Source organism: Oryza sativa, chromosome 1 (assembly GCF_034140825.1).
Source record: "Oryza sativa Japonica Group chromosome 1, ASM3414082v1".
NCBI classification, from domain to species: Eukaryota; Viridiplantae; Streptophyta; class Magnoliopsida; order Poales; family Poaceae; genus Oryza; species Oryza sativa.
In genome coordinates this window covers 19,249,564-19,314,064 of record NC_089035.1, presented here as the reverse complement: position 1 = coordinate 19,314,064, position 64,501 = coordinate 19,249,564, and the positions used below count along the sequence as shown (strand labels likewise).

The 64,501-nt window shown below is 46.0% G+C and overlaps 2 protein-coding genes, 1 non-coding gene and 1 pseudogene across 3 annotated transcripts; 1 reads left to right on the top strand and 3 right to left on the bottom strand.

The window, feature by feature from the left end:
• The first annotated feature begins 10,421 nt into the window (after positions 1-10,421).
• LOC107280865 (uncharacterized) lies at positions 10,422-11,828 on the top strand. The gene is made up of 3 exons (XM_015782567.1): positions 10,422-10,614; positions 10,819-11,530; positions 11,792-11,828. Exons 1-3 carry the CDS (start codon positions 10,422-10,424, stop codon positions 11,826-11,828), a joined length of 942 nt encoding a protein of 313 aa, XP_015638053.1.
• Positions 11,829-24,067: 12,239 nt separating this feature from the next.
• On the bottom strand, positions 24,068-36,702 carry LOC112939272 (uncharacterized). The gene is made up of 4 exons (XM_026026136.2): positions 36,464-36,702; positions 25,063-26,692; positions 24,899-24,970; positions 24,068-24,792 (listed from the first exon to the last, which is right to left on the bottom strand). The coding sequence occupies exons 1-4, from the start codon at positions 36,700-36,702 to the stop codon at positions 24,379-24,381; spliced, it is 2,355 nt and encodes a 784-aa protein (XP_025881921.2). The 3' UTR covers positions 24,068-24,378.
• Positions 36,703-41,020: 4,318 nt separating this feature from the next.
• Positions 41,021-48,464, bottom strand: LOC107277472 (uncharacterized; annotated as a pseudogene).
• Positions 48,465-58,063: 9,599 nt separating this feature from the next.
• TRNAN-GUU (transfer RNA asparagine (anticodon GUU)) lies at positions 58,064-58,135 on the bottom strand. The gene has a single exon. It is a non-coding gene; the product is annotated as a tRNA-Asn (tRNA).
• Positions 58,136-64,501: the final 6,366 nt, after the last annotated feature.

Below are 64,501 nucleotides of genomic sequence, written 5' to 3'. Positions count from 1 at the left end.
CCTTTTGTTTGTCCTACTTTGTTGGAAAAATTAAATACGAATCCTTCCTATCTTTCACTTCTTTTTTGAGAATTATAAGCATGAGTTCTAACCTCATAGTTTAGAATCCGTTCGAACAGCCCAATACACAATCTTTCTTTCTCTCTCCTAGAATAATATGAGCTCCTTTGGAACAGAAGAAAAGCATACGATAAATGAATAGTATAAATGAAGGATTTAAATTCATATGGACACAGTCACTGTACGTAGTAGCCTTTACATGGTACTGGTCGCTGGAAAAAGCAAAGGAAATAATTTCCCCACATTTCTGTATTTTTCCAAGTCATCCAAACACATGTTCCTCTAAATTTTCAACGTTTTCAATCTTTTCGCATGGATTTCTATCCTGTTTTTGTGTTTTCTCTGGTTTCAATATCTACTAGCTTATAAAGTCACACATTTGTGTGATTTCTAACCATCCTGTTACGTGTTTTATATACTAGTTGATACCCCGCGCTTTGCTGCGAGATATATGGATGAATGTATTTTATACATTATAGAAAATGATATATGTATATGTTTAAATAATGTAAAAATAATGCGAAGATAATGATTTGACATTGCTTGCATATTGAGTTCTAAAAATACAACAAAAATGTAAATAATATGTCATGTTTGCATCATATTTAAAATACTCTAGATAAATATTTGCTGGTGGGTGTGATGATATGATACACTTGAATGTTGAGCTTTAGAAGTTAGTGGATATTAATTTTATAGTAAGATATGATATGAAGATATGTAGTCAATAATAGTTATGTATGTGAAATTTTAGTATTCAAAAGACGTGCCAGCTGTATTTGTTTAATTTTATTGAGTGAAATTTTGAATGTTTGTTTTCATTACTTGAAATTATACGCTGGGAATAATTCTAATCCACGTCATGTATGTATGTGTGTGGAGATACATCAACAAATCTGTCAATCATGTCTTATACAACAAAGTTGATGATTATATGGGATGGTATTGAGATATTGGAGATGGAGATAAGGGGGAACAGGAGCTGCGAGGGACTGAGAGTGCGGTGGAGACGTCGCTGCCGGCGAAATCAGGACGAAGGGGATTGCGGAGGCATGTTGGAGAGCGGACGGGAGAGAAGTCGGCAGACATGTGCACAAATGGGAGTTGTGATGTGATGGGACTATGGGAGGCGTCGCTGGATGCGAAGGAGGCTAATTGTGCAGATATGGAGAGAAGCGCATGTCTGCCCGTTGATCGAAACCGTTGGATTTGATGATCAAACGATCCATATTCCACATGTCTGTCAGGTTGGAGTCGCCGCCATCATTACGATTTTTTAAGTATTATTATAGATATAGATATAGATTAAGGAGTTGCTAGAGAGAACTTCATTAGATCTACCGGTGCCTCCTCTCTTCCCCTATCCACTCATCCAGCCGATAGAGGGGCGGTGGTAAGAGGCGGCTATCGATATGACAAGGCCGAAGCATGGTGGCTATGGTGGTGAGGTGGAGCCTGAGGCTAGGAAGCACCGCTGTGATGGCTGTCATTGACGGACCCAGAAGAAAGGGGAGATGTGGGTGCTGATGATTTGGCCCTATAACTTTTTATGTGGAGTTACCTGCACACAGATCCCATCATAAAATATGCTTGTTCTATCCCATGCCTAAGCATAAAAAATCATCTTGCTTTGTTCTTAGCCTTGGCATGTGTCAATCCTGTATTTTCCATATCCATACTATCAAATCCTTAGGTTTCCGAAATATTGTAATGGAAAAAGAATTGATTCGAATTATCACTATTTGACTCTGACCTGTTCTAAAAAAGTCAAGGTACTTCGAATGACATGGACAAAGTAAGGGAGTACAAACAAGCTGAAGCAAAGTGGGTAACAGATCCCAGTAGGCCCCATATCCATTTTGTTTTCCTGACTGTCTTGTGGACACCATATCAGTGAAAACCGTCTAAGATAGTCATTTTGCACCGGTTTCATGATATCTGGTATTATGGGTGAGGTATACAAGTTAGATTGATTTGATCATGTTTTTACCTTTGATGGGCTATAGATAAATGGGCTGACTTGCTATTACTTCCGGCCCATTGGGAGTATTTTGGGTCTTTGACATCTCTCTTCTCACACCCCGCTCAATCCCCAATCCGGTTGACCATGTCCGCCATTGATTTGCCGACGGGAGGCGGCGCTGGGTTCCCCCCTCCGGGTTGCCACCCAAACCGGTCGTCTAGGCCGCGTGGCCATGCGCGCAACTTTGAGGTCCACAAACTTACTATCATTTCATTTGAGCTTGTCTTTCGTGTCCCATCGTAGTTCATATGTTTTTTTTATCTTAGCTAGAATTCACTAGATTGATTGTGAATGTGTTGTGCAATGTACTTATCGCGTGGAGAAAAGTGTTTTCGTAATCTTTGAGAGGTACGGTACGAATAGGTATTGCTAAGCTAGACTTTTGTTTATTGATTCTACAAATATTTCGGTATCTCCAAAGGTATACCATAGATAACTCCTAGGAATTAATTGGAAGACAGTTATCACCAACGTAACTCACTAGGTATGCATTATAACAGTTGGTGAGCTTAAGAGAAACCAAGATAGCAATCTAATTAATTTACTAGAACATTATGTTTCCCTGTAGTAAAACATCAACAGAGAGTGCACTATTGTGAATTTAGATAATCTGAATGACTACATATAATGTTGTAATAGCATGAGAAGAAATGGTTGTAACACTACATGGTAGATTACATTGGATTGATAATCCCCACAACCGAAAACTGCATGAACTTTGTCGACGTTTGATGTCGCGATTCCGGTATTTGCATGGTATGGGGATCGTTGGTACTAGGGTCTACGCGAGACTGAGATAAAAGAGATGGAGACAGGGATTTTTATACAGGTTCGGGCCCCTGAATTATCAGGTAATAACCCTACATCCTGTTGGCCGAAGCCGTTGTTACTCTTTATTCATCTGGATCACACAAGTACAATATGTGGGCTAGCCTATCTAACTGTTGTCGACATGGCGGTCTGAAGGTCTGACTCGTAGTCGATAACAGGGTAGTCTTCCTCCTCGAGTATGTGCCTGGCGAGATCAGAGATAACGCTTTCGTCTCTCCTAACAGTATCTGGAGACACCGTAGGGGACTAGCCGTGCTTATCCCTGAAGTCGATATCCGGCGTCTTGTCTTGGCGTATGTTGGCTTGTATGTTGTGGCTTCTATGTTGTTCTGTGTATGTTGATTCTTCCCCTTTCCTCCTAGGGGGCCTTGTATTTATACCCATAGGTGTCCCCTTGTCTAAGTAGAACTAGGGAAACCAATATGGATACAATCCGAGTAGTCCTTGTCGTTTCCATGTAGAACTCTGGTTGTCTTTCCTTATCCAGAACTCCTCCTATATCCGCAGGTTGTTTCCGTATAGGACATGGTAAGTGGTGGGTCCTGCCGAGATTTAGTCGACTACTATTATGTATGTGGTATCCATAACCCTGACAAACTTGTTCTGCATTGTTACATAATTGTTTTTTAGTAGAAATACTACCAGGCGCCGCCCAGTAGTTTAAAAAATTAAAATAAAAGAAAAATTACAATCTGTATAGGAAAAAAGTCCAAAAAAAATTACAAAGTTTGTAACCAGGAAGAAACAAAATCTAACGAAGAACCATTCATCCTACAGAAATGTAGGAGAATATCCTGATTAAAGAATCTAAACCAGGCTTGAACATCTGGGATAATATTCCTGAAAATTAGTGCATTCCTCTGTTTCCAAATATGCCAACAAGCAATGGAAAAGATTTCCATAAAACCTTTCCTTCCGAAACTAATTTTAGCTAAGCCAATCATTTGCTGAAATTCCAAATTATAATTCCACTGGAAACCATTTTTTCTCCAACACGCCTCAGTGAAAGGGCAACTGAAAAACATATGTTCTCTCGTTTATCTTAAACTCAACATACACAAAGCACATGATAAGTCATCATTTTCTTTCACACACTTTCTTCAATCAAGCATATCCCTTGTATTCAGTCGATCACACGAAAGCAGCCACATGAAAACTTTTATTTTATTGATACACAATGACTTCCAAACCCAGGAAAAGGATCTAGAAGGAGAGAGACTCACAAAGTTCAGGGCATAAATCTTCTTCGATGAGTAGACTGAATTATTACAGATGAAAGACCAATTATCTCCAATCACATCATTCAGAGAGAGATTATCTAGTTCATCTTTTAGCTGTAAAAAATCATCATAAGCCTGTGCTGAAAGAGACAAACGAAAACAATCCTCAAATTCCTTGAGCATTATGGCCTTGACAGAATCAGATTTATTAAGTGCATGAGAATAAAGACCGCCAAACTGCTGACATCTAATTTTTCTATTCCAAAGATCCTCCCCAAAAAAAAAAACTGAATTCCCATAGTTTACAGAACACTGAGCAATAGCTCTATAAACATCTGATAAACAAATTATGTCTCTGCACCAAAAAGAGCCTTTATTAAAGACATGACGAGGAACCTTATGCCGATAGTAAGACTCCCTAATCAACCTTACCCATGGTAAATTGGCTGATGTGTAAAATTTATGAAGATGTTTAAGAAGGAGAGCCGCATTCTGGATATGTAAATTGATGACACCAAGGCCCCCTTTTTTCTTTAGAGAACAGACTTGTTGGAGATATGGGCCCGGGGGTATGTGAAGTAAAGGGGAGTTACCTTCCCGTCCAGCCACGTGGCCCGTCAAGCTGGCCCCACTTACGCACCTCGTGAGTCGCGAAAGCGGCGCGGGGGGGGGGGGGGGGGGGGGGGCCTCGGGGCGCGACGTCGCCCCCTCGGGCTCTCCCGCTGCTTCCCCCCGAGGCCCTTGCCCGGCTGCCACGTGGCAAGGGGAGAGAGTGAGAGGGGGATGCAGGCTGAACAGCCATAAATGTGCGGCGCCCCAACTGTCCCTCACTACATTTAATGCGGTAAGGGCAGACGTGCGGTGCGCCTAACCGACCCCTGTCAATCGGATATGACTAGTCTGTGACCGGCCTGTTGCCGGTCACGTCCGGTTGAACGGGCGGCCGTGCCCCCACGCCGCCTTTGTCTCCGGCGGAGTGGGGGTAGGTATGACCCATCACGTCAGAGCGTCACTCGAAGGAGGGCTACCACAAGTCTTCACTTATTTATGAGGGAATGACAGGGCTGTCCCCCGTGTCAGGCGGGGGACGGCGCTGGGACCCACTCAAGGACCGGTTGCTGCTTAGCTTCCGGGGGAAGGCACGGATTGAGGCCCTGTCAAAGTGGAGCGGGGTCCCCCTCCCATGGAGGGGTAGGTACAGGCGGTGCATGTGGTATCCCCTTGAGCTATAAAAGGAGGACCTTGCCCACCGAGACAAGAGGACGACTCTCAGAAAACCTGAACTCTAGGAGAAGGAAAGCGAGAGTGCTCTCCAGAGTAAAGGATCCTTTGTAAAACTCATCCATAATCCCAAACACAGGAGTAGGGTGTTACACTCCATAGTGGCCCGAACCTGTATAATCCGATTGTGTGCAAGCTAGCCGGTAGTCTTAGGGGCGAACACGTGTTTTCCAAGAGGCGAGCCTCAGCCCCCGGCCGAACTCACGAAAGGGGGGTCTTGCGACTCCCCGCCATCGAGGATCTTCCCTCGACAGCTGGCGCGCCAGGTAGGGGGAGTTGCGCGCTTCGAGAAAAAGTCGTTTTCTTCCGCCCCAAGTTTCTCTGGGCCCTAGACGATCATGGTCGAGGTCCTGGAGGTGGAGGAGGAGGCGGTGGCGTTTATCCCCACCCCGTCCGGGAGTGGGGATTCCGGCGAAAGCCGTGGCCCTCGTCACCACCGCCGAGATTCTCCAACTCCTTCCCGCCGCGAACCTTCGCGGTGGGAGGATCCCACCCGTTCGGGTGGTTCGGCCCTCTCCCCGCCCCCTGGCGGAGGGAGGCCGCGATGCGTCGGGGAACGCCGCCGTCTCGTCTACGGAGACGGCGGTTCGCCCCGAGGCGCGCTTCAGGCGGCAGGCGCCCTTCTGCGGCATCCCCCGGTAAACCCGGTGCCGGAGACTCCCGTTCAGCGCTGGCTGGACGACGTGGCCAACTTAGTCACCACTGCCCAGCGGCAGTTGGCCACGGGTGGCCGATCCGCCGCCACTTATACGTCGCGTACCCCGGTTACTCTCTCCTCGTCGGCAAGGAGGAGGGCCCGTCGGTCGGCCACGATCTCAAGGCGGTCCACAGCTCCAACATCGTCGGGGGCCTCAGGAAGCCGGAGGCGTTATGACGGTCTCTACGGGAAGCAGGACGCTCGGATCAACATCAAGCGACGCTGGAACGAGTGCCGAGCTGCCCGCATGGGGGAAGGCGCCTCATCATCTGGAGTGCCACGCTCCTGTTCACGAGGCGGCCCTCCCCCCACGCTCACCCTTGGGGGGACAGGTTGTAGGGCCTTCGTGGCGAGTCTCCGGAATGTCCGGTGGCCCCCGAAGTTTTGCCCCAACCTCACGGAGAAGTATGATGGTAGCATCAATCCCTCCGAGTTCCTCCAGATCTATACCACGATTATCGTGGCAGCGGGGGGAGACGACCGGGTCATGGCGAATTACTTTCCCATGGCCCTCAAGGGTCAGGCGCGTGGCTGGTTGATGACCCAGCCCCCCGACTCCATTCACTCCTGGGAGGATCTATGCCAGCAGTTCATTACGAACTTCCAGGGCACATATCCCCGCCCGGGGGAAGAGGCGGACCTACACGCTGTACGGCGGAAGGACGACGAGTCCCTCCGCTCGTACATACAGCGCTTCTGTTGGGTCCGTAACACTATTCTGTGCATTCCGGCCCATGCGGTTGTGTATGCATTCCGGAACGGCGTGCGACACAATCGCATGCTGGAGAAGATCGCCTCCAAGGAGCCCAAGACCACCGCCGAGCTCTTCGAGCTGGCGGACAAGGTGGCCCGGAAGGAGGAGGCATGGGCCTGGAACTCTCCTGGCGCCGGTGCGGCGGCCGCGGCTACCCCCGAGTCTGCCCCCCGCTCTAAGCGGCGAGATAGTAGAGGCAAAAGGAAACCGGCCCGCTCCGATGACGAGGGCCATGTCCTTGCGGTAGATGGGCCCGTACGGGCCCCACGCAAAGGGAAGGCCACCGGCGACAAGCCGAGCTCCACCGCTCCCTCCGGCGAGGGCCGGTCAGCAGACAAGTGGTGCTCGGTGCACAACACTTACCGCCACAGTCTCGCCGACTGTCGCTCGGTCAAGAATTTAGCCGAGCGATTCCGAAAGGCCGATGAGGAGAAGCGGCAGGGTCGACGGGAGGGCAAAGCTCCCATGACCTCAACCGGTGACCGGCGATCGGAGGCCAAGAACAAGGCCCCCGCTGATGATGGCGTGACAGTGAGGATCTGGATTTCCAGATACCTTAGGGGACCGTCGCCACGCTCGACGGGGGGGCTTGCGCTCACACCTCTCGTCGAGGCTTCAAGGCCATGAGGCGAGAGCTTCTGGCTGCCGTTCCCACGCACGAGGCGGTCCGGAAGGCGCGCTGGTCAGAGGTGAAGCTTACTTTCGACCAGAGCGACCATCCGACGGTGCTCGCTCGGGGAGGGAAGTTGGCCCTGTTGGTCTCCCCTACCATCCACAACGTCAAGATGAAGAGTGTTCTTGTGGACGGGGGGGGGGGGGGGGGGGGGGGCAGTCTGAGCATCATCTCCCCGGCTGCCTTTGACGCGCTAAAGGCCCCGGGGATGAAGCTCCAGCCGTCGCTGCCGATCATTGACGTTACTACGGGACATATGTGGCTGCTTGGCCACGTCGAGCTCCTGGTAACCTTCGGCGACTCCACCAACTTCCGCACCGAGCGGATCGACTTCGATGTGGCGGATCTCAATCTGCCCTACAACGCGGTCTTGGGCAGACCCGCGTTGGTGAAGTTCATGGCCGCCACCCACTATGCCTACCTCCAGATGAAGATGCCGGGTCCTGCTGGCCCCATCACCGTCTTTGGTGATGTCAAAGTCGCCCTCGCCTGCGCAGAGCAGCGCGCCGACAACCTGGCGGTGGCCACGGAGCCGCAGGCCCCAGGGGCTTTCGCGTCCCGCGTCTCCAAGAAGCACCTTACCTCGGCTGACGAGGTGCCCGTCAAGGAGATCCCCCTTGGCGATGATCCGTCCAAGACCGCCAAGATTGGCGGAACCTTGGACGCCAAATAGGAAAGCGCGCTCGTCTCCTTCTTGTGGGCGAATTCTGACGTCTTCGCGTGGAAGCCGTCGGATATGCCTGGGGTCCCCAGGGAGGTGATCGAGCACCGCCTTGCCGTACGACCGGATGCGCGACCCGTCCGGCAAAAAGTGCGGCGTCAAGCCCCGGAGCGACATGCCTTCATCAGGGAGGAAGTGGCGCGGCTCCTGGAGGCTGATTTCATCCGCGAGGTGATCAATCCGGAGTGGCTGGCGAACCCAGTGGTCGTCCCGAAGGCCAACGGAAAGCTACGGATGTGCATCGACTACACAGACCTCAACAAGGCATGCCCTAAAGATCCCTTCCCTCTACCACGCATAGATAAGATAGTCGACTCCACTACGGGGTGTGACCTTTTGTGTTTTCTAGATGCATACTCTGGGTACCATCAGATTCGCATGGCTAGGGAAGATGAGGAAAAAACTGCTTTCATTACTCCTGTGGGCACCTTTTGTTATACAACTATGCCTTTTGGGTTGAAAAATGCAGGCCCTACTTTTCAGCGCATGACTTGCATTACTTTGAGTAATCAGATAGGGCACAATGTAGAGGCGTATGTCGATGACCTGGTGGTAAAGACACGCCACCAGGACACGTTGCAGCAGGACTTGGCCGAAACTTTCGATAGTCTTAGGTCCACGCGCGTAAAGCTGAACCCCGATAAGTGTGTGTTCGGTGTGCCGGCGGGCAAGCTTCTCGGCTTTCTAGTCTCTTCCCGAGGCATAGAAACAAATCCCGAGAAAATACGCGCGATAGAGAGCTTAGGGATGTGCAGTGCGTCACTGGATGCATGGCCGCCCTGAGTCGGTTTATATCAAGGCTGGGCGAGAGGGCGCTGCCCCTATTCAAGCTCCTCAAGCGCTCCGGGCCGTTTGTATGGATGGAGGAAGCGGAGCAAGCTCTCAATCAGCTGAAAGCTTACCTCACTTCCCCCCTGTCTTGGTAGCCCTGGGGCCGGAGAAACCATTGCTACTCTACTTGGCTGCGACCCCCCATGTGGTGTGTGCCACCCTAGTAGTTGAGCGCGAAGAAAGTGAACGGGAGGCCCCTCTGGCTCGCGATGGTCCCTCGTCCTCCGAAGGCCTAGTGCCCAAAGCCCCTAGCCCCCGGGAGGGCCTCGAGGCCCCCGAGGGAGGAGGGGAGGCTTTGGCAAGTGGCCCCGAGCCCGAGGTGACCCGGGATCCCCCCGGGGCCCCCGAGCAGGGGCGCCCCGGGTCACCTGCCCCTGACAACACGAACCGGCCCCGCCGAAAGGTGCAGCGGCCCGTCTACTTTGTCAGCGAGGCACTTCGAGATGCGAAAACCCAGTACCCGCAGGCCCAGAAAATGCTTTATGCCGTTTTGATGGCCTCAAGGAAGTTGTGTCACTACTTCCAAGCGCATCGGGTTTCCGTAGTGACATCGTACCCCCTCGGCCAAATTTTGCACAACCGAGAGTGCACTGGACGGGTGGTAAAATGGGCCATTGAGCTGGCTGAGTTCGATTTGCACTTCGAACCGCGGCACATGATCAAAAGTCAAGTCCTGGCTGACTTCATCGCGGAATGGACCCCAGTGGACGAACCTGTTCCATCCAGTGTCCCTTTTCCCCCCGGAGAGGAAGAGGATCCAAACGCCGACATTCGTGGCGGGCACTGGATTATGCATTTCGACGGCTCCCTCAACCTTCAAGGTGCAGGTGCCGGAGTCACGCTGACTTCGCCAAGCGGAGACGTCCTCAAATACGTCGTTCGACTCGACTTCCGAGCCACGAACAATATGGCAGAATATGAAGGGCTCCTCGCGGGATTGAGGACGGCAGCCGGAATGGGCATCCGCCGTCTCCTAGTCCTAGGTGACTCCCAGCTGGTCGTAAATCAAATATCGAAAGAATACCAGTGCACCGACCCACAAATGGATGTATATGTCCGCGAAGTACGGCGCATGGAACGCCACTTCGACGGACTCGAGCTTCGGCACGTGCCCCAACGCGACAACATAGTCGCTGATGAGTTGTCGCATGTTGCGTCGGCACGAGCCCCACTCCCCCCGGGGACCTTTGAAGAAAGACTCGCACAACCATCGGCGTGACCGAACCCCTTAAGGGACCCCAACGACACGCCCTCCGCCCTGACCCCTGGCGACCCGCGCCCCTCGGGGCCCGAGGGGGTTGACCCCGACCCCCCTCGTCAGGTCGTGTGGATGACCGATATCTGGGCGTATCTTGACGGCAATACTCTTCCTGAGGATCGCGCAGAAGCTGAAAAGCTCGCGCGCATCTCCAAGCGGTACGTCCTCGTAGAAGGGACCCTCTACCGGCGTGCCGCCAACGGGATACTCTTGAAGTGTGTTTCTCGAGAGCAGGGCATCGAGCTCATAGCCGACACCCATCAGGGTGAGTGCGGGGCCCATTCAGCCTCACGAACTTTGGTCGGAAAAGCCTTCCGGCAAGGCTTTTATTGGCCGACTGCATTACAAGATGCCCAAGAATGGGTCCGGCGGTGCAAGGCATGCTAGTTCCACGCCAAGCAGACCCACCAGCCGGCCCAAGCCTTGCAGGTCATCCCACTCTCTTGGCCTTTTGTGATCTGGGGGCTAGACATCCTTGGACCATTCAAGGCGGCTCGAGGCGGGTATCAGCACTTGTACGTCGCCATCGACAAGTTCACCAAGTGGCCCGAAGCCTACCCGGTCGTCAAAATCGACAAGCATTCTGCCCTCAAGTTCATCAGGGGCATCACGTCTCGATTCGGAGTGCCCAACCGCATCATTACAGACAACGGCACCCAGTTCACCAGTGAGCTGTTTGGCGATTACTGTGACGACATGGGCATCAAATTGTGCTTCGCCTCGTCCGCCCACCCCAAGAGCAACGGCCAAGTCAAGCGAGCCAACGCTGAAATTCTTAAAGGGCTCAAGACCAAGACGTACAACGTCCTAAAGAAGCACGGGGATTCATGGCTCGAGGAGTTGCCCACCGTGTTATGGGCAAATCGGACCACCCCAAGCCACGCCACCGGGGAAACGCCGTTTTTCCTGGTGTACGGCGCCGAAGCGGTCTTATCCTCCGAGCTTTCCCTGGGGTCGCCTCGCATCGCGCTGTACAATGAGGCCACCCAGGATGACCTTCGCCACGACAATCTCGATTATCTCGAAGAACGGAGAAGGCGTGCGGCCCTACGTGCCGCGCGCTACCAGCAAAGCCTGCGACGCTACCATCAGCGCCACGTCCGGGCCCGATCACTGCAAATTGGCGACCTCGTCCTACGCCGCGTCCAATCGCGCCTGGAGCTGAGCAAGCTCTCGCCAATGTGGGAAGGGCCATACAAAGTGATCGGCGTGCCCCGGCCAGGCTCCGTTCAGTTAACCACGGAGGACAGCACAGAGTTGCCTAACCCCTGGAATATCGAACACCTCCGTCGTTTCTATCCGTGGCATCGAGAGTTTTTGCTTTCCAGGAGCTCGGGCCAACCCCCGCACAACCCCTCAGTTTGTGCAGGCTTGGCTGGGGGCTACCACTGTGTATCCTTTTTCCTTTTACAAGCAATGAATTTTTCTACTTTTTTGTGAAGACCGTTCATTCCCTTCCTCTGGCTTGTCCTGGTTTAAGGGATAATCTGTGTTTACTCTGAACCCTAAGTGCCGTAGGGCGGCCTGAAAACCGCCAAAAGGGAGCACTAAAGCGGGCCACGCCCCGGGTTGCGCCGAACCCCAGGGGATCGGAAGGGCCTACACACGGCCGTCCCCGACCCCCGGTCGTCGCAGCCTTGGTCTGGCCAGTCCCGCTGGGCGGCTCCCTCGGGGCGACGGTCTTGCCTATCACCACTTAGGTACCATGGACCGAGCGTGGATTTACCTTCTTGCTAGAACAAGCCCGAGGGGGGGGGATGGGGTCAAAACGGCATTTCGATCACAGGCAGATTAATTATACCCTTTTGCTCTGGTTTCTTCTTCTCTCTATGTCACAGACATCCGATGGAAAAGGCAAAAGAGTAAAGGGGACTAAGGAAGTTTTAGTTGCAGAACAAGACAGGACGACACGATGGCCTAAATACAAGTGCCCGCTACGGGCACACAACAAAAGGGAATTGAAAGCGCGAGTAGTCACGGAGTGTCTGGGCCCCCGAGGCCGGCGCCGCTGACGACGTCGTCCCAGTCTTCGTCGCCCACGTCGTCGTTGTCACCCCCGCTTCTGCTCTCCTCGTCCGAGGCGAGCCCGAAGGCGAACCGGGGGGCCGACCCATCGAAGTTCGAGACAATCGCGTCGGCCGCCTCCCGGACTTGCTCCCGGGCCCTTGCCTCGGTCCCCGGGGGAAAATCTTCGAGCGCGCGCCATGGGACGAAGTCAGGCTCGCGCGCTTGATGGCTCGCGAGGACCAGCTCCACTGCAGCCCGTGCCAAAGAAGCTGACGACAACTTTATGGTCTCGCCGACCTCCTCCTCTAGCCTCTCCAGATCTGCCGCCAGCTCGTCCAGCCGGAGCATGAGTGCTGGCTGTGTGGGCGGAAGTTTGCTATCCCGGCGCACAGAAATGCCGACTCGGCGCCCCGCGCGCTCCAGCCGGTCGACGGCGTCGGAGAGCTGCCCGGGTCCGATCTCGTTGGTGAGGCGGAGGGCCGCGATCTCCCCAGCCTGATCTTGCACCAGGCGCTCCAGGTCGGCGAGGGTATTTTGAGCCATGGCGAGCTGGCTCGCCAACCCCACGCCGCCGAGCGGCCCGCCCGCTGCCAAGTCCTTCTCCCGGGCCTCCAGCTCGGAAGCCTTCGCCGCTATTGCCGCACGCTCGGCGCGAGCGCTCTCCAGATGCCGGGCCACGCGCCCGGCAACAGCCTCCTCGCGTTTCGCGAGTTGCTCGCCCAGCCGGCGCAAGGCTACCTCACGGCGGTTCACCTCGGCTTCGCGCTCGGCGAGTGTGGCGTCCCATTCCCGGCATGCCTCTTCCCGCAGCCGTAGCTCTTCCGCGCGGCGGTCCGCGGAAGCTTTCCCAGCGAGGGTGATCCGGTCACACTTGGCTGCGGCCTCTTCACGAAGGCGAAGGGAGGCCTCCACCTCCGCCGCCGTTCTCTTGTGGGCGGCCAAGGTGGACTCCCACTGATCTAACAGGCGCGCTCGCTCCTCCAACTCCTGGGCCCGCTGCGCCTGTTCCTAGCCGCGCGCGTTTTGTTCGCGCTGGCCCCGGTCGAGGACCACGATCCGCCGACGGATCGTGGCTTCAAACTCCTGTGCGGAGCGGGCACGATCATCCAAAGCCCTGCATTCAGCCTCGAGTGCCGCCGTCCGGGCCCGCAGCGAGGCGTCGGCCTCCGACGCCCACCGCTCGTCGGCAACGGCTGCGTCGAGGACGCCGCGGGCATCCCTGATCCTCTTCGCCAAGTCCTCGGCATGGGCCTCATACTGAAGGCGGATGTCGCCCAGCTCTTCATCCAGGACGCTCGAGGCAATCAGCGCCGCATGCTGCTCCTCCTCCGTCTCCCGCATGACGGAGTCCAGCGCCTGGATTTCGGCTAGTTGGGTCTGGCGCATTTTGCGCCCTAACCTCACCATATCGTCCACGGCGCGGCACCCCTCGTCAACTCGCGCGTGGTTCGCAGCGAGTTGTGCCCACTCTGCGTCCACAGCCGTTCGCTCTTTCGCTAGGGCTTGGACTTGGACGTTGAGCCCCTCCCGAACAGTGGAGTCGGCGGCGGCGAGCACCTGCAGAAGTGGCTCCATACTCGCCGGAGTCGGAGAAGAAAAAGCCACGGTCCGCCCCCGGGACGACGGGGTACTGCTGGATCCCCTGCGAGACTAGGGACTGCTCTCGGCCCCCCTTCTGCGAGACCAGCCCCGAGGGCGCCCCAAGCGCAAGGGGGAGCGGCTGTCCCTCTCGCCCCCTGCTTCGGGTCCTCGAGTAGATTCAGCCTCGGCCTTGGGCTCGGGACCGCCCCTAGCCTCGGCCTCGACCTCGGGCCCGGTATGTGTCCTGTGGGTCCCACCGCGAGGCTGCGAAGACCCCGCGGCCTTGGATTGGCCGGGCCCGGACCACTCCGATCGTTCGGATTTCGTCCCCCGCGAAGGGTCCGACCCTGAGACTCCATGAGAAAGAATCTCGCTACAAGAGAACCCAGATCGCGTTAACAAAGAAAAAAAAAAGGAGGGAACAAGAGGCCGAGCTGGGAAAGAGCACCGAAGTGGGTGCCAGCAATCGTACCTGTGGGGAGGGCGGTTGAAAGTCCACTTCGGGGGCTCGATGAAGCTCCCTCGGCACGGCTCTGTTTGCCCTATCTTCCGGAGCCGTTTCTTCTTCCGTCCGACCTCGGGCCCGGCAGGTCGCTTGTGGCCCGCTGGCGGACGATCTATCGCGCGCTCGGCGCCCCCTCCACGCGGGGGAGAGGGCGGCCGAGATTCGGGCACCTTCCGCTTCCCCTTTGGGTCGCCGGCCGAGTCGTCTCCGGGCCCGCGGCTCGGGCCGGGCGCCCTTGAGCCGCCACCACCGCCTAGACCACTTGTCCGGCTTCTGCCCGCGGTCGCGCCGCCACCACCCGCGCCGACGGTGCTACCACTGGCGCTGCCTCGGCTGGGCTGGCTCCTACCGGCACCGACAACCGACATCACAGCCAAGATGCTCTCCCAGTCGCGGTCGCAGCAGAGGGGGAGGATCCCATCTGGGATTAGCGTTTGCTCGGCGGAGTCCAGGCCCAGCACCCGCCGGATCACCATCTTCGCGTCCTCCTCCCCCCTGTCCCAGCGCTCGCCCACATGCATGCGCATGGGGTCGTTGGGACCAGTGTATTCCCACGCGCCACGGGATCGTTCCTGGAGAGGTGCGATGCGGCGGCGAAAGTAAACGCCAAAGACCATTGCCCCCGTGAGGCCCAGGCTTCGTAGGCCCCTGAGGCGATCCCACACCGTGTCGTATTCCTCGCCCAGCTCCGAAACCGCCAGCCATGCGGCGGATCTTTCAGGAGGACCAGCAGGAACTCGAAGTCGCGGGTGGTCTGGCAATGCGGTGTAGAACCAGTCTGTAACATACCAAAAATTAACCATTTTCTAATTCTGTATCATGCTGAGTCTTATGTTCTTAATAACTTCCTAAACCTAGGAAAATATAATTAGAGGGACCTTTTAAAACTATCTTGCATAAAATATCTTTCTGGTATTTAACTTCTTTTGTGTTTTTCATTTAAAATACATGTGGTTGAATTGAGGTATTTCTTGCTTTGGTTTAAAACCTTCTTTTGACTAAAATTTCTTTATTCAAAATTAGTTTGAAAACCCTTTCTATTTTTTTTATGGATTATGGTCCAAGAAATCCTCCAATTTTGCCCTTGAACCTAAACCAAAGTAATTCCAATCTCATTGGAATTAATTGTTAGCCCATCCTTTGATCTTAAACCCATCCTTTGATTCTCGATCCAAATATCCAAATTCCTCCTTTTGATTTAGCCACCAATTTAATTTCTGTGGCTTGATTTTCTCTTCGGCACAAGAATAGTATTATTTCAAAAATTGTGAATATTTACTCTTGTGCTAAGAAAAGTCCAATTTATATTCTTCACTCAACTTCCCCTTTTAGCCACAAATATACATCACACCAATTTTAGAGTTCAAATCCTATTTATTATCTTCAACTAATTCCCTTCTATATTCCCAAAAATATTTGAGGAATATTATTAATTTCCCTTCCTATTTGAGTGCTTCCAAATAAATTCCCTCAAACTCCACCTCTAAATATTGCACTCAAATAAATTAGGAAATCTCTTTTGTGAATTCTTTCCGAATTCGAATCCTTTGCAAAACCTAGTTATCCAAATCAAGTATTCAAATTAGACTTCCTTTCTTTTTGTCATCGGGCCGAAACTCCATTCTTTCTTCCTTTTGGTCCAATCCCTTTTCTTTTCTATTTTCCTCCTATTTCTTGGGCTGCCGGCCCAGCTAAGCCGAGCCGGCCCAAACCAGCCCACCCACCCAGCCGAGCCGCCTCCTCCTCCCGTGCGCGTGCCGTGCACAGCGCACGCCGCCGCCAACGCCTTCCCTCGCTGCGAAGTAATCGGCCGCCGTCATTCTTTTCTTCACGCTACCGTCGTCGTGCACTCCTTGACCTCCTCCTCCACAACCGCCTCTCTCCACCGACGTCCGCCGCCTATAAATAGCCGGCCATCCCTCCTCTTTTTCATACAACTCTCTCTCTCTCTCTCTCTCTCTCTCTCTCTTGCCATGCCCGGCCGTCGCCGTCGTCGGTCGATCTCCTCCCCTATAGCTTCCCTCCTAGTTTCCTTGCAACATCGGCTTCGCCTCGCTCCGGCGAGCCCATTTTTCCTGTTTCCCCCTTCTCCCCCACCCCATAGCAACCACCACTGCCACCTCTCTTTGCCGCCGAAGACAAGCTCTTGACTGCGCCGTTCCGGCCAACTCCTTCACTCTCTCCAACAGCCACCGCCCTCCCCGGGTGTGTCTTGCTCGGGAACATGTGTGGCCGCTGACGTCGCCGCCTTCCAACCGCCGGAAAACCGGCGCCCACTCTCTCCCTCTCCTCTGTAACCGGCAGGAAGAAGGAGAAGAAGAGAGGAAGAAGAAGACGAGAGAAGGAGAGAGAAAAAGAAAAGAAAAAGGAAAAGCATTGACAGGTGGGCCCCTATACAGTGTCTTTTCGTATTTTCTAGATTTAATTCAAATCCCAATCTTTAGAAGCCCATATCTCCTAAACCATATATCCGATTCCAGTGAAACTTGGACCTAAATTCATCTAAATTCAAACTCTTCATTTTGATACCAAATTTTCTATTTTAAGATTTTATTTGAATTTCCTTAATTTATTCAAATACTATTTGAATAAATATTTGATTAAATCTTATAATTGAATTTACAACTTAAATTTATATTTGCTTTTCAAATATTTTCTTTTATTCCAAATTACCCCTTTAGCCACTAAAAAGCCGCCGGTTGGAACTTTACGCCTTCCATGGGGACGTTCGCGGTTTACTATCCCCGACGTCGGACCGTTGGTTGTAAAGCCCGGCAAAAACCAAACCTAAGGTCGAAGTGCTGCTCCTGGCACCCTACGCCTTGATGCGTATAGCGGTCGGAGCTTCACTATTCCCTCGACCTCCACAGCACGCCGCACAGTTAGCTCTTGGGCTCTGTGTGATCCTAGCCGCTCCGCCGCCACTCACGGTTGTAAGAGTAACACTTCCGCCCCACTAAACCCACACAAACTTCCTATCCCTCTAGCCGTTATGCTATCTGTTGACACCGGCTAGAGAAGATACCAATTCTAGTCGTTATACTGCCCAACTCTAGCAACGACTAGCAAACACCCAAATCCCAGCCGATATTCATCCTACCTCGATATCGGCTGCTTAATCAAATGAAACCCCAGCCAGCCTGCTATCCAAACTCCATACCAACCATTTACCCTTCTACTACCCATAGCCTATGCATGAAATACGAGCCGATATGCTATCCTATTTCAGCATCGACTCGAGAACAACTAAATCCTAGCCATTCTTCTACCAAAGCCCAACCTCGACCAATGCTAGCCACATATCCACTTAACCAGTTAGATTATTCGGTATATCCCCTATTCTCCAAGAAACCAAAAACCACACATAAAATATAAGTGACAATTGTTACTTAATCCCCTCTAGCCTCCAACCCTTCAGAACCTACACATATTAGCCCAGTAATCCCTACACCTTATAAAGGAGATAGGTTATACCCTAAACCCTAGCCCTTTTAGTTGTTTATCGTTTTCTTGTTATTTTATGGATTTTATTGAAATTGGTTCTTCCTCTTTCTTAGTAGAGTCTATTTTGGATGGCAGCCTGTGATATTTCGAGAATCGGATAATCAGGTTGCCTATCTCGGATTTATTTGCGTTGGAGCAAGGCAAGTTATTATTCCTCCCCTTGAACATAATTACCCTATATTCTATATTTCTATTCTATGCATTAGCCATTCATGATTTTGAATGCATAACCTAAACATATAGCAAACCAGATATGCTAACTTTTGCTCAGCCCTGCCTAGTTAGACTGCATAAAAATATAATGAATTTAGATTGGGACAGTACGTAAGATTTGGTTGATTTCCGGGTGGCTAGTACTGTCTCAGTAGATATAAGTTTACCAAATACTTATGTCAAACGAACGAGTACGACCGCAGCTTCTAGAATGGGGACAGACCTAGATATTATGTTAATTAACAATGTGGTACCTCTGTACAGTGGTTCCTTTTGTAAGTCCTCGCGCAGGAGGCAATCTTATGCCGAGCAGGGCATCTTATGATATTTACCGAGGCGCAGGTAAATATACTAATTTTCGCTCATGAGCTGTGTGTGATTTTATGGAAACCTGGTTGAGATGACATGGGGTCTCTCATCCAGTTCTCTCTAAAAACCCCGGGAACGCCAGAACTCCTCTCGCCGCTGATAACATTACGTTCAGAGCGCATGGGGAGTAGAGTTCATGGAATAGGTGCCACTATTGTTAATAACCTAATACTGGGCCATGACTAAGCTAATGAATATTGGCAAGTCGTGGACTGTGGGTAAAGCGTACATCTACTGCAGTAGAATATTTATGAAACTATTCGAATAGCCGTGCTCACGAATTTGAGCATCGGGACTCATATGGTATTTGGTTAGAAACTTAATTCCAGATTTTATTAAATACTGTTGCATCAAACACATTGCAGGATTTCTCCTTCTATATTCTCTGCTTTCTGCAAGTAATCATAGCTCTACTCAAATACTACTAATTCATACATTCATATTGAATATAATAGCTTGCTGAGTACATTGTACTCACCCTTGCTTCAACCCCCTTTTCATAGTCATTTTGGAGTTCTTATCGAAGCCGGGAATTCAATCACATAAGTTAGTTCCCTTTAAACCTAGTCTTGAAATCTAGTATTGTTAGATGGTTTAACTCTATAGCAAAACATTAGAGTTGATTTATTCTATAGCTTATGCTATATTAGTTAGCCACAAGTTTGTAAATACCCATGTATCTTATAATAATATCTCCTCTAGAGCCTTGTTCAAATGTATGCAATGAAGATCCAGATTGTTGAACCTGTATCAATCTACTGGTCCAGGGCTTGATACAGTCTAAACATGTCGGTTTCCGAATCATTAATTTTGGGACCCGACACAGTCCTTCTTCCAATCCTCCCATTTCTTGCGGAGATGACTCTCGATGTACTGCCCCGCCGTGCCTGGTCGCGGCTGGAAGTAGCATCCCCCCACCACCGCACCTTGCAGCAGCTGCGGGATGAAGAAGGCTTGGAACAGCTGCATCGTCGGCCGTACCCCGATGAACATCTCGCACAGATGCGCAAAGATGGCCAGCGTCATCACTGCGTTGGGTGCGAGATGCAAGGCATGGATTTCGTAGAAATCCAGAACCTCATGGAAGAATCTGGAGAACGGCGGAATCAAGCCGCCATGGCGAAGGACAACAGGTGCACGGATCGCTCCGGATATCGCGGCCACGATTCCCCCGCCCTCACAACGGCGCCATCCGGCATGATCTTGCGGGGGAGGCTAAGGTGCCTATCTACCGTAATGCGGGAAGAAGGGAGCACTGTGTCGCCAGCATCTTGAGCCATGGTGGCCGGCGGAGCAGTGGCGGAGAGCGCACCGCGCGGAACAGTGTGAAGTGGCGAGAATGTTAGGGTTCGAGGAGCGAGAGGACGAGTGGGCGGTTGGCGAAAGGAAGGAGGCGAAGTCCCTGCCTCCGCCCCCTTTTATCCTCGTCTCATCCGCGCTCACCTCCTCGTTTCACGCCCTCATCATTGCCCCCACGATCCTCGCGCCCGCAGTTGTCTCTTCGTTTGCCGCGCCCACTCATCACGTTGCCCGTTGTATCCGTGTCCCGCCTTTAGTGCGCCTGTCAGTGGCACACTCGAGGTGGAATACGCAACGGCCATGAGCGCGAGCTGAGCGAACCGTCACCACTACCGCCGCGGGAGTAGCGGGCGAGGGAATCGAGGTGTGGTCTGGCCGACCCCCCGGTTATCGCGCCTCAAGCATCCTCATCATTAGCGCGGTCAGTGGTGGTCAAACCGCTGCTATGGTTGGCACGCCAACCCGGCTGCTAGGCAACTTTCCTTTCGATTCCCCGACGGGCCCACAACCCCAGCTTGAGAAGTCGTGAGGCACCATGTCAGACCGATCTCAGGAAGCCAATGTCTGATATGGTGCCGGGGGCTACTATCGGAGATATGGGCCCGGGGGTATGTGAAGTAAAGGGGAGTTACCTTCCCGTCCAGCCACGTGGCCCGGCAAGCTGGCCCCACTTACGCACCTCGCGAGTCGCGAAAGCGGCGGGGGGGGGGGGGGGGGGGCCTCGGGGCGCAACGTCGCCCCCTCGGGCTCTCCCGCTGCTTCCCCCCGAGGCCCTTGCCCGGCTGCCACGTGGCAGGGGGAGAGAGTGAGAGGGGGACGCAGGTTGAACAGCCATAAATGTGCGGCGCCCCAACTGTCCCTCACTGCATTTAATGCGGTAAGGGCAGACGTGTGGTGCGCCTAACCGACCCCTGTCAATCGGATGTGACCAGTCTGTGACCGGCCTGTTGCCGGTCATGTCCGGTTGAACGGGCGGCCGTGCCCCCACGTCGCCTCTGTCTCCGGCGGAGTGGGGGTAGGTATGACCCGTCACGTCATAGCGTCACTCGAAGGAGGGCTGCCACAAGTCTTCACTCTTTTATGAGGGAATGACAGGGCTGTCCCCTGTGTCAGGCGGGGACGGCGCTGGGACCCACTCAAGGACCGGTTGCTGCTTAGCTTCCGGGGGAAGGCACGGATTGAGGCCCGGTCAAAGTGGAGCGGGGTCCCCCTCCCATGGAGGGGTAGGTATAGGCGGTGCATGTGGTATCCCCTTGAGCTATAAAAGGAGGACCTTGCCCACCGAGACAAGAGGACGACTATCAGAAAACTTGAACTCTAGGAGAAGGAAAGCGAGAGCGCTCTCCAGAGTAAAGGATCCTTTGTAAAACTCATCCATAATCCCAAACATAGGAGTAGGGTGTTACGCTCCATAGCAGCCCGAACCTGTATAATCCGATTGTGTGCAAGCTAGCCGGTAGTCTTAGGGGCGAACACGTGTTTTCCAAGAGGCGAGCCTCAGCCCCCGGCCGAACTCACGAAAGGGGGGTCTTGCGACTCCCCGCCATCGAGGATCTTCCCTCGACAAGACTCTATTCCAAGCAGCAAAATGTTTCCTTTTGTAAGAAATATCATACCCTCTCCAAAGACAGTTTCTTCTTGCAGAGTCAATGGCCAAAATAACTGTTTTTGGCAGTTGCAAAGAGCACATAAAGTATGTGGGTATTGCAGATAAGACAGAATTGATGAGAATTAGCCTTCTCTCATAATGTAAAAAAGTAGCACTAGAAGTTAATCTTCTTTTAATTCTATCCGCCAAAGGTGCAAAATCTATCACTTTGGGCCTAGTAGTTCCCATAAGAAGACCTAAGTATGTGAAAGGGAGAGTTCCAACTTTATAGTCTAAAAGGCTAGACAACAGCTCAATCTTATCTTCAGCAACATTAAGAGGATAAACATTAGACTTATGGAAATTAATTTTAAGTCTAGTAGATTGAGCAAAGGTATTCAACAAAGCTTTAACACAAAAGAATTCCTTCTGATCTGCCTTCAGCAAGATAATGGTATCATCTGCATACTGAATAACTGGAAAATCACTTTCATCATCAGGCCTAATAGGTTTAGTTATAACCCCCAATCTGCAGGCCTCATTCAAAATAGCCTGAAGAAGCTCAGCTCCTAAAACAAAAATTAAAGGAGACAATGGATCACCTTGCCTTACTCCCAGTTTACACTTGAATCCATTGCTAGGTACTCCATTGAGTAACACAACTGAACTGGCAGAACTAAAGATCATTTCAACCCAATTTAACCATTTAGCGGGAAAGCCCATATGTCTCATAATATCAAGGATTGCACCATGCTCAATGGAATTAAAGGCTTTTTCAAAATCAATTTTTATGATAACAATCTTTCTTTTAGATTGTTGACACTGATGAATATATTCGAAGGCCCAAGCTAAATAGTCCTGAATTGTCCTACCCTTGATAAAACCATATTGATTCTCATGGACCAATTTAGTTATAACTCCCTGCAACCTATTAGCCAATGCCTTAGTCAGAAGTTTGAGACTTATATTCATCAGAGAAATCAGTCTAAAATCATTCACAACCTCTGGATTATTCTTCTTTGGAACCAAAGTAATGAAGGAAGAATCTATGGACTGAATATCAACACAGCCTTCATAAAAATGTGCCATAAGCCTGTAGAAATCTTCTGCAACTATAGGCCAGCATCTTTTCATAAAGAAGCTATTAAAACCATCTGGTCCAGGGGCCTTACAAACAGGCATCCTTTTAACCAAATCATCAATTTCCTGAGTGAAAAAAAGGATGAACTAGAGAGTCTAGGTTTGTTATCCTCTGAAATAGACTAGGAAGATTGAAAGCCATTTTGGCATCAGTGGTAGTACCCATTTCGTCTTTAAAAGACATGTAAAACTTGCTTTTTCTTTATGAGAAGTGACTATATTACCCATACCATCTGAAATACTAGAAATTGAGTTCATTCTATATCTCTCAGTAGCCATGGCATCGAAAAATTTAGTATTCTCCTCCCCCAAAACCATCCATTTATTTGTACATCTCTTTTTCCAGTACTTCCTCCTGTGAGCCAATAACTTAAGAATGTGCCTTTGAATTATTTCTCTCAAATTCCATTCTGACAAGATCAAAACTCTATATTCTTCAATCAGGTCCATGAAGTGAATCACTCTACAGCTGTTTTCTATCAACTTATTGAGGAGCAAAAGATTTTTACTCCATTTGGAAAGGGCCTTATACGAGATGCATTTTGCAAGATCTTTAAAACCAGGATCAATCGACCAAATAGAAGCCACTCTTTCAAAGAAACCATCAACATCAACCCAATAATTCTCAAAACGGAAAATATTACACTTCGGGATTTTTGTTTTGATCTTAACAACACAAGGGACATGGTCATAAATTACTCTTGGCAAAGGAATGACTGTTGTATTAGGATAAGAAGAGTCCAATTTGGAGAGGTAAAGAATCAATCCAGTTGTTCCAAAAGGGGATATTGTTGCATATTACTCCAAGTAAAGGCTCTTCCTTTAATAGGGAGTTCTAAAACTTTAATAGGGAGTTCTAAAAGACCCAGAGTGTTTATGATATCATTTAAAATAAAAATATCATTCATATCAGCTCCCATTTTATTTCTATTTTCAATTGATCTATAGAAATTAAATTAAAGTCACCAAGGAAAAGCTAGACATCATCCTGATCCATCTGGAAGTTTCTTAACCAAGATACAAAATTATCCCTCTCCTGTCCACTACAAGGACCATAAACACAAGCAAGAAACCAAGTTTCCTTGTTCTGGGTGGAGACAAATTTTACCAAAAGAGCATGATCAGTGCTTGAATGAATATCACCCTTAAAAAACTTACTAATCCAAGCAACAAGAATGCCTCCAAAAGCCCCTCTGGAAGGGACAAAAAGAAAACTATCTAACTTACTAATCCAAGCAACAAGAATGCCTCCAGAAGCCCCTCTGGAAGGGACAAAAAGAAAACTATCAAAAATTTTTGGCAAAACTTTCTTCAGAAACTCCTTATCTATAACCTCTCTTTTCGTTTCCTGTAAACACACAACCTGGCTATTACTGTCAGACACAGGCTGTCTAAGAGCATCCCATTTTTCAACAGCATTTCAACCTCTAATATTCTAGCAGAGCACATTCCAATCACGACAGCTGCTGTCAGCCATAACATACTGCATATAACGAATAAAAAGTTATAAACGGAGTTTGCCTGATAAAGATTGGGCCACAGAACTTCATTACAAATAAAATAACTGAGTGAATATATCAAGTTCAGACTGCAAGCAAGCAAAAGATAAGGACTTGTCCTACAAAGGTTTAACCAAAACAACTAACATGACCAAACTAGACAAGAATTAAAATTATTCTGCATCTTCAGAAGGTCTTGCGAGTTCCTTCAGCTTTTCTCCTTCAAGCTTTGACTTAGCCACATCCTCAAGATGAAGGCCGCACATCTCTGTTCCCATCTTTTGCAATAAAGAAACAGAACATTCAGCGCATACCAGTGATAGCTTAGAGACCGAGAGCTAAGTTGACAAGGGAAGAAATGGGCTCGCTGTGCTTAACAATTCCAACACCATAGTAGAATATCTTAAACATTTCAAGCCTTTCTTCTGTTCCAGCTACTTCTTTCAGCGCCTTATCCATTTCACACTGAAAGAAAACTTCATTGCAGTGGCTACTGCATTGCTTCATCCAAATGATTAGTTCTACTGCGACTCGCCTTATCCCTGGGAACTCGATGGCTGGTGACTTGTATAAATCTAGGATCTTTCTAAGCTTCTGCATGACCATGTACACTGTAACATTGGCACTCCGGAGAGCTTCATTGAAATCGCTTGCGTGAATGGATGTGCAGATCTGAACACTGAGCCCAACAAAGCTCTCTAGTAGTGCACCCTGCTTGGTCCTCCATTCTTGGAAATTCTGTGTTTATATACACCACCAAGAATATATTTAGAGAGAGAATTAATAACTGATAAAAGATATATGATTTTGGAGAAATGTGTGATTTGGAGGATAACTTTCTTACATTAGCATGTTCTCCAGCATACAGTACAGGATCCTCTAGCTTCTCCACTTCTGACTTTATTGCTTTCAGCAGCTGTAGATGATGACAGCACAAGCATTAGAATTATAGAATTTAACACTGTAAGGACACTATAAAACTTTTAGAAAATAATAACCGGACATTACCGTTGGTAGTGCAGTGTTGATTATTGTCTTCTGAAGATGAGCATGCTCTGCTCTGGAGTTGGCGTGTAAAATGCCCGAAAGTTTTGCAACGTTCGTTTTGAACCCAGTAGAGTCAGCAGAGAGCATCTCGACAAGTTTCTGCATGTCTTGAGGCTTCAGTTCTTCTTGGATCTTCCAGACAATGCTTTGATTATCCATTGCAAGCATAACTAGTGCTTCAGCATTAGGTTTTGCTAGCTGTCTTCTATCAGCTGAAATTTCAGAAATCATCTGTGACCTTGGAACAAGGAAAGAGACAAGCTTCCTAATAATTTGTGGAGAGGATGCAATCTCTTCCCTCCCGGTCTCATCCAATGCTAAACAAGCAAGAACTCCAATGGCTTCAACAAGTAGCTTTACTTGGCTTCTAGGGTGTTGTAGTATCTTGCTAATGTTCCTGAGTACATAGACATTGTCAGAGACTTTGCACCTAAGCACTCTCCCAGAATCACCAGCAGCGCTAACTAGCTTGTGCAACACCTGAACTGCCTCCAAAATGATCTCTTCGTCTCTGACTGCAGATGATGAGACTATGCTCAAGCTGCGATCATCACCAGTAACAGCTGTGAGGTTCACAATGCTTGCAATCACCTGGCCATCAGCATCCGCGACCTTGTTGCAGTTGTCCGGATTGTCCATGATCTTGTTGAGGATTTTCACACCGAACCAGGTGAACTCCATGCTCACAGTCACATCGTTGCCAGAGTTGTCAGCAGCAACGATCAACGATGACACGATCGGCAGCATTGCTGGGAAGCTCTCAAGGAGAAGGTCCCGAGAGAGCTCCAAGATGACGCCTGCAGCATGCCCTCTGGTATTCACTTCCTTCCGGGTGTTGTTCGTCAGTCCTAGCATGCTGACCACGCCGCCGACCGTGTCGGCAGAAGCTCGGAGCCTCATGAGCGCCAGCGCTCTGTACTTGGGCACTCTAAGGATGCTGTCAAGAACACCGACCCCGACGAGGCGATCCGCGATGGAGTTGGATCGCACCAGCTCCATGGCGAAGCTAACCAGGTCCATGTTCATGGCTTCGCGGACGTTACCACCGGAGCATCTCAGGTAGGTGACAAGCATGTAATGGCTCACCATCTGCTTCCCCAAGGGGCCGAGCTGGTACGCCTCCGTGATCTTGAGCACCAGCTGAATGTCGGCGACGGTGAACATGGCTTGGGCTAGCAAGTCGGAGGCGCCCTGTACGAGCACCAGGCCGTAGAAGAGGTTGAGTGAACCCTTGATGCTCTTGTGGTCGCTGCTGCCCTGGTCCGCCGGATCAACATAGTCTTGCTTGCTCAGGCGCAGCGCGGCGAGGACGACGGAGGCGACGGCGGCGGAGTACAGCACGAGCGCGAAGCCCATCAGCAGGAGCTTGGCGAGGAAGAAGCCGCAGCTGCAGCGCTTGGCGTAGTATGACGCGACCTTGGCTCTCAAGCCTTGTGCTGTCACAGACGACGACGACACCTGCCGGTTGATGCTTATGTGTCTTTGCCAGCTTCCATTCTCCATAGCCTCAAATCTTTCGGTCTCTGCCGCCACCACTTCAGGAGCATTGAGGATGAACTGATCCCTTGGATCCACGGCACTGCTGAAAAGCCTGCCATTTGGAAAGTGGGATTGCAAAGTGCAAGTTAGTGAGGATCCGTTTAATTCACCCCGGCCTTCTTGTTTTGTACAAGGCACTATATGCGAGAGTTGAAGAAAGGAAGGGACATGTGTTGAGTTAATCTCGTTGTTTATGTTTTCATCATGTTCAGTCAAGTCCTGTATGGCGGTCTGAGTTCAAATTGGTTAGTGTTTTGTATGGTGAGGTGAGCTGATCAGCCGTTAGTGAAAGCACAAAATAAGCACAAAGTGGAATTTTTTTTGAAATTATACTGTTGAAGTTTTTTTTTCTCAAAAATATATGAGATTCAAACGGTTTTACATGAATAGACCGTCGTCGCAGTTCAGCAGTACGAACTATTAGGAAACCGCCGGCCCATGAAGGCCCGGCCCGGTTACCCACTAATTAGGCCCATCACTAAATATGGAAAGTGCTCATGGCTATGCCTATATATAGAGGGGAGGAGGTGCTATTGTATTGGACAAGTGAATGAATGAAAGAAAAGAGTCCTACCCCTACATCTCTATGTCTCCAATTCTTGTAAACATTACGGGACCCTCTTGAACTACTTCGTGTAGCAGGAGGGTTGCGTAATACGTTATCAGCATGACGTTTTACCGAAGACCAAGGAAGAAAAAGGGTAAGAACTCGCAGATCCGTTTTGCATCTCGCCGATCTAATCGCGAAAACGAATTCCTCTCTTTCTCTTTGTTCTTGTTCCGTTTTTGCCGTTCTCGACGAAATCCACCACAGCCGACTTGGAGTCGCCGGTGTATGCCGATTGGTGGAAACCGCGATTGACAATACACGGCGTTTGCATGCTGACGAAGCGCCATGGCGGCGAACCCGCGCCATGGCCGCTAGCCTGCGCATGCAACACCACGGCCGCACCCTGCAAGGGCAGCGTGCCTGCGTGCCATGGAGGCACTGGCCGGAGAGGACTTCAAGGATGAAGAACAGAACCAAGAAAAGAAGGAATAAAATTGAAAAAAAAAAGAGAAAAGGCCACGCCGGCCGCACCGCTGAGGCTTGCGACGGCGACGGCGGTGCCCGTAGAGGTCGCGACTGCGCCGTCTATACAAAAACGGCCGCACCCGCGCCGCCCTCGCCGCCGACGCACGGCCGAGCATCACCGGCCCACGACTGCACTGCGCCGCGCCTCGCCATCGAACGGCGGCGCGCGCACCATCCTCGCATGGCCGCATCCTGTGCCAAGCCCGCGCCCTGCAAACGCATCGCTAGGCCACCACTGCCGACCGGCCTGCGCCTCGCCGAGCCCGGCCGAGCCCGCACCAAGTACCGTCGGTGCCACACCGCTTGCGGCTTGCGCTGAGGACGAGCCGCATGGCCTCACCCCGCCGTCGCACGGCTGCACCGCGCCGGCTTCACCCGCGCCGCTCCGGCCGCCGCGAGGTGCCGCATCTTGGCCGGCCGCGCCGCCGCATATGGCAAATGCCCCAATCAAAGGAAGAAATTGAATAGAAAAAGAAAATGTGGGGAACGTGATGAGGCAGTGTCGCCGGCCACCGAGCCCATGCAGGGCCATGCCGCCGCCACACGGCCACCCCTCGCCGACCACCGCGCTGTCCACCGCGCCTGCGCCGGGCCGCGCTCGGCCGTCGCACGGCCTCGTCGCGCCTCATGGCCGCCGCGCCACGCATGCGCGAGGTCGCCACCGAGCCGCCGCGCTGCACCTGCGCGACGCCGCCGCCGACCCAGCGCGCCGCGCCCGCGCGAGGCTCGCTGGACAGCCGCCGCGCCGGCCACTGCCCGCTTGCCATGCATGGCAAGGGAGCAATCAAAGGAAGAAGAAAGGAAAGAGAAAAAAAAAACAAGGAAGCAGCAAACAGCTATGGCCGCCGGCGCAGCCTGGCCGCCTCGCCGCCGCGCATGGCCGCCTCGGCGCCGGCACCGCCTAGAAGCCGCGCTTGGCAGCCTGGACGCTGCGCATGGCCGCCTCGCCGTCGTGCTGCCTTGACGCCTGGCCGCCCCGCCGAGCAGGAAAGATTCCCCTGTGATTTTGCAAAAAGGCCCTTGCTGTTTTTGGAAATTAAGCGCATGATCCTCTGCATTGGAATCTTTGCGTCTTAAACCCTGAACTTTCTAGAAAGCACGCAAATAACCCTCTGCATTTGGGATATTTGTTTCAATGGCATCAAGAATTTGCAAATATCACCGAAATCATATTCTCGCATAAACCCCTTGGGCCTGTTTGGTATAGCTCCAACTCTTAAATATAACTCCAGGAGTTGAGTCTGGAGTGGAGTTGTGGAGCTGCCTAAACCCAACTCCACAACTCTAGTACATTTTGTGAGAGAGCTCCACCCAACTCCACTCCTAGTTTTGGTGGAGCTGAAACTGTTTGGCTGAGCTCCAGCTCCAGGAGGGGTGGAGCTGGAGCTGGAGCTGTGCCAAACAGGCCCTCTGAATTTTTGACCTCGACCTCGCATTTCAGGTACCTTTATTGCTGATATATATGATTATGAAATTTAATTATCGCATTTACGATTATTGATTATTTGTGATGCTTTTATTACTTTTAATTAATACCGTTGTGATAAAATGTATAGAATTGCATAGAATATATTGGAATTATTTGCGGGAATCTTGTGAACCATTATATTGCAACAGTTGTGCATTTTTACCTGAATCTAATTTTGCGCATATATAGAAAAATGACGTGCATCGCGAATTAGAAAATTTGCCGAATCTTGAATATCTCTGATATATTTATTCAATGCCGAAATTACAATAGAGCAAGACGCTCTATGGTACCATTAATCCAATCACGCTATAGGCATTGACTCGATGAGTTTGATCTAGCATTTCAAACTCTCGCCAGTGCCTCCAAGCTACTCTCATGAATGAGTACGCTAAACGCATGAGCGCGTTAGCATTTAGAGGATTATGGTATATACCTTATCTTTCGTAGAGCAAGAACTATAAGCAAGAATGGGTATTTTTCGACTATGATTCACCAAGCAGATGACCCAGAGAGAGTATGGTAATATGATGCATCGCATTTGCATTGAATACCGCTGAAACTCTTAATGTTCTACCCGAACGTGACGAAAGTTGCATGCAAGTATCACTAGTACACATACAAGAAGTATGCCTAACTAGTTGATAATTGAATTGCGTAATGTTCAGGATAGTGTTCACTAGAAAAAATTGTCTTCCAAAACCAACTAGCACAGTTGATGGCGAGTTCAACACGAGTAGCTAGCTTGGTGCACTTACCTCAACGAAAGAGGAGGAAAATGGGGGAGTAGAACACAGGTCAAGGTGAAACAATCTAGAACTATGAACATTAAAGGAAAAGGACAATCCTAATAGCACGCTCATCATGAATTGAGGGGGAAAGCTCCTAGCCTATTTGCATGGCTATGGACGAAGAATCTCCTATGCTATATCGGATCAGCCCTAAAATTGATGTCAGGATAATAAATAATTGCCATAGCTGTCGAGCAAGAAGCTCGCTACGAAGTTAATTGAATCCGAAGTACCGGAATACCTCGTTGAATCAATATACTTCGTCATCACTTGTTGCAATTGTGAAATAGAATATTGGATTGAATAAATGATCTTTGCCCATGTAGAGCACACATTTTCCCCGCAATAAAGAATTATTTCCAGTATAAAATAGCATATTTAAGGCATTTACTATTTTGTTGCTCTCTTATAGCACATAGTTACAATGCTTTGAATTTTGTGTACCACCCAAACATAAAAGAAAAAAATGAATTGTGGTCCGCGTAACCACAAATAACACTTTAAGAGAAGGAGGTATTTCCAGACCCTATAGAACTGGAAATATTATGACCGTTGCTAGCAGCAACAACTGAATTTGTCGGCTTAGAATGTACCACAGTCATATTACCTGTGGAACAATTGTGCACTTTATAGAAGCATCTATTGTCCGTCAACCCCATTGAACTCTCTAAAAAGTGTGATGATTTGGGCTACACCCTCTTAGCAATGGATTTTCAGCCATTTTTGGTCTTAGAATTATAGGCATAAATATTACAACTCGTATGGTCATAGCACATATATGCATAATTTTCCTAAATCATGAAGATTTGTGTGCCAGTATGCACCGACAGGAGATCAATGCATAAACCGCATATTGTTCTAGCATCCCTAAACTGGATTGCGAAGAATATATGTGGCTTCCATTTGGTACTGTATGGATAAACGCGCTTCCGAAGCAGCAAACATCAAGTGTCTCTTAGACACCGTGTCTGCCAAGACTGATCTAGCAAGATCATGTGAACTCCAATAGAACTCACTAAATGATCTTCAGAAGTCCGCGAGGACAATGCTTGCATTGCATTTGATGATTGGTGAATTGGCCGCACGAAGTACCAAATATCCGCATAAGCGGACTAAGTATAAGCTATGAATTGCAATTTTTGCTATATCATTGTTGTAGTACTCGCAGTAGAAAAGGACATGTAGTCCTGAAAGCAGCAGACTCTGGAAGCAAATTCAGACCATCGGCATGAACATCCATCCTGCAACTAGTGCTATTGCATCTGTTTGGTTTATGTGCATATCCCACTATCATAATACGTTGCAAAAGGCTCTCTCCGAAAGTCGGAAACCTTTTACGGAGATAGTTGTGAAGCCTAAATTCCTTGACAAATAAGAATTATTTCCAATCATTTAGGGGGAAAGAATGTACCCTTAGATAGGAAATGTCAGGAAATGTGATAGTCCGGGACTAATGCATGTTACACCACACTAGTGAATGCAGTTTGCATAAAGAATTAAAACTGCCAAATCACTTTGTAAATACTTTTGTGATTTCGAAGATTTTGACTAAGTTGCATGAACGAAATGCACCGGAGGAGGGTGATACCAAAGAAAGTAAAGGTACCCCTCGTCTTATCTAGAGGCCTCGAACAAAAAGAATTGGACAAGAAACTCCGGCTCCTCATGCCCCTAAAGTAAGCGGAGACGTCTGGTGAAATCAGGGCAAGAGGGACTATCATACTCAAAGTCACGAAAGGTACCTCACCGAATAGAAGGGGAGCTAGTTGAGATCTGGCAAACAGTATGGAACCTCAGAATAGGCGTACCGCACCTTCCCATGAAGGAAGAAAACTAGCTGTTGGAGTGCACATTAACGCTGGTACATACCCACATCAAGAAATATTAAGCAAAGAAGAAGAAGCATATGAAAATGCATCTCCTTGTATATGCATGGATATTCGCATACAGTCTCATGCAACCAATAGAAGTTGGCAATGAGATCGATTATGGGCAATGTCTCCTTTAGACAACAAAACTCAATGGCAGTCAACCAGGAGTTGAATAAATGAATTAGAAGTTGAAAAGAAGAACTCAACCTGAATATTAACAAGCATTGAAGATAGAATCAATGAATGCATTTCAGGAGTTTGGATCGGACACTTGCATAATAGTACATGAAGAAGTACTAGGTCCCGAACCAACATAGAAAGAATAAACCAGAAAAGAATCGAAGAAGCAAACTCGTTCGTGTGAATTTGAGTTTAATTTTGAAATATTTGGCTGAACCCAAATCATGCTCACGCTTGCAGCTAAAAGCATGCGACAGATGGAAGTCTAGTACATCAGTCCAACCGCACTTAGAAATGTTCATGGTGCATAGCTTTGGTTAGTCAATTATCGCCAAAATGGGACGGAATTCCCAAACACAAGTGTGTTATAGCAGCACACAAATACTTGGCTAATTGAACTAAACCGAACTAAACATCGTTGAACTGTTCAGAGCCTCGGCATGGTTTTGAGGGATGGTTACCCGCGACAGCAATTGCGACTTGGAAACTATCTCAACCCCTACTACTTATGAAACTAAAAGCAGCATATGTCGCATATATGCAAATGAGTTACGTGAGAAGCAAACTCACTAAGCGCATGAACCCCAAGCTCTTCTATGCGCATGAATTGCATAGAAGCAGTGAACTAAGTCATGTGGAAGTCTTATAGATCTGTCCACTAACTCATTATTGACATCTTCTCTTGAATAGGTGTGTCCGAGAAATTGGAATAATGAGACTTAGAGGAATGCAAAATTCAGGGGGAGAATTTCGCTAACTCATTCTAGAATCTTGATATAGAAATTCAAGTACCCAGAATCAATCTAGAAAGATTGAACGAAGAATTGGGTGAATTGTACTCTTTTTCCCTTGGATAAGTTTTCCCAGCAGTTTCTTATCAAGGTTTTTAATGAGGCAATTCATGCGACGTTGCAAGCGTATGCTATTTACTCCTTCTCTAAATTTTTCCCACTGGGTTTTTGTGAAGTTTTGATGAGGCATAGGCATCACGCAGTGAGAGCCAAAGGGGGAGTGTTAGGAAACCGCCGGCCCATGAAAGCCCGGCCCGGTTATCCACTAATTGGGCCCATCACTAAATATGGAAAGTACTCATGGCTATGCCTATATATAGAGGGGAGGAGGTGCTATTGTATTGGACAAGTGAATGAATGAAGGAAAAGAGTCCTACCCCTACATCTCTATGTCTCCAATTCTTGTAGACATTATGGGACCCTCTTAGACTACTTCGTGTAGTAGGAGGGTTGCGTAATATGAACTTGTGACGAAATTGTAAGACCAACGCGTGATAGGGATGACGCGGCCACCGGCCTCGCAGGGCAGTGACACGGTTGCCAGGTTGCGAGGATCTCGTGGTCGGCAAACGACATGGCCTCGACCTCGCTGGTTAGCCATTAATCATCCTGATTAGTGATTAATTAATTACTAATGGTGTTAATTAAAAAATAACCATAATTAATTCATTTCTAATGATGCTAATTACTCTATTAATCGTGCGAGTTCTCTAGTTAGAAAATACATTTGTTGTAATGATCATGACAACGCAACTTTTGAAAAATAGAGAGAATCCATTTTATGCCACTAACTTTGTTACAAGTCTATGATTTGCCGCTGACTTTGTCATGTTATACAATATGTCATCGACTTTTGCTTAACTTCTACGATTTACCATCGCTGTCCGGTTAGCTTCCGTTAGCACTGTAAATTTTGTCCAAATGACCAAAATACCCCTAGGACAAAAACTTCCAAAATTTGGATAAAAAAATCCAAAATATCATATTATAAACATAAGATTGTAAACATCCAAAATTTGGCCAAAAACTTAAAATATGATATTTCATAATTTTTATCAAAATTTGCCCTAAATTCCTGAAGCATCTCATATGAGGACTCTTCAAAGAGTAGAAAGACGCAATAGTGAGTCTTTCCCGTCTACGAATGTAAGAAATAAGCTCAAATGATGCAATGACGAAACATCTACAAAATTGTAGCATTGTAGTTTAGGCCACATTTCGAAGGGGAGAATTGAACGATTAAGAGATCTTGTTGTTACTATTATAGCAGGATGATCTCTATGTGATACGTATTAATTAAGAAATCATATTGAACTCTACCTTTGTACATGGTTCTTATAGTCCGTACCTTTCTTTATTTAAACCAGCAAAAGAGCCCGTGCGTTGCAACGGAAAGAAAAAAAAGATAAAATTGAATTAAAACATATTAAATTCTAATTAAATGGAACACAAATTTTCTGAACTATTTGAGTATTTTTTAAGTAGGTAGGTATAATTCCATTCCATTATCTTAAAAAAAAGGCAGGTATATAATTAAATTAATTTATGAGTAAAGTAAGTGTGAGAAATAAAATGTTATGGTTGGATTTATTTTTTTTATTAAATTTTCTATATTAATTACACTCTTTGAAATTTTGTTAGAATTTACATAGCTTAATTGCTAATTTTGATAATTAGAAACATCATTTCAGCATTTATTTAAATGGAAATCAAAATAAAAATCATTTTATCTCTATGGGCCATTTTCAGCCCATTTTCTTCTTCAGCCCGCAAGCGACCAAAGTTCAATTATTATCCCCATACTCCTCTCACTTTTAGCCTGCAAGCGACCAAAGTTTAATTGTTATCCCCATACTCCTCTCACTTGCTGAACTGCCGGCCCACGTGTGGCTCAAGTGGTGCGGCCCATCGCTCGATCGATTTGAGCCGTTCATTTTGATAGACGGCTCAGATCTGTTCCAAATTGATGAAAACCCTAACCCTAACCCTCCCCTCCCCCTCCCCGTCCCCCTAGCCGGTCACCTCCTCCGCCCCCGACGCCGCCTCTCCTCCTCCCCCTCACCCCACTGGCACCGCTCCTTCTCTTCCCCTCTCTCGCCTGTCTCACCGGCACGGCGCTGCGACGACGGGGTGCGGCGAAGACGGCCGTTCCTCCCCCTCTCCCTCTCCCCATCGGCCTCGACAGCCGTCCCTTCCTCCCTCTCGGCGAAGGCGCCCTCCCAAAGGCGGCATCTTCGGCAACGATGGCATCGGCGGCGTCCGCGCTCCCTCGGCGACAACCGTCCCTATGATGGCGTCGACGGCGACGACAGCGTTTGCGGTGTCTGCGGGTGGATCCATCAGCGGTGGCGGCGACCGCGGGCGGATCCAGCGGCGGCGGCTCCCTCCGCCGCCTCTCTTCTCCCTCCAGTGGCAGTGGTGGCGTTGGCGGCCACCATTTTTTTTTCAATTTTTCCATCGCTATTACTAACCAATTCGGATTGTGAACGGACGAAAACACGGAGGAAAATTGGATGTGACGAAAGGAAAAATACGAATATTTATATTAGTTAAGATTAATTTTTGAATTCACAGGTACAAAGTTTGTATGAACAAAAATATCTACTTATAAAGTATGTATGCATAAACTATTTTATGTATAATTTTTTGGGGTTGGGCAAACACGCCATTGAATTTATCCAACAGTTATATGTAAAATTTTTATGTGCAAAATTTATATGTACAAAATGTCTATTTATCAAGTTTATATGTATAAAGTGTTGTGTATTACTAACTTTCTATACGTATAAATCATGTGTGTATTTTTTTTGGACGCCAGATTTTTTTTTTGCCAAAAATCGGGCGTTGTTTCACTAAGTAGGTCGAAAATGTTTCACTAAATAGATAAAAAAATGTCTCAATCTTTTAAAAAGCTGAAACACAACCAAATCACCCCATGAAACATTTGATACAACGTATGAAACAACGGTTTCCACAAAATCGGACGGTTTTTCACCCTATATAAAAAGAATGTTTCAGTAAATAGCGAAAGAATGTTTCAATTCTTAAAAAAAAGTAAAACACGATCAGATCGCTAGATGAAATAATTTGGTTCAACGTATGTAACAAACGATTTAAAGCCATTGCAACACTTAAACCCCGTGTACATTAACAAACCACGTATTCATCATGATGAAATAATTAAACAATATCAAAAATCCACTACATCATTTGCCCATATATAGTGAAACATCACGAGTACACTAGCTGAAACATTGTTGGTGGAACAAAAAAAATAAAACGGATCCCCCATAATAGGGCGTTTCCGTTATATCCGGGCGGTTGTTGCAATGGGGCGCACGTGGTGGGGACACATGGTGGGCGCGGGCGCACGTGTTGGGGGTACGTGGGTGGCGGGCGGTGCGGGCGCCCGATTTTTTTTCCCCATCAGACGCCGACGCGTAGGATTTGCGATTTTGTTTGGCTAGGCCTATGTTGCTTGAGAAAACGCTCCCCAACTCAATCCCCCCGCACCCCCTACCATCCTTGGCCCCGGGCATATGGTAATTTTTTTTTACTTCCGATCTCACCCCAACATTAATAAATTATAAGAAACTTATAGTCGTAAAATATTAAACTGTATTTGAATTATATTCGAAATGACAAACCTGGCAGCTTCCATGAAGGAGATGATGGTGACGAACCAGAAATCCTTCTGTTTTATGAGGGTGGAGAATCCACCGAGCAGGACGATGGTGGCCCAAGCGAGTGCCAACGCCCCGAAGCTGCTGATCAACTTGTCGATGAACACCCAGCGCAGTATCATCCAGTTCAGCTTCGCCTCTGGCAGCCCAAGTACTTCTGCAGCTACATTGGTAGTGGTGCTAGCAGCAGTTGCATGATCCATGGCCTTCCCTAGCTGCTGCTTCAACCACACCCGCCTTAACTAATTCTTGCCTGTGTGTGTGTTTGTTTGTGCCGATGTTTCTCTCCCTGCATGCCTACGTGTGTCCTGATTAAAACCATGCCATCCATCCATGACTTTATAACAAGAATTATTCCACAAGACCGGCAACACTCAAAGACGATCACTTTTACTTTGAGTCTTACTACTAGCTAGTGTTCCCCTAAAACGGATGATACTGTTATCTTGGCAAAATGGGCATGCAACATGTAATTACGTGCAGAGAAGATACTTAAAAATTATAAGGAAGAATGTGGACATGAAAGTCTGAAAAATTCATGACCTGATTTGCAGGTGAGGAATGATAAAGTAAGAGGATGCCCAACAGATATCCTATCCTATTCCCAATCCCATAATTTTAGATTTATGGGGCGAAAATACGGAGAATGCTTGTAATCGACCGTCCGAACAAGACAGGAAAATCGGACACCATGCCGATGCTTCCCACGTTGGAGTATCTGCAATCAACTAACTGCTAATTTCAACCATGCATATGCATGTGTCAATTTTCAAAATATTTTTTCTCCTAGACTACTTATCCGATCTAAAATCCGATTGCACCATTATATTCATTGGAATTAAATCTTTATAGCAAGATATTACATGATTATATTCCGATTAAAGAAAAACATATGTTTTAAACCATTAATACTTTATGTTTCATACGTTATAGCAACATGTTTCAGCATCTATTTTTATTGTGTTTCATAAAATTCACGGAAATACTTGCCACTACCCTCCTATCTCTCTCCACCTCATACATGCATGCATGTATGCATTTTTGCGAGCTTTAAAATATTTTTTCTCATGAACTAATTATCCAAACTATGATCTGATCACACCGTTGTATTCGTTGTAATTAAATTTTTACAACAAGATATCACATGATTATATTTTGATAAAAGAAAAACATATGTTTCAATCCGTTAATACTAGTTGTTTCATATGTGGTAGCGACATGTTTCAACGTGTATCTTCATTATGTTTCATAAAATTTTTAAATGTTTCAATTGCTGATTTTTTGTTTCACCATATATAATTTGATGTTTCACTTAATGGTCAACTAGGAACATTTGACCAACCTTTTTTTTAGGACATGAGACGTCAAATGGGAAGATTCCTCATGATTGTGGAGTAAAAAATGAAGTGCAGCAACATGCACATGCACACACGCTCAGGGTTTGGATGGGCGTCCGGTATTTGGTGGGATATCGGACGTCCGAGCCGTAGCGCTCTCCGGAAAATACTGTTCGCAATCCCTAGTGGGTCCAACACTAGAGAGTCCTCATTCCTAATCCATGGATGAGTGCGAGGGATCGTCTGTAGGGACGGGTGATCGGGAGTATTGGAAAATCATATTTCTTTTTTATAGGGCCCATTTTTTAGTTTTAGGAAATCCATTTAAGCATCTATTGGAAAGCTGAATATTCAGACCTCAAATTTTGTCTAGGACTTAAAAACAAAATTTTAAGGATATATTTTTTGGATATCTCTTAGTGATGCTTTAAATCAGTTCAGAGATGAGAAACAGATACTTTCTTATTAAATTTTGTTTCATTGTGTGATATATTCCACAACTATTTACCACAAAATTGAATGTGGCACGGTGCTTAAAAATCAAATTGCATGGAACCTTTCGGTGTACTAAGATGTAGAATATCTATGGAAATCAATAGTTTTACAAGAAATTTCATAGCAGTTTAAGGGGAAAAAAATAATCCAAGCGTTGAGAAAAATTTCTAATTTTTTTATTAGCCCTACAATATTCTTGTTAGTACACATCTAGCTGCCTTAAAATCTTAACATCACAACATCTGAACATTGAACAAGTGTATTTATCAGCCTAGGTGATTTCCAAAAAAGAAAAATAAATTAGAAATTTTTAATCATTTCAAAGGAAGTATTAGAATGTATTTTATAGTGTAAATTTTGGTACTCGATACAAATGAGGTACTATAGGAGGTATAACAAATTAGCCCTAGAAGCTACAGTGCATATTATATCTTAAGAGGAAGCATAAAATTAATTTAGAGACAATCTTACATGACAAAAAAGAACTAAAGGTGTACTGCATGTTTGGCCTTTTGCAAAAGACTGGATTAAGGGCCAAGCCACATTTAATTCAGTTACTGCGAAGATACTTGAAAAGAAAGCAGGTGACCATTAAAAATCTGAAATTCACGCACCACTAAAAAAATCGTTTTCTCAGGCAGCCAAAAATCAGCCCAGTCACCCGCCTGCGAAAATTTTCTCGACGAAAAAAAAATCGCCGCCACCCCAACTCGCGCCCCTACCCACCTCCGACCGGATCTAGGGTTAGGGTTCTAAGAGGGAGAGGGTAATGAAGGGGAGGTGAGGGGAGCCGCACGGCTGCTGCAGGGGCGCCGCCGCCGTCGGGGGTGGGTGCCGCCGCTTCCACCGCCCTCCCCCTCCCTCCGGCTGGATCTGGGAGGGAGGGGAACCGCTGCCACCACCACCGCCCTCCCCCTCCCCCTTCGGCCGGATCTGGGAGCGAGGGGAGGGGAGCCGTGCTTGGGGTGGATGCCGCCACCCCCGCGTGTCGCCATCGTCGGATCTCGCCACCCCCGCTACCGAACTGCCCACGACCGCGGAGCGCCGCCGCCTCCCTTCCCTAGCACGACCGCTGAGGTGGATAGGTGAGCTAAAGAAGAGGGGAGGAGACTTAGAAAAAAATCTGATCTCTCCCGCGTCTATTTATATGCCACGCCAATTTTTGCAGGCAGACAACGATCTCGTCCCACGGTTGTCATTTTCTCATGCGGTCATTTAGCTTCAAGATGCCTATCCATCTAGAAAAAAAACTGCTTTCGTGCAGGGGAGTGTACAACTCCACGATCGTGAAATAGCCAATCAGCCATGAACAGAACGGAGAAATGATAGAACATTTTGCTATCCGATACGCGTGTGCTCTGAAGTAACGAATATACGTAGCTGTAAAATGATTAAATTGCATTATGGATATAAAAGACCGAAATATCCGCATTTACTCACATGTGCACAGTCCACCCGGAGGACATGATTCAGAAATAATGCAGGGGGTTATTTGACATGTAACATTATCATTATTTACTGATATTGTAGTTACATCAGATAAAAGGAAAACGATACAGGTATCAACACAAAACTAAAAAAAAATATCATCACTTTATCAAGTCCCAATGTAATTAATTTTCACTTGATCTACTTCCGATATATTTATTCTCTATTTTTATAAACCCGGATGCAATAATTACTTGAAAATAAATTTATTTTATGACAATCAGGAGAAAACAAATGAACTCCCAAAAGATTAAGGGAAGTATCTTTGAAAATTCACGGAGATCGAAGTTTCATGCGACTGATGTGGTAGTCTTGCCAATGTGATCAACAATGTGATAAAAATTTCACAAGCGACACCTCAATTGATAAAAAACGTACCATACGTATAAGGTGGTGTTTGGTTCGGATGTGGTAACGTAAACGCTAATGGTATTGCCTCCAGCCGTAACGGATACCAATTTATCCGATTACATGATTAGTTTGGTTGCAGGCGGTAACGTCATTTATTTACATTACTGCGTTTGGTTGCGGATGGCAGCCAAGGAACGGGAGGCTGATCAATAGGACACAATTCGAAATTTGAAACAGAAGCCTTTGGGAAGATCATTTGCTCCGATTACACTAATCAAAGAACTGCTTGCTTCCAGACAACCATTGATCAAATAACTGATTATACAAGTATGCTTATACAAGTACGCAATTAAGCATATGACATAAGCTATGAAACATTCGCACCAGACACACTCCAGTACTATATCAACAGCAGCTGACATCAAAAGCTACATAAAGAAGCTCAATAAATTTTGACATGCAAATGTTTGAAAGATAACTCGAGAGTTAATTTCCTATACATGCAACGAGCAGAGTTTTGGCAGATAGTTCATAATATTCCAAACACTGTCACCTCATGTTTGGATACAAATTTTGACAGTGAGAACTCAAGACAAAAAGACATTTTGCAGATTAGTAAACAATAAGCTAGGGGCAATACTTCTGTCTGAAAAACAGGACAGTACTTTGATCACAGAATATGTAGATTGTCATGGTTCAAGCAAATAAAGCTGAAGTACTGAAACTAAACATCCTTAGGACATAGGTAGTCTCCAATCCCCAAGGCCTATGCTTATATGGAATTCTAATAATTCAAAAACAGATAATGAACATCTTGTAGATCATGCTTGACAGCCAGCACATCAGTACATCAATTTTTCTTTGCCTCATCTGATAACAAAAAAAATTCAGAAATTAGTGAAAGAAACATTAGGTGAAAGAAAATATATAGTGCTCAGCATCATACCAAATTAAGAATATTCTTGCACAGACAAGCCATATATGATATTCAGAAAAAAGGTAGCATTTTTTAACTTTAGGAGTACAAAAACTCCCAGTTAGGTGTAAGCAAGTAAGCAAGAGACCAAGCACATACTCCAGTTAGAAGTGAATATAATATTACTATGGCATTGAGATGGACAGCTGGGTCCATTGATGCATTATACTAGTGCAAGGCAAATAATATGAATGCATATATGAAATGCTAAGTGGTAAAGAGCAATATGCTTACAATTAATGATCACAAAATAAAGTGATATGTTTCCAGTTGCATTTGCAACACTACAAGATTGATCAAGTGAATTACCAGCAAGTATTTTCAGTACGTACTCCCTCCTGAGAGACTCCGGAAGAGCGAGAAGCATACTCATTTGAGCCGGCACTTTTACAAAAGCAGCTGCAGCATTGACAACTTCAGTACCAGTCAATCCAAGCTTTTGACACTCAAGAATAGCTTCGTTCTGAATTTTTTGTAGTGGGTCCTCCTCAGCCATTGCCTTCTCTTGGATCTCAGCTTCACGTTGCATAGATGCCACCATTGCTCCCACATGCTTTGTAACATCCCTCAGATCACCTTGAACATTGGCAAAGACATCCATAAAAGGGTCACTTGACAAGGTATTTTTCAGTTTGTTGCTGTCTTTCTTCCTCTTCTTAGAGCTTGAAGCAGTTGAATCGATGCTCTGTCGAGGTGTGGCTGAATCGATGCTCCGTCGAGCTGCAGCTGAATCGATGCTCCGCCGAGGCATTTCTCTAGACACTCTCTCTTCATCCTCCTCATCTTCTTCATCTTGAATATCTTGAACAATTTCTTTCTCCATATTAGCAACAGCCTCACCAAGACCCTCTGCACCTTCTCCAGTAGCAATGTGTTTACCATAAATTGCAGCTAGTGTATCATAGTGAGGGAATGCTACACCATATAGACCCTTTGCCTCATTGTTTTTCTGTAAAATACAAAGAATGACACAAAATTAAGGTCATGGTTCAGCAAGCAAAAGAGAGACCTATGCAGCTACAATTGCATGAAAAACACAAGAGAACATATGTATGAGAAAGCATACTACTAGAAAACCATAATGTTGTCTTTGCAAACATTTCAGAGGAATTTTACATAGCCGCTTATTTGGAACAAAATTTCATAAAATATCTTACAGTAGTTTCACATATTTCAATTCAATGCACTCATGAATCAATAAATAAATTTTCTACTCCATAGTTAGTTTGATGACTTACCCTGCAATGATCATCGTTTTGTTGTTTCTCACATTGTATCATCTTTCTATTGTCATCCCAAGAAAAGCCACTTTTGGTTAGCATCACTTCAATTGCGCCAAACTTGGTCCTAAAGTGTCTTACTCTCGACTCTATGTGCGGAACAGCAGTAAGGCCAGAACTTGGCAACTTCTTAGCAAGCACGTTCTCTAGAACTTGGCAGTATCCATTTTTGAAACCCCCTTCTGATTTTCAGCTTGGATCCAAAGCAATCTCGAACAATGCCTTGATCAGCTCCTCATCCTCAAAGTACATCCAAATCCTCTTGTTCTTGCCTCTCCCACGCACAATGCTTGAGCTTCCAAGATGCTCCATAACTGCAATATTAGAAATTCAACAGAAAACTAACATCAGTAAGCATCCATAATTGTACCAACATTTTTTTATTTCTGATTTGCAAACAATTAGAAATTCCATTTAAAACACAAACCTCAATGAGCCCTATAGCTATTATACATCCCATGAGCAAGAGTGTTGCGAAAATTTGTCCAATCATCAGATGTCGAAATAGCTGAGATAAACTCAGGTTCGGCGAGTTCTCCCTCAAGTATATCCAATGGTATCTCGTCCTCATCCTCATCCTCGTCCTCATCCTCAAATGGATCACTAGACATCTTTTGCAAAATTAAGTTGTGCAATAAAGCACATGCCATTATAATTCGACACTGAGTTTTGATAGGAAAATATGATGGGGACCTCAAAATCGCCCAACGACCCTTTAGTCTTCCAAAAGACCTCTCTACAATATTTCTAGCACTTGCATGCCTCATGTTAAAGTACTCCTCTGCACTACGTGGTGGGTTACGTGCTGTGAAACGGCCTAAATGATATCTTTGGCCTCGGTAAGGGGCTAAAAAACCATCTGCGTTTGTATAACCAGCATCCACAAGGTAATAGCAACCTTTAAAATTTTAAAAAAGAAATGTCAGTACAATTCAGGCTGTGGAGTGTCAAACTTCAAAATAAATTGATTGGAAAAAGACTCGCCTTGAGGGACACGAAGCCCGTCCGGCCTGTGAATTGCATCACGAAGGACACGACCATCATGTGCAGAACCCTACCAACCAGGTAGTAAGTAAATGAACTGCATATCGGGTGCACAAACACCTAATACATTTGTAACAATGTCTCCTTTTCTTGACCTATATCTTCCTTTTATCCTAGTTGGGACAGTTACTTTTATGTGTGTACCATCCAATGCACCTAGGCAATTCTACAATCCAGAACACCACATCAATAAAATATGGTACAATTAATAGTGCTGAGATGTGATTTTTTTTAAAGGAAATGTGATTTATTTTTTAGAATGGGTTACCTTGAAATATTTCCATCTATCGTCGGTGGTGTCCTCAGGTATAGGTTCTGGCTTCTTAAGTAGAAGTTGATGAAGCCTCAGAACAGCAAGTAGGCATAAATTGAAATGCCTACTCACAGTCTCTCCACTTCGGTAAAAAAACTTTCCTATTGTTCTATTCTTTAAATGGTGAGATAGTATATATAAGAATGAAGCTACTGATTCCTCCAACGGCATATTTCTTGTATCCTCAATACCTCCGACGTCTCTAAGCATGTCACATAGAATGTGAAATGTCCTCCTGTCCATTCGGAGCTCGCTTATACAAGCAATATCACTCTCACGAATAAGCTGGAATAGTCTTTCACTCCTAAGTTCTCTAGTTCTGATCCTCCTCTCTATTTTCCAACATTTTCTCTTATATGAAATTAAAAACAGTACAACAACATGATAATACATAAGTATGACAGCAATCATCATATTTCTAAGCCCTAAATTTCTTCTCTGCGTTTTGGTACTTAAGGGAAGGCGAGCCATAGCACTCTACAAATATATAAAACAAAAGCATTAACCATGTCCAGAATATATCCTGCTAGCACGCATAATACATCAAGCTACCACTAAAATAAACACAGTACATATTTTTTTTATTGCTAAACCTAAGTGATTTGCTAGAACACAATATCAAGCATCCATTCAGGGATATTTACATGTATCTGTTGTTTTACACAAAACTTTTTTTCCAATCTTACATTGTGGAAAATGATATATCACCTGGCAGTAAAAGAAATCAAAATTCTAAAAATCTAGATAGTAAAAATGAGTTGGTCAAACTTCCCTACACTCAAAAAAAATATTCACTAATATTCAACTTTCCTGCAATCTGGGAAAATATATTCTACATAACCATGTGAACTTATGAAGAAAACATGTATGAGGCAGGATGAATACATGAGATTCACTAGTATAAGCTACTTCATGATTTGTTAATGAAAAGATTATCACAGGATCATCACTCATCAGCATTCACAATTTATAAAGAGAGGTGGTTTCAGTAGGGGGAGGGTTCTCACCGGCGAGGTGATTGATAGATGACAGCAACGACGGAAGTCCGATGTGGTTGATGGCACCAGCCCCCTGCTTCACAGCCTCGCCCTTGTTCCCGGAGTTCTTCCGGTCAAGATCCACATCGGAAGACGGCGGTGGTGGAGGAGCGCAAGACGGCGGCGTCGGCGATGCGCGGGGGGTGAGGGGACGGCGCCGGCGACACGCGGGACGATGGGGAGGCGCGGGGACACGCGCGGGGCGAGGGGGCTGCGCCGGCGATGCGAACAGGGTGAGGAGGAGGCGCCGGCGATGCGCACAGGGAGAGGGGGCAGCGATGGCGACGCGCGCGATGTGGAGGAGAAGCTGCGGCGGCGCTCGATCTGGACGAGGCGCGTGAGGAGAGTTAGGTTACGCTCCGTATCGGTATCGTTTTCCGCCCGCCTAGGAGTGTAATCAGCTTTGTATTGGGCCGGAATTCGTTTGCGGGCTATCCGATTACGATCCATCTGAAACAAACATGTGTAATGCAATCTATTCACGGTGGGATCTGATACGGGCCAAAAACGGCCCAACCAAACAGCTCCTTAGGTGCATAGTATAGTAACTAGAAATTGAGCATAAGGCCTTATGCTCAATTTCTAGTTACTATACTATGCACCTAAGTTGTATCCATATGCTTAGATATAAGTTGATAAAATTGAACACGGCATATTGTCAAGTTGGTATACCCACAGGGTAATTTATTCTCATTAAAAATTTAGCAATTTAAAATGTCATATAATTGAACATTTTAATGTTCTCCTTTGTTTGGACTGGAAAAAGTCAATTTCCTCCCTCTTACATTGCTCGCCTGTAAAATAGATAATTAGGGCCACAGCTCCCAATGCAATGGAATAAATATAGGGCCTATGTGGTAGGCAAAAGTTGAACCGATCAATAGTGAACTGAGGCTCCGTTTTGACACGGGATCTCAAGACCTGATGTAGATGAAAACACTGTAAATGAGATGAACAGATTGTTTTTATCTGATTTGACAAGATGGATTTAGTACTAGCTTGTTAGTAGGGAGATGAGAAATAAACTCTTACTACTTGTTAGTATTTTTTTCCTCTTGTTACAATGACATAATTTTTATGAAATAGATAATCCTGTAGAGATTTTGGAGAAAACTTAGCAAGAGATTAAAGCTCTTAGAAAATTTCCTTTGAGGCTATCTCTGTTATCCGATTTTTGTGTTTTTCCTACGGTCCAATCAAACGATCATTTCTATGTTTTTCTTGTGTTTTGAAATCATCTGTTTTACACTTCTATTCCTGTTAGAATCCAGTCTTTTCCTATTCCTACGTTTTTTTTTCATTCTTACTATTCAAGGGCCCCAAGTATTTATAGTTGGTGAGAAACTGCAACAGTAGCTGATGATTTCATAATTTTGTTTGTCTGATTAGATTGAGCCCACCTGTCGGGATTGTGCTAATGTTGTTTAGGCAGCAAGTACCTCCTACTGTAGTACTCCATCCGTCCCATAATTTAAGAGATTTTGAAGGGATTTGATCCTTTACATCCCTCCAAAATACCTTGGGTGTGTTTATTAATGGGAAATGGGGGTGGGATTGGGATTGAGAAATGAATGAAGGGTTGGGATTAAATGGAAGAGGAAAAATGAATGGGTAGGATTTAAAGATGTCTTTTGGTGCGTGGGAATTCATTTCCCTATCCCATTAGCTAAAAACCGCCCTTATATTTTGGGACGGAGGGAGTATAATACTACACTTACAGGAGATTTTATATATTGAGTGGATTATGTTAGAACATGCCCAATTGATAAAAAAAAGTTATCTCTAAAATTTTGTTTTTGGAATTTCTAATTTAATTTTAAGGTGTAAATAATTTTTATCTCCAACAAATATCTTAAATTAACTCCCAATAATAAAAAGTGGATACACCCCTAACTATCGTACGGTAACAAAAATCGCTCCACCCATTCCATCCCCGCGTGTGATCTCTCTCAACATGTCTCCCTATTCTTTTGGCGTGTGGAAATTGGGAGCGAGAGTGTCTCCCGATTTGCACAGAGCAAGAAAGAAGAAAGAAGGAGAAGGGGATTCCAATTTTCAGATACATCTCTAAACATAGTGTTGGAGCAAGTTTTTGACAAAAGAAACCTCAATTTGAATTGGGTTTCATTTGTTGATCATTCTCTTACGAGAATATAGCTAAGTAGGTGGTGACCACTACTAGACAATCGATTTTTCATGACGTTTGGAAAATATTTTTCATGGCGGCCATGTGGGAAAACCGCCAGCGCAGAAAATCGTGGGGGTGGGGGTCAAGGGCCGCCAGCGGAAACACATCTTCGCTAGCGGTCTACTTAAGAAGGCCGCCAGCGAAGATTGGATATCTTCTCTGGCGGCTCTCTTAAGCTCATGCCAGTGAAGGTATTGTATCTTTGCTGGCGGTAAGGGGATGCGGCCCGCCAGCGAAGATGTAGGTGTCTTCGCTAGCGGCCCTCTTAACTTAATGCCAGCGAAGATACCATATCTTCGCTGGCGGTGTGGTGACGTGGACCACAAGCGAAGATACCTACATCTTCGCTGGCGGCGTCCTTAACCCTCCGCCACCTCAAATCATTTTCAATGGCGGTTCAAACGAACCGACATATGACGACCGCCAGGGAAAATGCGCTGAACTATATGAACCAACTACAGTAACCTCGAGCACCATTAGAAGCACGATTTTCTCTCTCTTAAGAACACATACATAGGGGGGAAGGTTTTGATCTTGAATCTTTTGAAAGATTTATTGTACCAGAGGTTAGTTATACTTTGTCCTACTCTTTTTGTCAACTTTTTTTTTCATTTTTATTGGTTGTATGTTGAGATTTTTCATCGCAAAAAATACTTGACATGGAGGAAGAAAAACATTTTTTATTTGTTATTTGGAGCTCAAAATGGCAAACTTTGCAAGAAATATTGTGCATGATCGATGTTCCATATATATATATCTAGTTTTCGATAGGCTTATTTTTAGTAGATTTATATATTAGTTAACTGCAGAAGAATGAGCTAGCTAGGAAGAGAAGAAGAGAAAGAAGGGTAGTTTGGTAATTCGTCCGAGGGATGTATGTTTTATATATGCAGATTTTTGGCTAGCTTTAATTATCTTGTTCAAAATATTTAAACTAACTAAAGTTGTATTATTTTTCCGCAATTAATTAATTAATGCATAGATGGCGGACAGGGCATGGATGAATAAAGAGAGATATCGTGCGTCGTACATTGAAGGAGTTGACATATTCATGAAAGCAGCTAAGAAGAATGCTGCATCTAAGAAGACCAAAGATATTAGATGTCCATGCGTGCACTGCAAAAATCAGAAAAGTTGGAACGATCCATCTGTAATCGAGCAACACTTGGTGACGCATGGATTTGTTGAACGCTACACAAACTGGTCACATCATGGAGAGATCCCAAGCAAGCAGGTTACGAACCAGGCTACAGTACGCGACGAAGTGTTGAGCTGGGACGAGGATGTCATTGTAGTAGCTGAAGAAGAAGAGGAAGTGTATGCAGTAGAACCCGTTGATGATGATGATGTTGTTGTTGGTGGCAATGGTCAGCACAATACAGTTGATGATGCCGATGATGGTAATGTCAGCGTAGATAATGGTAATTTTGCAGATTTGGAAGAGATGTTGCGTCATGCTAAACCTGAGGTTGTTGCTGGGTCCGCTCGTGGGTTGGATAACTTTGATGCATTGAAAAAGGCAGCGAATGATCTTTTGTACGATGAGGCAAAGGGCTGTGAGAAGGATTTCACATTGTTGTGGACGGTGCTTGAGCTTATGAGATTGAAGGCCAGAAATGGTTGGTCCGACAGTAGTTTTAACGACTTGTTGGTTTTGTTGAAGAAACTTTTTCCGCAACCCAACTCCCTGCCAACAAGCACATATGAAGCGAAGAAGCTTATATGCCCTTTGTCACTGGGTGTGCGAAAGATACACGCGTGTGTTAACCACTGTATCCTATTCCGTAAAGAGTACGAGGATTTGGACAGATGCCCAACATGCAAGAGTAGTCGATACAAAACAAGCCGTAGCCAGTCCGAGGGTCTGGATGTTGCCCTTGACGATGTAGAAGAGTCTGATCCATGCAAAGACAGTAACAAAAAGAAGATTCCCCAGCTTGTCATACAGTACCTTCCGGTGAAAGATCGTTTGAAGCGTTTGTTCTCAAACCCGAGGGATGCCGAATTGATGCGCTGGCATCACGAAAAGCGAAAAAAGGATGGGATGATTCGACATCCTGCAGATGCAAGACAGTGGAAGGAATTTGACAGAAAGTATCATAAGTTTGCAGAGGACCCAAGAAACGTAAGGTTTGCATTGAGCACCGATGGAATGAATCCATTCGGTGACTTGAGCAGCTCACACAGCACGTGGCCAGTACTCCTAACCATGTACAACTGTTGGAATTAATGAATGGGCCTTAGCCCACTCGAAGATTAATTCTTTGGAAAATCACAAAAGCCCACCTCATGGGATGGCATGCATGTGGAGTTTAGTACCACCTTGCTTATTCTAGGAGAGGGGGACCTCCTTAAAAGGGAGGATGTCCTCCTAGCCACTTGAAGCATGTGTGGTGGAGAGAAGAGGGGAAACACACGCGCGCTCGCTCGCCTCGCCTGGCCGGGCCGGGCAGGCGGCGCGCGTGCACGACGTACGCGTCGAATGGTCCGAAAAATTGGCTCCTCACCCTTGCGCAGATGCAGCCTCCTTTTGCAGTTTTGTTTTGCTGCAAATTCGGATTCGTTTTTGTTTTGGAAACGTTCCGAAAAATCCGGTGCGTGCAAACGGCGTGGAGTCCGGATAAGTTACGCGCGACTTATCTGGTTCGGTTATGCGCAGTAGAGATCGTGCGGGCGCCCTGATCAAGCGACCCTTCTCTATATAAACCGACCCGCCGTCTTCACGCAACACTGGCGAAATCAATCTAGGGTTTGCCTCCTACTCTGTACTGCGCCGTCGCTCGTAGACTACTCCATCCCGCTCGCCGGCGTGCACCGACGATCGGGAGAGCATGTCTCCGGAACCTCTGCCTTCGACGTCCTGCACCGGGAGAAGGCGGCAATAAGGTTTTTGGGAAGCGCTTCGCGCGACTGCTCCCTGTTTTGTTCACGACGGCTCGCCTTCCTCTTCGCTCGCGTGTTTCGTGTCTTCGTAGACACCTGCGAAAAGTTTCGACCAAGCAACCGATCTTTCCGTCACCTCGGTACGTGTTCAATATGTTGCGCATATTTGATCTGTTCATGTTATACTGTGTAGTTTACATGTATAGATCTAATGATGCGTTCATGCTAGTTTTCATCTGTAATGTCATGATTTATTTATGGAATAGATTAAATCATTATATGTCTATAATCTCAACAACAACCTCCCAACGTGGCTGTGTCCGAAAAGGAAGTATATCTTGTTGACCATCCTTGTACAGGGACCACGACAACCTGGCAATGACATGGATGTGTTTCTGGAGCCTTTGTTGGAGGATATGCGCGATTTGTGGGAACACGGGATCCGAGTTTGGGACGAATTCCTGTGGGAGTACTTCACGCTACATGTAATTATCATTGTCACCGTCAACGACTTGCCTACACTGTTTTCCCTATTGGGACAAATCAAGGGAAAGACGGGTTGCGTTATTTGTGTGGATGGTACCATGTACAGGTATCTTAAGGGATCGAAGAAGCTAGTGTACATGCGGCACTAGCATTTCTTGAGAAAGAATCACTCGTACCGCTCCTAAGCAGAATATTTCGATGGTACTGTTGAGGAAGGTGATGCACCAGAACCATGGAAGGGTGATAAAGTGTTCAGAATGACCAAAAACCTGAAGGTTGTTTTTGGGAAGGTAAAAAAGAAGGAAACAAATAAGCGGAAGAGAAATAATGCCGAAGTGCCAACAAGCCCTAGCGTGCCATTCAAGAAGCACTCCATTTTCTTTAAGTACCTTCCGTACTGGAAAGATTTAGACATACGCCATTCTATCGATGTCATGCACCTAGAGAAAAATGTCTTCGATAGCACCATTGGGACTATACTGGACATACCAACTAAGACCAAGGATAGGCTGAAATCACGTAAGGACCTCGTGGATATGCAAATAAGGAAAGAGTACCTTCCGCCTGCTTGCTACACCTTGACAAGAGAGGACAAAATTGCATTGTGCAAATCCCTACATGGGGTGAGAGTGCCTACTGCCTTCTCCTCAAACATTAAGCGACTAGTGTCGATGAAGGATCTGTCGCTTTCAGGCTACAATTCTCATAACTGTCATGTAATGCTCACAGTATTCCTTGCCATTGCAACTAGAGCAGTCGAACCAGTTCACGTAAAGCTGGTCATCACTAAGCTGTGTTATTTCTTCAATTCCATATCTCAGAAAGTAATTGATCCTAAAGAGTTATGTCCTCTCCAGGCTTTCACTATACAGACAGTGTGCGAGCTTGAGATGTGTTTCCCTCCATCATTTTTGGATATGATGCAACACCTCATAGTTCATATCGTGCCTCAGATAATTGCACTTGGGCCCCTGTACCTGCATCAGATGTGGCCTTTCGAACGATACATGTCCATTCTAAAAGGTTACGTACGGAACCGCGCCTACCCAGAGGGATCCATGATAGAGGGATACACAACCGAGGAGGTCGTTGAGTGTTGCATTGATTACCAAAAAGATGGGAAAGCAATTGGTTTACCGGTATCTCGACATGAAGGTAGATTATCTGGGAAAGGAACAAAAGGGAAGAAAATAATCCACGACAATGACTACAAAAAAGTGAAAGATGCTCATTTCACTGTGCTGCAGCAACTCGCAATAGTGGAGCCGTACATAGAGCAACACCTGCATGAATTACAAGCAACAAATGTGGGGCGATCTAATGCATGGATCATGAAGAAACACAAGCATCACTTTACTGAATGGTTCAAGAACCTCGATCTACCAGATGGCCATACCATGGAAAAAAGAACAATCAAAATGCTGGCTGATGGGCCATCAAGTGTGTATACCTCGTGGCAAGCATATGATCTAAATGGATACACGTTTTACACAAAAGCGAAAGACAAAATGAGTGCATGCCAAAACAGTGGCGTTCGAGTAGAAGCAATCGACACAACTGGGCAAAAGAGCACATACTATGGATTCATAGAAGAAATCTGCGAACTAGACTACGGGCCAAATATGCAGATTCCACTGTTTCGGTGCCAATGGGTGAAACACCCAGCCGGCGTGTCTGTGGACAACTTTGGGCTGACAATAGTTGACTTTGACAACGTAGGCCACAAGGATGACCCATGGGTGCTTGCCGATCGGGTCGCTCAAGTTTCTATGTGACAGACCCATCTCATTTGAAGAAAGACATAGTTATTTCGGGAAAACAAAGGATTTTGGGAGTTGATGATGTCGAAGATGTCGAGGCATACAATCAATACGAGAACATGACACTATTCACAGATTTTCGAAACAAGATATTACGCGTCGAAGAATCAATTGGTGAATCACCGAAGCCATACATGAGAAATGAAGGTGTAGGGAAAAGTGTTATATGCTAATTCATTATATATGTATATCATGTTGGACGTATCGATGAATTTTAATGTATTATAATGCGTGACAATGATGGATGGATGAATTTGTATATATTTTATTAGCTGTTTTGTTTGACTGATGCACTAAAACTGCATATATATAATCGTGCTCTTTTTTCCATATAAATTCACATTGCTGCAAGTGTGATTTAAATTCTGAAATCCAGTGATGTATGGCTATATATATGGTTTTGCAATGAAATGATGTATGGCTATATATATGGTTTAGGGTTTGAAATTTAGTTCAAATGGATGAATTGATAGATTGGCCACAGATTTAATGTAGTTCCGAGGTTATCAAACCATTACAGAATACAAAATGCATAGGGAATTTTGGTGGATTGGTCAGTGTAGTCCATGGACGGAACCGACCTAGACACCAAAATTCTCCATGCATTTTGTATTCTATCATTCTTTGATAATTAAGGAACTTAATTAGGTTTAGGGTTTGAAATTTAGTTCAAATGGAAGAATTGATAGATTGGCCACAGATTTAATGTAGTTCCGAGGTTATCAAACCATCACAGAATACAAAATGCATGGGGAATTTTGGTGGATTGGTCAGTGTAGTCCATGGACAGAACCGACCTAGACACCAAAATTCTCCATGCATTTTGTATTCTGTAATTCTTTGATAATTAAGGAACTTAATTAGGTTTAGGGTTTGAAATTTAGTTCAATTGGAAGAATTGATAGATTGGCCGCAGATTAAATGTAGTTCCGAGGTTATCAAACCATCACAGAATACAAAATGCATGGGGAATTTTGGTGGATTGATCAGTGTAGTCCATGGATGGAACTGACCTAGACACCAAAATTCTCCATGCATTTTGTATTCTGTCATTCTTTGATAATTAAGGAACTTAATTAGGTTTAGGGTTTGAAATTTAGTTCAAATGGAATAATTAATAGATTGGTCGCAGATTTAATGTAGTTCCGAGGTTATCAAACCATCACAGAATACAAAATGCATGGGGAATTTTGGTGGATTGTTCAGTGTAGTCCATGGATGGAACCAACCTAGACACCAAAATTCTCCATGCATTTTGTATTCTATCATTCTTTGATAATTAAGGAACTTAATTAGGTTTAGGGTTTGAAATTTAGTTCAAATGGAAGAATTGATAGATTGGCCGCAGATTTAATGTAGTTCCTAGGTTATCAAACCATCACAGAATACAAAATGCATGGGGAATTATGGTGGATTGGTCAGTGTAATCCATGGACGGAACCGACCTAGACACCATAATTCTCCATGCATTTTGTATTATGTCATTCATTGATAATTAAGGAACTTAATTAGGTAGTTTGAAATGGTCAGCGTTGGTGGATTGTAATATTGATGTCGTTACCAATCTCATTGATTGGTAACAATATTTATAGTTGTAGTACAAAATTAGTATCTAAATTTTGCCTTCTTTTCGGATTTACAATAAGAAAATAATTACATTTCGCAACTAACATGAATTCACCTTCAAGCGATATCAATGGACAAACCCACCCAAGAGCAACCCACGGGTGACAAGGGCAAGGAAACTCAGCTAGTCATGGAGGAAGATATTTGCACGCAAGTAATCGCGGAGGAATCTTCGTCGTCTAGCTCAAGTGAATCAAGCAGTGGATCGTATCACTCGCCGAGTGACCCCCATCCTTCTCCTACAAAGAAGAGAAAGGGCAGTAGCGACAATGAAGTTGACTCCGACTACGTTCCCCCCGAACCGGTGGTACGTAGCATATAATATTTGTTTAGTTCCAATCATATTAACTGCGAACTATGGATTTTAATTAAAGTCACTTGACTTGCAAACAATAGTTGAATGCTCCACGTCGCTCCAAAAGGAAAGCCCAAGCCGCAACTGAACCTGAAGCTGAAGCTACAACTGTCGTGCACACAACAGCTTCAAGCAAACCTAAGAAAAGGAGGGGCGAGCGAGGGAAGAACATGTTGTTGAAGGAAGTAAGCGTGCTGACGCGGATGAGTGAGACAGGGGAACCCCTGTCACCGGAAGACTCATGTTCGAAGTATAGCAACCAATGTGGGGCGGTGGTCTGGGATATCATGGAGATCACATGGAAGGATTGAAAGAAAGTTCCAGAGAGTAGAAAGAACAGCTGTTGGACGTTGCTGCAAAGCAAGTTTGAATATCCAGAGGGGACAGACGACAATAAAGCCAAGGATTATGCGTTGAAGACAATGGGGAAGCTGTGGTGAAACTAGAAAACAGACCTGAATAAGAAATATGTCCAGAAGGGACTCACGCCGTTTAAGGACTACGGAAGGATAACACAGGCCCAGTGGGATGAGTTTGTTGCCCTTAAGACATCGGCGGAAGAAAAGGAGAAGAGCCAGAAGATGGCTGAGCTAGCAAGAAGGAATGAATATCCACATCATTTGGGATCGACCGGTTACCGGTAAGCAGTGAAGAAATGGGCAAAACAAGATGAAGAGATGGAGAAGGCTGGGAAACCGGTTCCTATGAAAAATCACAACCCACGAAGCAGGAACTGGGTGCGTGCAAGAACACCGGCCTTCACCCCTAAGGGGGATGTAGTATTCAAGGATCAGAAGCTCCGGGAGGTAGCTGTCAAGATGAAGAACATCGTCACGCAGCAATAGGCCGGGACGTTCGTGCCAGATAGAGATCGGGACGAGCTAACCTATGCCTTCGGCAAACCGGAGCACTCTGGCCGTGTATGGGGAGTTTCCTCAAAGACTAGCTGGAAGGATGGATTCAAACAGGATGCTCATACCTACAAGAAGCGTGATCGCTACAAGGAAGAGATTGACTCTTAGGCTAGGGCAGCAGCTTGTGACGAATGCAATATATATTGGAGTTAGAAAATGATGCACGGTGCTGCTGTTTTAGAGCCTGAGCTGAGCTATCCTTTCGATGATGTAACGGAGGATACTCTATGCAAGCTCTTGATTCCGGTCGGCAGGGCGGGAAAGAAAATACTCGTTGCAACTGGGAGGTTCATACCAGGCCACAGGTTTCATTGCCAAGACATTCCGGATGACTACGTCAAGGTAGAGGTCCGGACGGTCATTGAGGCTTACCGGATACACGAGCTCGACTTTCCAACTACTGAGCAGATTGTGTACCTTGGAGATGCCGTCGACCAATTCATACTATGGCACAAGAATGATATTGAACTAGGGTCAACGGATGGAATTGATCGTCCACCAAGGATACCGGTGTCACAGTCGCGTCCACCAGTCGTAGCCAGTCCGAGGGATAGTCCTATTACTTCACCCCCTAGACCAGAGCCACCAGTTGCATCACCTCTAGGACCAGAGCCACCAGTTGCATCACCTCCTAGACCAGAGCCTCCCGTTGCATCAGCTCGGACTAAAAAGGATGCAAAAGAACAATTGGTGCTTGCAAAGAAACAATCACAGCTAGCAATACGGGAAATGTCTCCCGCACAACCATCACAGCCTGTACAAGCAGAGCCTACAAAGCTAGTGGCGGGTGAAATAGAAGCGGTGCCTGAGCAACCAATGCCCGACCAACCAGAGCAATCGCAACCAGAGCCATCGCAACCAGAGGAACCTAAGGGTGCCGATGTGCCAGTGATGGTAAGGACGCACAAGCACAAAGCAAAAAGTGCGTCCAAGAAACATTATATGGTAACAGCATTCCGAGGAAGGGACAAAGATATCGTAAATACCGAATTTGATATCTGAAAATTAAAAGGGTTCAAGCAGACCTTTGATGACTATCTCAACTATATCAATTCCCCAGACGTGCCACACTAGTTTGAGAATGGCAAACCATTCATTTACGACTGGCAACTAAGAGAAGGACCGTGGCAACTAACAAGGTGGCACGATTGGTACATTAGGGCAAGCACCATGAAAGGCATCGATTCATTCACAGATGCCGTGGGGGAGAACATCTTCTGGAGCGGTCCTTGTCTACTCCAAGTCCATTTCTCCGATATGCATTCCCTCTATCATAGGAAAAGGCTAGACGCCAATTTGATTGCCATCTGGTGTCTGTAAGTGCTACACTTGAACATGTTAATAGATCACTACACCTATATGCGTAGCTCATTTGATATCCATTGTTGGCAGGATGAATTACGTGGAAGCCGAAGCGATGAAAAAGCCTGTCGCCTACCTAAACCCGTGCAGGATAAGTAAGCCGAACCACACATACACGCTAGACGAGAAGAAGCTACCAGAACACATCAAGGCGATGACTCCCGAATAGAGGAAAGCTTACGTAGCACAAAGGCATCATGAAAAGGTGCTCGATGTCGCTACGTACGTAGCTATTGCGCTTGAATCTACGCAGGACAAGTAGTGTGTTTATGCCCCATATGCCTTTGAGTAAGTTGTAATATATATGCACTAAGAGTATATACATATAATCATGGCTCGATTAACAATTTCGTTTGCAGTGACCATTGGATAGTCTTTCTTCTCTATCTAAAGTACAATGAAGTCATCGTCTTGGATTCCCTCGACAAAGATAGCAACACCTATCAGGAATTTCTAAGAATTCACGATCTGTAAGTAAGATATTAGCATGACGTGTTTTAATCTCTGACGAATGTAAATTAATTATATCTGCAAACAGTGCATTTAAAAGGTATTACTAGCGAGGCGGACAACGCAAAAACTCAAGAGAACGCATATTCGTCTGCAATAAGTGGCCGATAAGTACATATGGATGCCAAACAGTACTACTTAATTTTCATAAATGCTTGTGTGTTCCCATTTAATAACCTAATATACCTTATAATTATTTTGATGTTGAAAGTGTCACAAGCAACCGGTGGGAATAGTATTATGCGGATATTAATGTTGTGAGTTCCTAAGGGTTAATGGGAAATATTGTGCGAATTACGACGAGGTAAGTAAATACTTGTTAAATTAGTCGCTAACTTGTATTGTTGTGAATAATTAATTTCCTTAATTCTGTCATGATCTGATGCAGCTTCCAAAATTCCCCAAGTCTGAAAAACAGCTCGATGATACTTCCATTCACAACATTCAGGCGGACATGTGCTACTTCATCCACCGTGAGTGCGCACATCAGCTTGGGTGATTTTTCGACAACGAAGGAGTCTTAGCCCTACCGGAGAACGAATCCCTGTCTAACTGGACCAGGCGTCGAACCCATTCGGTGACTTTCGCGGTCGCCCTCACTAAACCGACTTGGATCTGAACTACAATTCAGATCAAGTCTTACCGAAATTGGATTTCCTTTTCGTGCCATATGTCGCTTAGACTTTACTTTTTCCCCTTTCTGTCCTTTCCTCTATTTGTTCGATAGGGCCCAGGGCTCGAGGGCGAGCCATACGAGAGTGAGTCGAATTCTGTTTACGTTCTCGGTTTGGTTTGGGCCCCTCTCGATCTTTTGCATATAAGGGAGGGGGAAGGAGTCTAAATCTATGGACATTAATGAACCACCATTGATGGACGTTGCACATGACACGATCAATTCGACTCGACGGTCCGGTGCTAATAGAAGTCGCTTACTCTCCGTCTAACGAGAGTGAGGAATAGAAATCCTACAATCAACTTCCCACTTTTGATTTCCCGTTTGACGATTCTGCTGCGTCTTTAGAAAAAAAAAGAGAAGGACAACAGGGGTCGCTAGTCAGAAAAGCTATAACTATCAATTCGAATTCTGAATGAATCAAATCTCCCCAAGTAGGATTCGAACCTACGACCAGTCAGTTAACAGCCGACCGCTCTACCACTGAGCTACTGAGGAAGAACGGACTTAAGGAAGCTGACTCTCGTTCTTTGGACCCCGCAGACCGAAAAGAAAAAAAGTTCGTCACTTTTTCTCTTTCACATACACCGGGAGAAAGGGTGACGATAGCAATCCCCTTTGCCTCCCCGGCCGGGGAGCCCCCGTGGAGGTTGACTATCTCCACTATGAATAAGTCTTTCTCGAGTAACTGAGACTCAACGTGTAGGCGTTGGAAGCTGAAATAGGAGATGGGTCGTTCCAGCTCGGCAAGAGGATTCCGGAACATCCAAGTCCTACTCCTAGTGGTGACAGCTTATGCTTCATTTCCTTTGAATTCTTCTTTCGATATGAGCGAGCTTACCCAAAACCTATCACTTATACCAGTGCAGATCTTATTTATGTGCATCCCTCGCTGTGACTACTATTCTTGTTCACTCTCTATCTAAATGATAGAAGTATTTAATCAAATCAGAAAGAGCCCTAGGATTTGACCAAAACGGCATAATTGAAAGCTCTCGTCTCAGTCGCTCGCATAAGAAAAGGTACCGGGTTGCTTTGTGATGACGAATAAGCAGCCAGAAATGAGGGGAGGAGACTCTGCCTCCATAGTATAAGTTGCTATCCACTTATGCTTGGTTTGTGATTTCTTTGATCTCGTGCATTTGCAACGCGGTGCTCGTAATTTCCCCAAGAGGTTGCTATGGCTTGGAGGTCTAACGGACTTTCGTCCTTCGACGCCTATAGGCGGCTTCGCTATCGCTCATGACTTGGTTCGCACCCCTCGCCCAGTGGGAAGTCATGAGGCTAGCCCCCCTGAATGAAGAAGTAGTGGGGCCCCCTGCCCGCCCACGTATGCCATCCGGGGTCATGTCCTTCCCATTCGAACTTCTTTCCACTAATCTAATGGTTTCATTCTCCCGGTTATGATACTAGCAAGAGTCCTATTCTTCTCCTCTCGATCCTACCTTGGGTTATGTTTAACAGGGATGGTCAGTGAACTTCTATTGGTTTCAAAGGAGGATAGAGATCCATTGGGGAAGGCTCGAAAGGTTATTCGATATCAAGGTTGACCCTCGACGCGCCGCAGCCACTATTTTTACTCCTTTTATGCAATTATGAACGAAACTTTCTCGATTCCAATGCAACTTGGCCCTTTCGAATAAAACATCAACAATCGGAACTTAAGTTCCAATTGTTGTTTCTTAAAGTCTGGTTGGAGTTTCTTAAGTTTCGATTGGAATTGAACTTTTGTGTTAATGGAGGAATATGTCTATTTTTTCTGGGTCTAGGACCTGTAATTATTGAAATTGACTGGGCTTGAAATTGTTTCTCATTCTCATAGTTACGAAATGGTAAGAAAGATAAAATACGAGCCTGTTTTATAGCAAGAGTAATTAATCGTTGTTGTTTCAAGGTTAATCTATTTATTCGTCTCGATAATATTTTTCCTTGTTTACTAATAAATCGATTAATTAAACTCATGTTTCTATAATCAATTCGATCCCCCGGGCCAATCCGAGGACGCCTATGCATTGCATTTTCAAGGGATTGCCAAGCTAGGCTAGGGATCGTCAGCGGGTATCAGATCAGGAATATCGTATTTATCTCTTCTAATCTAGATCCCACTTCCCTCCACTTCTTGCCTCACGCCCGTCAAACCTGACTCCACATTAACGACTGTCCTTCCACCCAATTCCCCGCATCCTTGCATCACATCTCCAACCCCTGCCTCCACGCGATCTTCCACAATCGTACCCCCCACCTCTGAAGCTTGCATAACCCCCGACGAACCTGTCTGCACCCCAAAGAGGGATAGGGAGCTCGCCTCCTTCTTTTTTTGAATCGCCGAAATTGTACGACGACCCTTCTTGTTCCAGGCATACAACTCTGAGACGTGACGGTGTCACTTTTCCGGCCCGGTAAAGTGACAGTTATCTTCATTATATTATTCCCTTTTCTTCTTTTTAGTGATCAACTCATTGATTCACAACTATTCTCACTCTTCTTCATTATATTATTCCCTTCGTGTGTGCAACGAATTGCATTAGATGTTAAAATCTAGAGTGAAGAGATAGACTCTCCGTGGGATCTGTCTAACTCGCACTATGTTTAACCCGTTGACTTCGAAGTGGTCCCACTCTCTTCTATCTCCGAATCTCTTTGCTCTGCCTCTGGGCGCTAATGGATTTTACTTTGACTCTTTACGGCATCTGGTTCAATCCAATTATCTTGCTCAGTTGTATTCCTTTTCCCGGGTACTAGCTGTAATGTATTCAATAAAATAAAGAAGAATGACCGTAAATCATTTCGAAAGAACTACGAAAGCAACCCTGATCTTTCTTCTATGAAGAAAGTACGTAGGCACTCCTCAGCGAGGACGCGGGTTTTAAAGTAGGTTCTACACATTCGAGAAGACCCAGGCGGATTGGAGTGGTTGTGCGCCAGGGCAAGCCCATAAAAAAGTACTTTTTGATCTCCCCCACTATCGGATGGACTTCTTGCTCAGTTTCGTGGTCAGAAGATCAACATTCTGAGTAGAATTCTTTTGTCTTGAACCCTTCTTGGTTCATTCATTCCTGAGTTCTCGCTTCGCCCCTTCTCCCGCTTGGCGGGAAGGTAGGTTGAAAACTTTGCAGTTATCATTGCATTTTCTTCACCTTAGTTCCCAAATCAGCAACTAATTTCTGAGAATGCTGGATTGTAGTGTGTCGTCACTTGCATGGTTTATGTCGAACCAGGAGACCAGCTTTGTGACAATAGGACAGAGGGTCCTAGCTAATCCATTAAAGTAAGTATGAATCATTTTCTTATGTCATATTGGAATGAAACAATATCCATTATTATCATACTGTAAACACTGAGTGTCTTATATGTTGCAATACGATGTTGGATCTGCTGAGCATCTGTGGTGACTATCCCCTAGAAAAAGATTGCGAGATGACCCTTTAAGGATATTCTTTCTGCCCTTGAAAATGCACATGAACATGTGTCTGAGATTACAAGTAAATAAGGTGTTACAGATTAGATCAATAATCTACATTGCTTGAAACTTTTTCTGCATTGAAGCTTTTCAAGTTTAAGCATGTTGACGGGATAAAGTGTGGCAGTACTGTCTGAGAGGGCAGAAGGCATCAGACTTGTAGTCTAAATGCTGTGTATCTGACATACTTCATTCTCTGTGCAGGGTACGATTTCACTATGGACATCCTGATGTGTTCGACAGGATTTTTAACATTACAAGAGGAGGCATTAGCAAGGCTTCCTGTGGTATAAATTTAAGTGAAGACATTTTTGCTGGTATGTGATTCTTCATGTATCTTCTTAATGAAACACGTGCTCAGGCACATTCTCGAAAGAAGTGATTCTTCATGTATTTCTGGCTGTTACCCATTTATGCTCTTGAAGGCATGGAGTTGAATATTGTTTTCAGGTGCATGCGGTGGTCACATTAATGGACATGCGCTAGCTAAGAGAACTTCTTAAGTTAGGGTACTATTGGCTGGCTTACTATGGGGAGATAGGGTCACCTTGACGGATGCCTCTCGTTGGCTTCAACTTCTCCAGTTGGCCACCATTGAAAAGCACCGAAAAAGAGACCGACGTCACACATTTCATCACCTTTTCGACCTGGTGGAAACCAAGCTTGCGCATAATAGCCTCAAGATAATTCCATTCAACCCGATTGTTTCAATTATTCATCTAGTTTCCGATGTTGTTGTTGATGATGTTTTAGTAGCTTCGGGTAGGTAGATGTAGACAGGTACCTTTGATGTTTGAACTTATTAGCGATTTAGCTTTTAGCAGAGCTTCCTTTTCTAAGTCTGATCTCTATGGAATGAACCAGCTTTTTAGTTAACTCAATAAATCGTATATAAATAAAGCAATCTTTAGGTTCTGGCGGGCGGGGGACTTGAAATCCTCTTTAGCTTTGCGCGTTGGACTCTAAATCCTAGGCAACTTGAAAAACTCCATTCCAATCCCCAACACTTTCCTCAGCATCTCCTCTGTTATCCCCTTACGATCTATGCACATTAGAAAAAAAATTTGGAAAAAAAGCATGTTATCTCTCATTTTTCGTCGGTAAGATACTTGTACATAACAGACTAGCAGTACCATAAGCAGCAGGCTTTTGGACACAGTATTTTGAGTAAAATAGGGTAATACCCCATACCAACATGAAGCCATTTACACAAAGCCCGCCGAGTTCCTTCGACATGGTTCTCTCGACGCGCCCTAGTATACTCTACTTGTTCACCTGTGTCGGTTTGGGGTACGGTCAGCTCACCGGGAGGATCGCCCTCCCAATTCGAAGTTTTTTCCTGGAAGTTTCAACCGTCGTTGACTATGACAACAGTCGCGACCGACTATTAAGATCCTCGCGACTATGGCAGGGCGGTACGCTCTGCTCTCTCGCGACCTCTACTCTAATCAAAAGACTAAAGGCCCCTACGGAAGATGAAAAAGGCGGACTTATTAGCAGATTAATAGATCATTTCGGAATGGGATATACATCCCATATACTGGATCAAATAAAAACGCTGGGCTTCCATCAAGCCACTACTACATCGATTTCATTAGGAATCGAGGATCTTTTAACAATACCCTCTAAGGGATGGTTAGTCCAAGATGCGGAACAACAGAGTTTTATTTTGGAAAAACACTATTATTATGGGGCTGTACACGCGGTAGAAAAATTACGCCAATCCGTTGAAATCTGGTATGCTACAAGTGAATATTTGAAACAAGAAATGAATTCGAATTTTCGGATAACAGATCCTTCTAATCCAGTCTATCTAATGTCTTTTTCAGGAGCTAGAGGAAATGCATCTCAGGTACACCAATTAGTAGGTATGCGAGGATTAATGGCGGATCCTCAAGGACAAATGATTGATTTACCTATTCAAAGCAATTTACGCGAGGGACTTTCTTTGACAGAATATATAAGGATAACAACGTCGACCGGACTTCAACTATATTTTTTTTAGGGGTCAGGAGGGACAAAAAAGATATGCTGTTTTCTATCAGTCCCAAGCGGATACCCCCCAGCTTCCACGGTCCGCTTACCGAGGAAGAGATGCGGGAGGACCCAGGGCCAGAGCAAGTTGGGTTGGGGTATAGAGCCGTAAGCGCGGTGGGGGTGACAGAGGATGTGCTCGTACGGTTCATAGTTGGGTATGATATTCTCGTGGATTGTTGGGAACGTCCTCTATATTCGAAATATGCCTTTCTAGGAGCATTACGATCTGCAGCTCAAATGGTCCCTTATGAAGTCTCTATTGGTCTTATTCTTATTGTGCGCCTTGTGAGCACGTTTGGATCCGCGAAGGCAATCGCTCGGATCTTCCCCTAACCCAACCCGGGTCAGAGGACGCTGCGGGACTACCAGGGGAAAGCCCGCCCCCGCTAGCTAACATAGATATCTATTCTTGGTGTGCAGGTTACAACAAAGGGTTTGATCGCTTATCAATTTTGAGTAAAAAGTCTTCCTGCCTCTTCTGTGAGTTACGGCCAGTAAGAGTAGTCACAGTCACTCGAAGTTGGCAAAGAAGCTAGCTAGCCACTCTCTTCGTAGAGAAAATAAAAGCAGCTGCTGGATAAAAAATAGTGTTTTTTCGATTCAATAGACCTATGGTCGGAGGATCCCTCCTTCTATCTATACCCCTTTCCTGGGTAGGCCTGGTAAGAAAGCAAATGAATACATAGAGTTTTGAAAGGAAAGAAAGCACATAGCTTGACAAGCGAGCATCCCTTTGATGGATGTGGGAAAGGCGGGTAGGAGAGGACAATGGGGAAGGAGGAATCCTTAGCAATTGAAAGCAGGAGAGGTAGTTGTGTTGCCCTTAATGTAGCAGTCAAAACAAGAATCCCTTATCAAGCAAACCCGGCACTCCTTAACTAACTACTGTTCAGTTGAAAGTAGGTGGATCAATAGAAAGCCTCTTCAACCCTCGTCATCAAGAGCAATCTGATCTCGCTTTGATTCATCAACAATAGGATGACTGATAAGTTATGGTTACTGGTATGTTTTTAAGGTTTGTCTTGACGATAGCGGAAAAGGATGAAAGCTTGATTCTTGGGATCGAGAAATGGCTTTTTTCATTTGGGACTGCCCTCTTCCAACACTAATACTATTAAGACTAAATCAGTCTATTGGGCCTTTTCTTGTCTCACCGGATATGAAATGCAACCTTCTACTAAAAGTATGGGGGATAATATATTTTATCTAATTAGTACCCTAAGGATACTCTTTTTTCTGCACGAACGATATAGAAGTACTATCTATGTATTTGGTTACCTATGACCTATTACCAACTTAACTATGTTGGTCTTTCCCATTGAATGTCAGTCTTGAAACATTGCCTTGTATATTCAGAACAGTAATGA

Bases quoted from the DNA above. Each gene is read 5' to 3' on its own strand.
- LOC107280865 (XM_015782567.1), top strand. From the start codon at position 10,422: ATGACCGATATCTGGGCGTATCTTGACGGCAATACTCTTCCTGAGGAT. The intron at 10,615-10,818 runs GTGAGTGCGGGG...TCTGGGGGCTAG, and splicing joins CATAGCCGACACCCATCAGG to ACATCCTTGGACCATTCAAG. The intron at 11,531-11,791 runs GTGGGAAGGGCC...TTTTTTGTGAAG, and splicing joins CTGAGCAAGCTCTCGCCAAT to ACCGTTCATTCCCTTCCTCT.
- LOC112939272 (XM_026026136.2), bottom strand. From the start codon at position 36,702: ATGGATCATGCAACTGCTGCTAGCACCACTACCAATGTAGCTGCAGAA. The intron at 26,693-36,463 runs GTTTGTCATTTC...TCCAAATGGCAG, and splicing joins TCCTTCATGGAAGCTGCCAG to GCTTTTCAGCAGTGCCGTGG. The intron at 24,793-24,898 runs GTAAGAAAGTTA...ATATAAACACAG, and splicing joins ATGCTGGAGAACATGCTAAT to AATTTCCAAGAATGGAGGAC.